The sequence below is a fragment of the Nomascus leucogenys genome, chromosome 2 (assembly GCF_006542625.1).
Source record: "Nomascus leucogenys isolate Asia chromosome 2, Asia_NLE_v1, whole genome shotgun sequence".
NCBI lineage: Eukaryota > Metazoa > Chordata > Mammalia > Primates > Hylobatidae > Nomascus > Nomascus leucogenys.
Window position 1 is genome coordinate 94,518,326 of NC_044382.1, and position 72,089 is coordinate 94,590,414.

Genomic DNA, 72,089 nt, shown 5'->3' on the forward strand with positions numbered 1-72,089 from the left:
CTTAAATGTTAGACCTAAAACCATTAAAATCCTACAAGAAAACCTAGGCAATACTGTTCAGGACATAGGCGTGGGCAAGGACTTCATGTCTAAAACACCAAAAGCAATGGCAACAAAAGCCAAAATTGACAAATGGGATCTAATTAAACTAAAGAGCTTCTGCACAGCAAAAGAAACTATCATCAGAGTGAACAGGCAACCTACAGAATGGGAGAAAATTTTTGCAACCTACTCATCTGACAAAGGGCTAATATCCAGAATCTACAATGAACTCAAAAAATTTACAAGAAAAAAACAAACAACCCCATCAAAAGGTGGGCAAAGGACACGAACAGACACTTCTCAAAAGAAGACATTTATGCAGCCAAAAAACACATGAAGAAATGCTCATCATCACTGGCCATCAGAGAAATGCAAATCAAAACCACAGTGAGATATCATCTCACACCAGTTAGAATGGCCATCATTAAAAAAACAGGAAACAACAGGTGCTGGAGAGGATGTGGAGAAATAGGAACACTTTTACACTGTTGGTGGGACTGTAAACTAGTTCAACCATTGTGGAAGTCAGTGTGGCGATTCCTCAGGGATCTAGAACTAGAAATACCATTTGACCCAGCCATCCCATTACTGGGTATATACCCAAAGGACTATAAATCATGCTGCTATAAAGACACATGCACACGTATGTTTATTGCGGCACTATTCACAATAGCAAAGAGTTGGAACCAACCCAAATGTCCAACAACGATAGACTGGATTAAGAAAATGTGGCACATATACACCATGGAATACTATGCAGCCATAAAATATGATGAGTTCGTGTCCTTTGTAGGGACATGGATGAAACTGGAAAACATCATTCTCAGTAAACTATCGCAAGAACAAAAATCCAAACACCGCATGTTCTCACTCATAGGTGGGAATTGAACAATGAGAACTCATGGACACAGGAAGGGGAACATCACATTCCAGGGACTGTTGTGGGGTGGGGGTAGGGGGGAGGGACAGCATTAGGAGATATACCTAATGCTAAATGACGAGTTAATGGGTGCAGGAAATCAACATGGCACATGGATACATATGTAACAAACCCGCACATTGTGCACATGTACCCTAAAACCTAAAGTATAATAAAAAAAAAAATACAATGGATCTTTCTGAATTCACTCTAACACATAGAATACAGCAATTTGACTTAATAATTAGTCTTTATAGTCTTGTATTATCACTTTAGTGTTTTGAATTAGTTTGTATTTTAATATACCTAAATGAATTAGTCCTATGCAAATTGACTAATTTGACATGTGAAGGTGTTTTTATTCTATTTTCAGAAGTTTAGCTTTAAGAAAATTTCTAAACTTTGATATCTGGTGAGTGTTAATGTTTTTATCTTATTAAAAGGTGACAGACCAAAAAAAAAAAAGCATGGCATTAAAATCCTAATTGGGAAGACTCAATGTGAGTAGAGTTTGGGGAGAAGATTCATAGGAAGGGAAAGGTTAATGAGAGAAGGACAAGATATACTAAAATCTAAGTGAGGTAAATTTAAACACCATAACACTATGGATTACATCCATTGATTTGAGCAAGTTTTAGATGACATTTTCCTGGAGAGATGCTCAAAGATATATGAGCTGCAATGCAGCAGTTAAACGCACCTGTACTGCTGTAATGTAGCGCAGTTAAACACGCTACCGCTTACTGATTCTATTGATTGACATATAACTTAAGTTTTTAAGCACTCTTAATCACATAAAAATGAGAACAAGATTCCCAGGTACCTAACTCTTGTTTTGCATATCAATTATCAATTTAAAAGCAAGGTTTGGCTGGGCGTGGTGGCTCATGCCTATAATCCCAGCACTTTGGGAGGCAGAGGCGGGTGGATCACCTGAGGTCAGGAGTTCGAGACTAGGCTGCCCATCATGGTGAAACCTCATCTCTACTAAAAATACAAAAATTACTAAAAATACAAGTGTGGTAGCAGGCTTCTGTAATCCCAGCTATTTGGGAGGCTGAGGCAAGAGAATTGCTTGAACCTGGGAGGCGGAGGTTGCAGTGAGCTGAGACTATGCCATTGCACTCTAGCCTGGGCAACAACAGTGACGCTCCATCTCAATAAATAAATAAATAAATAAATAAAGTAAGTAAGTTTTGAATCATGATGATTAATATATTATATAACAAATTTCTCAACAAAAATTCCTGTGGATCATTTGGAAATACTACAACTCCTCCAGGAAATAGCGATCTGCTGTATTTATTGGATACTCAGCTTTTTGGGTGGTAGAGGAAGTGGAAGTCTTAGCTTATACAAAATGAAGTGTTCTAGAAAAATGCATTATTTGATAGCCATCCACTGGTGGTTTTATAAGTGGATGAAAACTGGGCATTAATATGCAGTTGTTAAGAAGAAGACAGTTTATTATCAACTTCAAGAGTTTGGGTATGCAATATCTAGAACTGACGAATACATTGAAGATTACAGTGAAAACGTAGATGCTTGGAAAACTACAGGATATAGAACATGCATTTGATGACTATAACAGCAGTGGTAAGTTAGAACAAAAATGAGGACACCATTTAGTAGATGAAACATGTCACTTTGTGACTATTGTCCATCTCTGCGAAAGTGATCTTTTGGCTCTTGTTTAGAGTTTCATACAAAACCTGTGGTGATGGGGCTGCTGAAGTGTTTGGGACATGTAAACACTTGGATTAGCATTTCGTGTTGTGTAAGTCTGCCTTTGGCCCAATTACACAAATCACAACTTAGTGTGTTTAAGATCATTATTATGATGATAGACAATAAAAAGCCATTTGCTGCTAAACAATATAGATTATAAGAGCACAGTGACTCATGCCTGTAATCCCAGTTCTTTGGGAGGCCGGGGAGGGAGGATTATTTGAGCCCAGGAGCTTGAGACCAACCTGGGAAACATAAAGAGATCCAGTATCTACAAAAAAGTTAAAAAACAGGCCAGGCACGGTGGCTCATGCCTGTAATCCCAGCACTTTGGGAGGCCGAGGCTGGCAGATCACGAGGTCAAGAGATCGAGACCATACTGGCTAACATGGTGAAACCCCGTCTCTACTAAAAATACAAAAATTAGCCAGGTGTGGTGGCAGGTGCCTGTAGTCCCAGCGACTCAGGAGGCTGAGGCAAGAAGATGGCGTGAACCCAGGAGGCGGAGCTTGCAGTGAACCCAGATTGTGCCACTGCACTCCAGCCTGGGCAACAGAGCGAGACTCCCTCTCAAAAAAAAGAAAAATTAAAAAAAAAAATTAGTTTGGCATGGTGGCACACACCTGTGGTTCCAGCTATTTAAGAGGCTGAGACAGGAGGATCACTTGAGCTGGGGAAGTCAAGGCTGCAGTGAGTTGAGATTGTGCCACTGAACTGCAGCCTGAGTGACAGTGAGAACCTGTCTCATAAATAAATAAACAAATAAATAAATAAATAATTATAAAGACTGGATCTCTCACATAAATTAAAAAACTTGGATATCTGCATTAGGTGTTTGCTTGTTTGTTTGTGTTTAAGAAACAGGGTCTCGCTATATTGCCCAGACTGTAGTGCAGTCGCTGTTCATAAGCTTGACTCATAGCATTACAGCTTTGAACTCCTGGGTTCCAGCTATCTTCCTGCCTCAGCGTCCCAAGTAGATAGCACAGGTGTCCGCTGCTGTGCTGGTTCAGGTGGTTTATCTATATTTTAAAGTATTCTTTAATAGATCATCTCTAAAATTTTCTGATTTGGAACAGGAGATACAATATGGCTACAGTATATTGGGTTTGAATGGGGCTTAAAGAAATAAATAGAAGCTAGTTCCTAAAGGGCATTATTTTATTATAAGAAACTTCAACCATATGTTAAATGGAAGAGGGAGCCATTTTAAAGTTTATGACAAAGATAAGATCAACTTTAAATTTTAGAAAGATTGGCTTTGAAGGGATGTTATAGTCTACTGGAGAATAAATTTACTGTAGAGTTAGTTCTGCATTTCCTCTACAGGAATATTACTAGTAAAAGGAAATGTAAAATATTTACAGCCAAAGAAGTGGGAGGTAGTACCTGAAACTATTAGTTTGAAGTAAAATGTTTTACTTCCTCATAATGGGCCTGAAAGTGGAAATTAGGACCTCACAATGCATTGACTTTGTGGACAGTAATTGGGAACTATAGATATGGGGTAAGATGTCTACGTGTTTGGATGGGGGAGGGCATAGTTCTTAACTACAAAACCAAGAAACATCAAGTCAATTGTACAGATGAGAAGCAAGCCAAAACAAATGGAGGAATCTGTGTCTAAATATTAGCATTGAACATAAAGAACACTAAAATTAACAGGATACAAGTGAAGATCTAGATCAATTTCATGAGAAAATATATTCAGAGATAAATTGAGTTGGCAGTGGAACAAAATCAATTTGAGAGAAAACATGAAAATTGGGCACTGGTAAAAAGTGTGTAGAGAAACATCTTGAGTGACATGCTCAGGTATAAACTGATATTTCTGCTGTATTGGTAGGTTGGGAAACACAGTGTATATTTTGTTCATACTCGTCACAAATACTAGGAATTGAGCATGAAATCGGCAGAAAATATAAATCACAAAAATGTCATTTTATATCATATGCTTTACCTATAAAATAAAAATAAATTAGTTAAAATTAAATTTTCTTCATAACGTGTCTGTTTTAATGAAAAGGGAGTCAAATTTTGAAAGTCATATGCTTTATTTTCTCATATTTAATGACATTGCTTAACAAATGTAAATTTTGATATTTAGTAATTCTGGCTTTTATTTTTTTTTTCATCTTTATGGCCTTAAAAATTAATTTAAAATTATAGGTTGTAAGAGATATTGGAGGGTAGTACAGTGTTAAGCTGTAATACTTAGAGCGTTACTGATGGTTAGGTGGTCAGAGAGGTAAATGTAATTGAATGGAAAGGGCAGAAGGGTCACAAGGGAGCACAGGAATGCTATGAGCAAGACTGAGGAGGGGACTAGAAAGGAACTTAGTGGTTTTCTCCAGTTTAGAAGATTGTGTGTGCCATTTGTTTGTATATTTTCCTTTATGATTTATTTTTCTAAACTGACTATTTCACATAAAAAATTGTATAAAATTTTCCATGCGTATAAAATTTTATTTAAAAAGTATAAAAAAGTGTTATTTTTAACACAATCTATATAAATATATAATTCATTCTCATTCAAATCAGCTTTGACAATCTCATTGTCCATTTTCCTGTTTAGTGCATTTATAAAATAAGAACAATTTATTTTATTATATCAATGATATAATTTAGATTAAATTTTTAACTTTTTTAAGGTAAATATTCTGCTTCAGAGATTTTGTAATCAGACCGAGGTTCAGCTGCTTGCTGCTTGAAAGCCACACATAAGGGGTGAAGTTTGGTGGAAAAGCAGGTTTGATCAGAGAGCCAGCAAACTAAGAAGATGGTGAGCTAGCATCCTAAAGTACCACCTTAAATGTCGAAATTTACCATTTTTGTTTGTTCGTTTGTTTGTTTTTTGGGACGGAGTCTCACTCTGTCACCCAGGCTGGAGTGCAGTGGCGCCATCTCGGCTCACTGCAACCTCCGCCTCCCGGGTTCAGGTGATTCTCCTGCCTCAGCCTCCTGAGTAGCTGGGACTACAGGCTCATGACACCACCCCGGCTAATTTTTAGTATTTTTAGTAGAGACGGGATTTCACCGTGTTAGCCACGATGGTCTCGATCTCCTGACCTGGTGATCCGTCCACCTCGGCCTCCCAAAGTGCTGATTACAGACATGAGACACTACACCCGGCTCACCATTGGGTTTTTAAAGGGAAATTTTCTATGGACGACATGCAAGAGTGGTGCGGAGTAAACGGTCTGTGTGTGGTATTCCTGATGGCTATCTTTAATAAGTGTCCATCTGCAGGTTTAGTGGCATTATTTTGATTTCATCCCGATGGTAATAGACTAATTATGTGTGACTCCCTCCAAGCAGAGGATTTGACAGGGGCTCTAGGCCTGGTTTGTTTCAAGATTAGCCTCTAGAATTTCTTCAGCATGCATTGCTGGAGAAGAGGGTCTAGAGAGAAGAGGAATGAAGATGGGGAGAAATAGGAGGGAAAGAAGAAAAAGAAAGGGGATGATTAAAATGTATTTTTAGTCAAGGCATGGTGGCTCACGTCTATAATACTAGCACTTTGGGAGGCTGAGGTGGGAGGATTGCTTGAGGCTGAGAGTTCAAGACCAGCCTGGGCAACATAATGAGACCCCATCTCTATAAAAAATAAAAACAAATAGCCAAGGTGACAGAATGAGGCCTTGTCTCAAACAAATGAACAGAAAAATAGCCAGGCATGGTGGCACACACCTGTAGTCCCAGCTACTCAGGAGGCTGAGGAAGAAGGACTGCTTGAGCCCAGGAGGTCAAGGCTTCAGTGAGCCTTGATTGTGCACTCCAACTTGAGCAACAGGCCATTTCTTAAAATAAATAAGTAAATAAATAAATATAATAAATATATGCACACACATACACAAACACACACATAATTTTTTAAAACCAAGTTCTCCAGTTACAACTAGAGTCTCAGAAATACGTTAAAACAAAACAATTCCTTCAAAAATTGCATTTCTGTTACAATTTACAGAAGTTTTTTACTTTAAATTTTGCACTCTTGCTTCAATTTTGCATTGTTCAAACTTCTCTCCTCCTTAACCTTACCTATTTGGGCTATAATTTACCTTAAGTATGAACTATCTTATTATACTTCACCTGATTATTTGCATAAAGTGCAACAAGAATAATTATTTACCATACAGCCTCCTTTTTCTTTTATTTTTATATTTTGTTTAGTTTTTCCTTTTTTTTTTTTTGACAGGGTCTTACTCTATTGCCCAGGCTGGAGTGCAGTGATGCAATCACAGGTCACTGAGTTAAACTTCCGCAGGCTCAGGTGATCCTCCTACTTCAACATCCTGAGTAGCTGGGATTACAAGCACTCACCACCATACCTGGCTAATTTTTCTATTATTCATAGAGACAAGGTTTCACCATGTTGCCCAAGCTGGTCTCGAACTCCTAGGCTCAAACAATCTGCCTACTTTAGCCTCACAAAATGTTGGGATTATAGGTGTGAGCTACCATGCCTGGCTGGCCTCCTTTTTTTTTTTTTTTTTTTTTTTTTTTTTTTTTTTTTTTTTTTTTTTTTTTTCTCGCTCTGTCACCCAGGCTGGAGTGCAGTGGCGCAATCTTGGCTCACTGCAAGCTCTGCCTCCCGGGTTCACGCCATTCTCCTGCCTCAGCCTCTCCGAGTAGCTGGGACTACAGGCGCCCGCCACCACGCCCGGCTAATTTTTTGTATTTTTTTTAGTAGAGACGGGGTTTCACCGTGGTCTCAATCTCCTGACCTCGTGATCCGCCCGCCTCGGCCTCCCAAAGTGCTGGGATTACAAGCGTGAGCCACCGCGCCCGGCTCCTCTTTTTTTTTTTTTTTTAATTGGCTTTGCCGGAACATTTTATTTTAATAATGAATTTCAGATTAGACCTTTTAAAAGCCTCTCAAGTCCATCCAAGAATTTATCTGTCTGCAAATGCCTGCAAATAAATTAGACCTACTATGATTTTATCTTCAGTAAAATTGGGGAATTGGATAGAAAAATTATGTTTCAACATCTGTTGAAACATGTACGTCTGTTATTGGATTCTAGACATCTGCATTATTTTTTCAGTTTGTATTATACTTTACAATTTGGACTGAATCCTGAATTTTCTTTCTGGCTACAAGTCCCAAACTAACATTTTCAATATTTTTCTCCAATTTTTCTGAGTTGAAATCACTAGAAATTAAAACTGCATTTCTTTTTTCTTTTTTGAGATGGAGTCTTGCTCTGTCACCCAGGCTGGAGTGCAGTGGCATGATCTCGGCTCACTGCAAACTCTGCCTCCCAGGTTCATACCATTCCCCTGCCTCAGCCTCCCGAGTAGCTGGGACTACAGGCTCCCACCACCACACCCGGCTAATTTTTTGTATTTTTAGTAGAGACGGGGTTTCACCATGTTAGCCAGGAGGGTCTCGATGTCCTGACCTCGTGATCTGCCTGCCTCCGCCTCCCAAAGTGCTGGGATTACAGGGGTAAACTGGATTTCTTAAAGCCCTGAAAACTGAAGCTAGACAACATAAACTTCGGGAGAAAATAAGAGCAATTTATAAACAACCTGCATGCCTGCTTACTCATGTATGGACTTCTCAGGAAGTTCACTGGAATGCCTGGTTCAATCTACAACACAGAATAATCTGTCACATTGCCACTGCAATCTGAAAAAGCTCAGAAACTAGAAAAGCTGGTCTGTAGACTGACACCTCCAGATATTAACCTATTTTAATCTCCTGTTACTATGAAAATGCCTCTTATTAGAGATCTGATTGCCTGTATTACATATAGAGGTCCATCCCATCTATAAAACCACCTCCTGGAATGGGAAACAGCTGTTTAATTGAACACTTCACATGGCAGGGAGGTGCCATACCCTTTTGAAAAGCCAGATTTCATAAGAATTCAGTATTGTGACAACAGCACCAAGGAGGGATGGTGTTAAACAATGGGAAACTGCCCCCAGGATCCAATCCCGTCTGGACCAGGCGGCGCCTCCAGCATTGGGGATTACATTTTTTTTTTTTTTTTTGAAACTGAGTCTCACTCCTGTCACCCAGGCTGGAGTACAGTGGTGTGATCACAGCTCACTGCAATCTCTGCCTTCTGGATTCAAGTGATTTTCATGCTAATTTTTGTATTTTTAGTAGAGATAGGGTTTCACCATTTTGGCCAGGCTGGTCTCAAACTCATGACCTCAAGTGATCTGCCCACCTCAGCCTCCCAAAGTGCTGGGATTACAGGCATGAGCCACTGTGCCTGGCCTAGGATTACATTTCAACATGAAATTTAGGTGGGAACACAGATCTAAACCATATCACCTATTAATAAGAAAAAGAAAATAAACTATCATTTTAAATCACAATTTACTAAATAATTTTACCCATCTACTGTTGCTCAAATCATGTGAATTTTGTGGTTGATACTTTTGTTTTGTCTATACTATATGCTGTTATTATAGAAGTATAACTTTCTCTACAAAAAGGCTGATATTGCTGCATCGATAAAGTGTCAAATTCTCTAAAATACTTAAAGAGATTTTTTTCTGAGCCAAATATGAGTGATCATAGCCTGAGGCACATTCTCAAGATATCCTGATAACATGTATCCAAGGTGGTGGGGTTACAGCTTGGTTTTATACATTTTGGGGAGATATAAGACATCAATTAATACATGTGAGGTATATATTGGTTTGGTCCAGAAATGTGGGACACTCAAAGTTGAGGTTTACAGGACACAGACGGATTCAAAGATTTTCTGATTAGCAGTTTGTTGAAAAAGTTATTATCTAAAGACCTAGGATCAATAGAAAGGAGTGACTGGGATAAGATAAGAGGTTGTAGAGACCAAGGTTCTTATTATGTAGATGCAGTCTCATGGATAGCCACCCTTAGAGGCAATAAATGGCAAATATCTTCTATTCAGACATTTAAAAGGTGCTAGACTCTCAGACAATCTCTTCAATATCAGAAAAAAACCTGAAAAGGAAAGGGGATTCTCTACAGAATGTAAACTTACCCCCAAGAGATAGCTTTGCAGGACCATTTCTTTGAAATATATTTTGGAATAAAATATTTTGATCTCTTTCTGGGTCTGCTACCTGTCAGGCAATGCTATACTAGTTGAGATTAAAACATGGTATTTTATTTCTACAAAGAGTCAATTTTGTCAGGCATAACAACTTTGTTTTAAAGTTAATGCTGGTCAATTGTGCCTGAATTTCAAAAGGAGGAGGGTATACTAAGGCACGTTCTACCAGCCCTTTCCATTATGGCATAAACAAATTTTTTTTTTTTTCAGGTTTCTTTGAAATCTTCTTGGCTAATAGGAGTTGTCTATTTAGTTGGTTAGGGGGCTTAGAATTTTGTTTTTGATTTACATTTCTCCTCTTTCTGGTCAAGATTTTCCAGAGGAAACATCTATGGCCAAACATTATTTGTCCAATACTGTTGCCAGGGTAGTGTGGTTGCCTGCCTTGGGTGCATCCTGTCTGTCAGTGGGACCCCTCTGTCAAAGGGACTTAGAGATGAAAGACTTACAGGCAACTTAAATGTTCTAGGCAAAATGGGAATGAAGGTGGACAGGTATTCATTAACCTTACAATTCTTTAAGCCGTATAAAAGCCAGAAATCAAAAGCCAAAGCCAAGATTACAAACTTGACTTATCTATAACTTATATGCACTGAGTTATTGTAATCCTGGTTTTAGTTATAGCCTTGTAGCAATTAATTACACAAAACATAAATATTTTGCTTAAAAGAGCTAAGGAATTCAACAACTTTTGTTGTACCATAATGCTTTTTGTGGTCTTCTTAGTAATTTTTCCTGAGGAGGCTGATACATTTTTTAACATGTATCTGCATAAATCTCATAACTGGGAGCATTATACCTGGAAGGTTTTTCCACTAAGTATCTTGATATTCTCTCAGTAATTTTTTTTTTTAATTTTATGAGAAGTAGGAAATTCCTTATGGTTGGGATGGATGAAAATGTGCCAGATAATGACCCAAGGCAAAGTCCCTCATTTCACCAGCTGTTTAGGCACCTGTGCGCCCATCCTTGATTTTGAGGGTCTGAACTAATTATATCCCTCAAAACCAGTTTTTACAATCTCGCATGCCCACTTCTTTCATACACACCCTGGGCCTAGAGGGAGGATGTTTGCATAGATTGCAGCAGGATATTGGAAGTGAAAAACAGACTGGGTCCAATGGGATTCCAAATGAGGGGGATTGCCAGGCTTTGTGAAATCATGTCTAATCTTCAGAATGCCATGATTCTGGTTTTCTTGGAAGAAGTAAAACAATGAGAGATAAATAATATTAATAATTTGACAATCAAAAGAGAAATTGTGTGTTAGAACAGAAAAAGAAACCTATTTCATTGCGGTGCCAACTAAAAATGTCATGAAGAAAATTTTGACCTGGTTTGTCTTTAGAGGCCAATTGTAGCCAAAAAATAATTCATGATTCAATCTACACACAAAAACAAGGGTCAGGACTAGAATCTAGCAATAGGTGTGTTACAGTTTTCCTTTGAAACATAGTATCTCTCTCTCTCTAGCTCTTCTTTTCTACTAAAGATAAATGATAGTAAGACCAATTTGTGTGCAAAATAAGTTTTAGGCCTATGATACTTGGACTGATTATTTGCCTAAAATGCAGCAAGAATTGTTTGGCCATATAGTCTCTTTTCCAGTTGATTTTGCTGGAACTTTGTTTAAGAATATGTTGTTCTAGTCGGCTGGGCGTGGTGGTTCACGCCTGTTATCCCAGCACTTTGGGAGGCTGAGGCGGGAGGATCACAAGGTCAGAAGATCAAGACCATCCTGGCTAACACAGTGAAACCCCGTCTGTACTAAAAAATACAAAAAATTAGCCGGGCATGGTGGCAGGAACCTGTAGTCCCAGCTGCTCGGGAGGCTGAGGCAGGAGAATGGCATGAACCCGGGAGGCAGAGCTTGCAGTGAGCCGAGATTGCCCCACTGCACTCCAGCCTGGGCGACAGAGCAAGACTCGGTCTAAAAAAAAAAAAAATTTGTTGTTCTAGTCAAGGCCTTGGTAAAATAACTAGTGTCTCCAACTGTGTCATGTTTCAAAAGAAAACACTGTTACTGAAATTATACAAATAACCATGCTGCCATAAAAGAAGAATACTCACAAATAGTTTCCAAATTCTGGAGAACCCTGGTAGAGAGAAGAGTAAATCCTGCACACAAAAGTATACTTTACAACCAGAGTAGCAGCCTTCCAAACAGAATGTCGTTTATTCACCTTAGAACTGCCATCTACAAACCAAGTAGTTGTCATTGAGAGGTGCTCACAGGCTTTTGCCACAAGCCCCAGTAAACACTTCAAAAAGGACTACCAAATGAGTTTGTCCCTACCGGCAGTCCAGCTTCTATCTTATATTCTGTGGGCCTGGGCAATCTTACTGGTTCCCATTTGCATGTCCAATTAATATTAGTCAAATGGCAGACTTATATGCCTTCTGTTTTATAGTATAGGTAGGGGAAATACCCCCTAGTCAGATACAGTATCCATTTTTATAAAACATTTAAGAAGTCACAACTACTTCATATAAAGCCTGTTTAAACTTCATAACTTTCATAATTCTATCAACCCTTACATTTTTATGATCTGGTCTCAGTAGCTTTTCTTCTTTACCCCAAGACCATTTTACCTACACTTGTGAAAGTGTTTTGGTTCCCAGCAGGGGGTTGAGGCTAGGGACTCAAACCCTTTTGTCATTCTTTATCTTCACTTGCCTCAACATTGCCCCATGCAACGTCCGCTTTCTCACTGTAACCTATTCCTTTTAATTTTTCTTAAATTTCTTCATTCCAGAGTAAATGCACAAAACTGGTGTGGGGCCCTTTATTGTTGGGGGACCAGCTGGGGTTCCCTGTGGTCCATCTAACCTTCAGTAGTGTTGTATTAAGACTTTGTTTTAACCCTATACTGTGAATTTTATTTATTTCATTTCTCAATAACTATCTAAAGATTTCCACTCTTCTGGGATGAGTCCTTTGACTCCATTTGATCTTTCCCCCTGCCATTTATTTATTTATTTATTTATTTATTTATTTATTTTTTTTTTGAGACAGAGTTTCTCTCTTGTTGCCCAGGCTGGAGTGCAATGGCACGATCTCTGCTCACCACAACCTCCGCCTCCCAGGTTCAAGCGATTCTCCTGCCTCAGGCTCCCAAGTAGCTAGGATTACAGGCATGCACCACCACGCCCAGCTAATTTTGTATTTTTAGTAGAGATGGGGTTTCTCTATGTTGGCCAGGCTGGTCTTGAATTCCTGACCTCAAGTGATCTGCCTGCCTTGGCCTCCCAAAGTGCTGGGATTACAGGCATGAGCCGCCGTGCCCAGTTTTTTTTGTTTTGTTTTGTTTTGTTTTGTTTTTTACTCTAATGTTTTATTAGTATCTATAAGACGAATGAGGGAGAGCTGCAATAGCAAATTTGATAAAGCTTCTCAAACTGCTGTTTAATTCTTCAGGAGTAATGCCACCTGGGGTGCTCATGTAGAAGGAGCTCCCTTAACCAGAACACTTACCGTAACCCGGGTAACGGGCATATTCAGTGGGTAAATATCTCAGTCATCGTAAAGCCAGTCCCACATGGCTTGCATATGAAGCATATCAGCTGCTTCATCTGGAGTCCTCCACTTGGTTTTTATAGAGAGAGCTGGGCAATCACCTTCTTAGGGCAAACAGACCTTCCAGTGGCTTTTCTCTGGTCAACCAGAGCTGGCTGTTCTATCAAGAATAACCTTCTGTGTTTCTGGATTGCATATACTCATCAGCAATTGTTTAATGGTGAGCTGTGGTTCCTGTATCAACCCAAACGTGTTCTTTCATTCTGTAGCATTTAAAATTAGATACTTACCTTACATTATTTATTCTTACCATCCATTTTAGTAAAGGTTTCTCAAGAAGCTGATGATACCAACTTACACAATTGAACAATTTCTTTATATTACACCCTCTGGTTTTAACAGTTCCTTGGTTTTGCCCTTCCGTTATAGCAGATAGCTAGTCAGACATGAGCAGGGCAGGAGAGGGATCCCCCACACTCCACCAGGAATATCAAGCAAGCATCAGGTGATGGTCAGGGGTTGATAAGTGTCTTTCTAAAATAATAATTGGTCACAGCTAGTGCCAGGGAAAGGCAGCCTCTCAATAGATAGAAACACCTGAAATTGGTGATCAGCAGCTTCCCAATAAGATATCAGGAGCTGGGCGAGTGAGCTAAAGCACGTGCATTTAGAAGCAAAATGGCCTGGCATGGTGGCCCTTGCCTGTCGTCCCAGCACTTTGGGAGGCCGAGGTGGGTGGATCACCTGAGGTCATCAGTTCAAGACCAGCCTGGCCAACATGGTGAAACCCCCTCTCTACTAAAAATACAAAAATAAGTCTGGTATGGTGGCGGGCTCCTGTAATCTCAACTAGTCGGGAGGCTGAGGCAGGAGAATCACTTGAACCTGAGAGGCGGAGGTTGCAGTGAGCTGAGATTGTGCCATTGTACTCCAGCTGGGCAACAAGAGCAAAACTCTGTCAAAAAAAAAAAAAAAAAAAAGCAAAATGATGGAGTTTAATTGCTATATGACCTACCAGGGACTTTGTCTGGTAAGGAAAGAATGCCTCAAATGCATATGCGTACATCTCTAGTAAACACACTGTGCATGTGACCTCTCCCAAGTGCTGGCAGCACACGGTGCATATCGACAGCCCACCTCAAGGGAAGAATCAGGGAAGAAGGGACCCCAGAAGTATGCCAACATATGAAACCTTGAGTCAAAGGTCAAACTATGCACTTGATCTCTCGAGTCATCCATTGGCCCTCTTCCAAGTGTACTTTACTTCCTTTCATTCATGCTCTAAAGCTTTTTAATAAACTTTGCTCCTGCTCTAAATCTTGCCTCAGTCTCTCTTTATGGCTTATCCCTCCTTGGTCAAATTCTTTCCTCTGAGTAGGCAAGAATTGAGGTTGCTGCAGACCTATATGGATCCACTGTTGGTAACATTTTCCCCACATTGACCACCTTCTTGGTAATCACAAGTGTCAGAGGTACTTTCTGTGGACCTGGCTTAATTTTTCCTTTTGTGCATAGCTTTGAGGTGAGTGATCTGAGCTCAGACAGCACCACATCTAACTTTGGTCCTGCCTTAAGGCCCAACACAAAATTGTTTCACATTTATTTTAGCTATTATAGATAAGTATAACCAAGGGATTGAATATTTTGCTTTTTCCATATTAGTTTGCATTTCCTTATGCATCCTGTGAACCAACTCCTCAGAAGTATAACCAATCTCTAAATTCCCCTGGATCTTCTATCTTTAATAACTGAATGAAGCCCAGCTGCCGCTCCAGTACTATAGGTGACAGTGTGGCCATCGAGAAATCAAAGTTTCTTTATTCCCACCCTTTTATTTTTCATCTTTTTATTCATTTAGTTTTACCTATATCATTTTTCTTTATTTTAAAGCAAACTTTAAATAGCCTCTAAACTAGAAAAAAATTACATTTTCTTTAGCAAAGACAACATTCTCATTTTTTTTATAAACTTCACCAAGAACAAATCTTACTAGCCTACTATTTTAACTCTTAGGAACTCTAATTCCCAGTGGAAAAAAAACAAAACAAAAAAAACCAAAAAACTAGATTTACTTAATTTAACATAACATGACTTGCAGGTTTTAAATTAATAGAGATAATTTTGAGACTAAATTACTCTTACCAAAGATAACCGAAGTCATGTGAACAAAAAGGCACCTGAGCTAGCTTCTATTAGTCTAACTGCTTACTTTTCTTTAAACCAATTAACTGAAGCTCTTTCATAAAATTTGGTAGTGAAATATCATTTCCACATGACACATATAAACATAGAAATGACAGCCCTATAGACAGATGCAGATCTTACAGATTTAAGATTTTTCATTTGCCTATTTTCAAAACTTTGACCTGCTCTGTTAGACTATTAATCTCTTGATTATCTGTTCTATGTTCTAAACAACTGTTGACTAGGCAACTTTAAATTTGCATCTCCAAAGACATGACTTAGGTGAAACAAAGTAAAAAATTCACATGTTAAAGGCACAGACTTAGATCTAAACCAAGGCAAGGTCTATTATGTAAAGTTGAAGCCACTGTCTTCCCCATAGTTAAAGTTCCTAACCTTTACGCTCCTACTTTCCACTAGGCACACTCCCTTGAATTGCTAGCTTATCTAATTATGTTTGCTTACAGAAGTTTCAGAGACTGAATCTTTAGACAGTCCAGATGCCTATGGAATTCTCCCCCACCAAGAGATTACTTCAAGGCTGCAGCTAATTTACCACACAGCAAAGCCTGAGATGGTGCCAGCCCATTCACCAGAAGGGGCAATAACTCAAGTCATCTGAACAAGTCACAGAGCTCCACTGCTTTGCTCCACTGCTTGCCCTCCACACCATACTTCCCCTTCTTAAATCCTGGGATTTTGCCTGAGAATTCTGAAGCAGTTTTATTAAAGTAGTGTCCGAACCACTTCCCCACTGCAAGCTTTGGAAAAGAAAGTCACTTTTCTTCTATTACACCCCATCCCTATTATTTGATTTTGCAAGCGGTGAACAGCTGAACCTGCATTTGGTTATGTCTGTAGTGAAGAAACATCTTTATAATTAAAAACAGAAGCATGTGTTTTTGCTGTTCTGCCTCAGTATTTCTGGAAAAAATCAAGTGTCTATGTTCTAAGAAAGGCAGAGCAAAATTGGAAGGTTCGCAATTTAATGATTTTTTCATAGAATGTTAAGTTTTTATATGTTGGATTATCTTTAAAATACAAAAATTATCATCATCATAAAGCCTTTTATTTGAATAGCTTTTTATTTCATTTTTTTCTTTATGGCTACCTTATAGAGTGATTGGCATCGTTGCTATTTGACATGAGAGAAGGCCATGACTCAGAATTTAGGGGCATAAAAATTATTTGAGGTCTCAAATATTAGAATATTTATTTTATACAAATATGTGAAAATGAATTTATATAAGAACATATTCATTCCCCCAAAGTACATCCGAATTTACAGGGTCATTGAGTTAAGAGAATTTCCAGTGTTAGTTCCATAATCGGCAAAAAGTCAATTCTGCAGTGAAGCATGAAAAAATAACGTAATTTTCCTTCTTTCCAAAAATACTCAGGTAGTTTTGTTTATTCTCTTCCCTTTCCCAACCCCCAATCCCAGGCTATATCTCAGAACAATTTATTGGTATATATTTTTTGGAAATACACTACTACTATTACATTATTTTTCCATTTTGATAGTGTGTAGGACCTACGCTCTTGGCCCCATAAAATTTCCCTAAACATCACTGACATGAGGCAGATTGATTAATAGGAGTAAAGTCATGCAATATATTTTTAACATATATAAATGAGAATCTTCAGAATAAAAACCCCACTTCCCATTGAGTTACAAAAATCCATTTTGAAGTTACAGGAAAAAAATGTGGGCTTAAATCCTGGTAAAATGTTTTATGGGAGAGAGAAGAAGCTTAGCGAGCAAAGGTGGCCTTTTACGTAGATGAAGTCTACCTCAGAAAAAAATAAATGATAAATGTTTCTTTGTAGACTTGTAGAAGTGTCTGACTTTCAATCTCTCCTGGATCTTTGGAAAGGCATAGAAAGGGGCAGGGGCATGGCTGCATTCACGGAGATTCTCTACGGCTGCAAATTTTCCCCACTTAACCCAGCTTTTGTAGGACCACTTCTGCCAGGAAATAGCTAAGACATAGCTATTTCAAAATAGGTCAAACAAATATATTTTGGGGTAAAATATTTCAGTTCCCTTGAATAGCTAATTAGTCTTTTATAATGTTATGGAAAAGTATATAGTTGTGTGTGTGAACGGTAAAATGAATTTGTAGGATTCCACTACGATTGGATATAGTGAATAAAATGAAGTGGTTGGACTAGAAGTTCTTTCAGGCCCTTTTCAGTTACACCCATTATAAGTTTTTACTTTCTTGGTTTTTTTAAAAAACATTATTTAAAGTAAGATATCAGGTGATTAAAAGTTCATTGGAATATAATATCAAAGTTAATAGCTACTTTAACTAAAGGATAGTATGTACTAAATAGAGAAGAATGACAGAAATAGCACTGGTAGTTCCATGGATGAGAATAAGATGATAAAACACTATTATTCCTGCTGAAACTAATTACTATTCCCTCAATTACCAGTTTGAAAATATACCCCCAAGCATTTTACAAACAATTTTCGTAAATGATATTAAAGCCTATTCAACTTCCTGGAACAACTAATGAGAGACTTGTTCCCATGAAAACAATAAAAACATATTTCTCTACAACGATTATTAATGTAAAACTTTAGTTAAGTTAGTTGTGCAGTTTTTATGATGAGAAAGAAACCACTTTTGCAAAAATTATAACTGAGAAAATTATTATAGTGAAAGAGATCAGACCTAATTGACTCCATCTTGCTTCTAACCTTTAAACTGTCCTTGTTTATTCGAGGGCATAGGTGGAACTAATCTTGGGAAGGAATTTAGTTTATGGGTTGACCCTGAAACAAAATTGATAATATCCTTTTTCTGAAATGTCCCCCTTCTTGCCTGGGGACCAGTTTGCCTTTGTAGGACTAACAAATTAGCTACAAGATTAGAAATTATGGTTTAAGGGTCAGGCAGCCTCTGGCTACAAGAGTCTGAACCTGTCCAAATTGCTCCTGGGGATAACATTATTATTGTAAAACCTAAGATCAGTGCTTGAGATATTTTGCAGACCCTGCACTGGATGGATAAGCTGACACCACCCAGACTGGTAATCTGGGCCAACCAGTTGAGCAATCCCACCCAGGAATAGAGGACAGCAATGATTCCATCTCCAACCTGACCAATCAGCACTCTCCACTTCCTGAGCCCCTACCTGCCAAATTATCTTTAAAAACTCCCATATCTGAATGCTTGGGGAGACATATTTGAGTAATAATAAAACTCTGGTCTCCCACACAGCCAGCTTTGCGTGAATTGCTCTTTCTCCATTGCAATTCCCCTGTCTTGATAAATGGGCTCTGTCTAGGCAGTGGGCAAGGTGACCCCGTTGGACAGTTAAAAGAATGATGCCTAATTTCTCTAAAATGGTTAAAATATGAAAAAGAGTAGAAAACTTTCTCATTCTATGTGTGATTTCTTTCCTTGTCTTATTTCTTTCATTTATAAATTGACTTTTACTTTGAAGAAAATCAGTGTAAATTATATTCAGTCTGGCCCATCAATCTTCAAGATTATACAAAATATACTGATCATTAAAGTTGCTGAGAAGTTACATTTTCAGGCTATTTTGTAAAATTATGTAGAGAACAACTTATCCAAATATATACAAACATATTTGATTAGAAATTTACTCAGGCAGGATTTTAAGTTTTTGTTGGATTTCCTTTAAGATTATGAAATATTTCAGGGGATGTAATCCTTTACTCTCTCCTCGAAGATCTTAATTCCAGAAAAGTAAATTATATTACCAGAGACAAGAGATGAGTAAATAGCAGATCAGCAATTAGATACGCTTTCATATACAGCCCACATTCTGGGTCCATTTTCGGTACAGTATAAAACACATATTCAAGCTCAGCACCTACTACTCATCATTTAACAGGAACAATAGAGACAAAATTACTGGTACAAAATAAGAGATTAGATTCAGTGCAATGACTTTAACTATATTGTATTTACAATTCTTCTAAAGAGGTCTAGAAATTATCTTTAAAATGGTACAATTAACAATTATTTTATAATCTACATTCATTTTGCACAGAGGACTTAAATAATCCATGTATGAATTGCTTGAAAGTATTTTACTAAGTAAAATAAATACACCAAATGCTTTAATTGAAATTAAAAATATGTTCTAAAGTGTTAATATTTTCGTAGAGTAAGTTTTGCTGTAGCTGTGGAGAATAAAAGAAGAAGAATTTGGCCAACCACAGTGGCTCATGCCTGTAATCCCAGCACTTTGGGAGGCCAGGGTAGGCAGATTGCTTGAACCCAGGAGTTTGAGACCAACCTGGGCAACATAACCAGAACCCATCTCTACTAAAAATAAAATAAATTAGCCTGGCATGGTGGCTTACACCTGTGGTCCCAGCTACTTGTTACCGGTGGAAGGTATTCGAGTTACTGGTGGTGAATTTATATGGGTCTGAAGCCGCCTCAATTCTTGCCTCCTCAGGAAAAAGAATTCAATTGAGGGACATAAGGCACAAAAAGATACTGAGACAACTTTTAGAGCAGGAGTGGAAGTTTATTTAAAAAGGCATTAGAACAGGAAAAAAAGGAAAGTATGCTTGGAAGAGACCCAAGCGAGCACCAAGGTTAAGTGTCCTGTTTAACCTTGATATGAAAACTTTATAGGCTGGCCCCTTTCCCATGATTCTTCTCTGTGAGCTGCCTCCATGCTCAGTGCCCTTCTTACCCTTAGGAGGTGAGCATGCTCAGTGTGTTTAGGAAGTTGTGTGCATGCCCATTTGAGGCTTTGGGTTTTTTTTTTTTGCCTTCTTCTGTCATGATCCCCTGGAAGGTCATATTCCGTCATTTTGTCTCTTAATGCACCTACCCAGGAAGTTGCTTCTCCCTGGCATCTGCATCCACCAATTAATGCTGGTGCAACAGGTGTGGATCATCAGGACTGGCTGCCAATTTATCACTTCTAGAGAGGCAATGTGATAATTGCCAAACCACCACCGGACATTCCTAGTGGGTGGGGAAGAACCCTCTCCTGCCTCGCTCATGCCTGTCTAACATCCTGTAACATACTCAGCAGGGGGAGGCAGGAGGATTGCTTGAGCCTGGGAAGTCAAGGCTGCAGAGAAACTATATGTCCAATAAAATGTATTTATAAAGAAAAAGGATCAACATTAAAATAAAGAGTTGCGTTAGCATTCATAAAATCAATTTTACAAAAATCCACATTTGAGTATTTTTTATTCCTATAGACGCTTGATTTAATTCATGTCTTTGTTTCAGAAATGTAATAATTTCTACTAATGTAAAGATCAGGGCACCAAATATTTTAAGATTTCTGATGAAATAAATGTAATTTTTTTGTAATGAACCTCCAGCTCCCAGGTTCAAAAAATGCAAATTTTAATGTAATGTCTTTTTTTTTCTTTTTTTGAAGACATAAAAATGGCCTCTACTAGTGCTCTGGATAAGGCCTAATAGTTTCAAAAATATTAGTACTTGGATACATAATTAGAAAATTAAGATTAGGGAAAAATAGAAAATGAACTATAACATTTTTACTGCAATTTCTTCCTTCAAATGTAAAGCTAGTAAAGCATTCTTACCTTTCCCAAATGATAAATATTTTATTTGTGAGTCTGTGGATGTCCATATGTCCACATCTTTCTATGTGTAAATGCTAATTTTACTTATAAAAATAATGTATCAAAGTCCTTAATTTTTAAATTTAACATAAAATATTAGGTAAATGAATTTCTAGGTCAGTACGTATATAGCTTTACCTCAAAATATTTGTTGGTTAAATGTATAATTTAACCTACAAAATTCACTAATGAATACATGTACAATCATCAATTTAGTCACTAAAGATATTCAAATAAGTCGTTCTTATTTTGTAACTATCACTTGCAATGCAGTGAGATAAAAGAAACTGAGTTACCAGCCATCACTTGAAATTTCCAATTAAAGTTTGGCATGTGGAAAATTGGCCTCTGTTACAGTATTGCTCACGTCCACTGGAACTTCAAAAAATATATACTTATTGGTAATAGTGATACATAAATGCAATTGAAATAAGGTCTTTTGCAAGGTACTTTGCTGGGGTGGGGTTGGGAGTTGTTAAAACCTGTTAACACAATCTGAAAGCCAAGATAAAATCAAATGTCTTATGCCAGTTTTAGTGACATTCAAATGTTGCACCCATGGCAGAATTTGAAGAGGAGAGTAGCGTAAAATAGATTTTTTTTTTTTTTTTTTTTGAGACGGAGTTTCAGTCTATTGCCCAGGCTGGAGTGCGGTGGTGCGATCTTGGCCCACTGCAACCTCCACCTCCCAGGTTCAAGCGATCTTCCTGCCTCAGCTCCCCTAGTAGCTGGGATTACAGGCACCTGCCACCATGCCTGACTAATTTTTGTATTTTTAGTAGAGGCGGGGTTTCACCATGTTGGCCAGGCTGGTCTCGAACTCCTGACCTCAGGTGATCCACCTGCCTGAGCCTCCCAAAGTGCTGGGATTACAGGCGTGAGCCACCGCTCCTGGCCTAGATTTCTTAATTAAAGCAAAGCTCAGTAGTAAAAATCCTTTCATGCCAGCAAAATGCAAACCATTTTTTGAAAGTGTGCCAAGCAAATAAACAGCTGAGAGTGAAACAAATTTTAATCCTACTCTTCCATAACAAAGAAGATCAGGCTGTGGCACTTTTAGAGTTAATTTCAAGATAAATTATTTACACAGTTGTTTTTTTTTTTTTTTGTCATTTAGAAATCAACATTACAGGGAGAAGCGAGTCCATACCCATCTTTGGACTTCTGTAACTTAGCTTTTACCACTCAATTTACATTTACCACCAAGTCTCAGATTATTTAGGTAAGATGTAACCATTCAACAATCTGGAGTTAATATTATTGTACATTACTATTGTAAAAATAGCTATTTTAAACTTAAAATGCCTTAAATAGGGTTAAATAAAAGCACCTTGAAAGGCAGAACAGAATAAATGACAACATAGTAGCTGGAAAGAAGTAGAAATGGCTTAGTTCAGAAGTGTTTATATTTTTGTTTTTGTCTTATCCTCTTGTATTTCATGGAATAGAGAGTATAAAGGATGCAATGAAAGATACATCAACATCGATTCAGAAGAAATGAAAACAAAGCACTTAGTCACAATAATATAACAAAATTCTACATCATGGAAAATTTGGAGCTGGAAACATGGCAGAGACATCAGGTAATGAAACCATTTTCCATAGCCTCAGTGGACATTAAAATGCTGTTGGATATTTACAAACGTTATGTTTTGCCTGGAAGGAGTCTCAGTTTTCAACAAATATTCTGAAGTATATACATACAATAAATGTGTTAATCATTTTTTTTTCAGCCCTTCTCAACAACCTTTCCTCTACAGAGTACTGACTTGACCCATCTAATTTATTTTCCTCCACAGTCACTCAAGAAGCATTCTTCCATTTCTTGGCTAGTAATTTGGACTTTTTTGATGTCTAGGCAGTAGGATAAGAGGTTAATTTGAAAGAGAAGGATGGCATTAAGGCTAGAGCTCGGACAGAATTGATTCTGAGAATGTTTTATAAAGTTATAGAATAAGATATATGAAAAAGTAGACGGCGGAATCATTATTACGGCAGGCTATGTATGTTGCCTTTTCACCACCTAAACAATCAAAACCAGTATTCATTTTTTTTTCTAAATTGCATTTTGGTGGTAAATGGGATGTGTTTTTAACCAAGAACTGCTTTGACACAGAAAAAGAAATGTGATGTCCTATTTTCAATAGGAAATGTATACAGTATGCACATATATTTGTGTATTCTTCTGAAATCAGTTTATCTTTATATCCATATTTACATCCTTAAACATATCAATATTTTATATCTCTAACACAGTTTGAAAGTGATTAAAATTTGCAGCACATATAGCTTATTGGGTTGCAACTATAAAATAATTATTTTCAGATTTGTAAGATGATGATAAAAAATGTAATGCATGTTTATAAAATGTTCACCATAAATTAGGCCCTTTACTTATATTCCTTTCACTTTTTTATAATTAATAATATTGCCTTCATTTAAATGGCTCACACATAGTGTGTGACTCACTATTTGTATTCCTGCATGAAGTACAAATATATATATGTTAACTTCCCAAATAAAATATTTCATTGAGAGAAGATAGTGAATTAAATGGATTTTTTATTACAGGCAACATCTAAGCTAGCAAAAACAGGGTGAGTAATTGATTAAACTGTTTGATTCCTTAAGAAAAAGTATGCAAGTACACTACCTTATTATCCAGAGTTTTTAACATTCATATCCAGTAAAACTTCGAATCTTATTTATAAGGAAATAGGTTAGAAACCTTTAATATATTGTAGGTATTCTTTAAAAATCAATTCTTCCTCCACTTTCCCTCCAAAACAAACTTTGATTTGCAAAACTTAGTAATAAGTAACCACCATTTATTTGCTGCCATGAAAAACAACTAAATATATATTTTGACCTTTTAAAATATCAAATCATTTATTGTAACCTTTCAGAAATCAAATTTGTCACACTATATTTGAAAAATAACATAGAACTATAATTTCAGTTACATTTATTGTACACTCTGAGTCTCATTTCAAGAGAAAATTAACTAATGTGGAAGTAAACACTGCCTGCTACTGCCCTAAGTTTAACCTCTTTTGATATATTCATCAATCTGTTAATTATTATTCATCAAAAGTACTGCATGATTAGAGATTAGAAAAATAGGGCCAGAGAACCCACAACAGTAGCAATAGAGACAACAGCAGTAAGATCACCAGCTGTTACTACCCCTACTATAATTGGTATTTGTGATTCTGAAAATAACAGAAAAGCTTACAAAAAAGCACAGAGATGTAACTGTGGTGAATTTATTTTTCAACAGTGGATTTTTCATCTTTAGAAAAAATAGATTTTGCTTAGATTGAAAGAAGAAAAATGTAAGTGAATAATGGATAAAATACGGATGCAGTTAAATTAAACAAGCCCTTAAGGTGAACCAATTCCATCCTAACTTAAAAATCTTTACTAGGTTTGTTTGCCTGTCCTACTACAGGACCAAGTAAGAACATGAACCAACAAATATTATATTTTAATAATTATAATGAGAAAACCTCTTACTTACCCTATTTCACATACGTTGGTGTGCTGTGTGTGGATCAGCTTGATCTTTTCCGTGCTTTTTTAAGGCTTTTTTTGCAGTGGGTCTAGAGTATTTCTTCCTTTAGAGTTAGTTTAGTCTAGAGTGGGTCTAGACTAGTCTTTTTACAGTGGGTCAAGAGTAGTCTTTCCTTTAGAGTTAGTTTAATCCCTGTAACATGATGAGGCCCTTTGGAAGCATCTACTAAGCGCCCCAAATACGCCACAATGTTTTTCTATTCTGGATAATAAATCAAAATGATTCACAGCCCTGGGGTGCTCAGGGAATTTTCCAGCTTATGGCTTCCCAGACGTTGTCTTTTTCATTGTAGTTGTGCTTTGTCTGGCCTCCTAAAGTTAAACTTAATGAATGTAGAGACTGACATTCAGACGAAGATAGAGGAGGCTTTTAAGCAGATTCAAGTTATTTCCCTGCATTGATCTCTCCAGTACTCTGCCCCAACAATTCCAGTTGCCACACCCTCCTTTAAATGAAATTTAGGTCTCTTTACCTTGCCAGAATTATTCATCTCTCTTGAGTTCTCCTCCTCTTGCCATGACCATGCAATTATCTCCAGGCAGAAAGCCAGGGTAATGGGAGGGCTTATCTCATAGTTGTCCTCCTCTCAGAGATCACTCCTGCCCTGCCGGTTGTCAAATACCTAAAAGCGATGGTCTTATCTATTTTCTCCAGTTTTATAGTTGTTTAACGTGTGAGGGCAAGTCCCATACAATTACTCCTTCACAGACGAAAATTTGGCTGTGGCCTGGGTTCTCCAGTACCTGCCTGCAGCTCGTTGGTTTGATTGTTTTAGCAGCTGTGCTTCATGAGTCTTACAGTCCCAAGGTCCCAGCCTTCTACCAGCATTTTAATTGACATATTCACCGAGTCAAAGAGGCTTCAGAAGGCACATAAACGCTTAGACATTTTTCTTTCTCTAATTTCTTAATTCTTTAAGTTCTATTGCCTCCATAGTTCTTTGGCTTCAAATGCCTGAATTTTATGTAAATATTTGACTTCTTTTTTTTACTCTTACCCTTGATCTTCCCTTAGCTATTCCGTTTCACCTGAAAGCAGTTCTTTTCTCTGTTTTCAAACTAACTTCCCATCCTCTGGAATTGTTAATCAGATTTACCTTTCACAACCTCATTAAACCTAGGAAAACACTGTGTATAATTGAATGAACATTTTACAAATGTGTAAGAAATAAACTATATTATTATAGTTGTGGACACTTGGAAAAGGAAATAAATTAGTTAATATTGTACACATGGACAATGTATATACATATCTTTTTACTACTTAACTTTTTACAATAACACATTATTTTATTAAATAGGTGCTTTTAAAATCCAATAATATAAATTGCAAATAATAATTGACAGCGTATTACCTATGGATGAATTCTAAGCTTCATAAGTATCACCCAATTACCATTTGGTGTGGCTGGTCAGTCTCTCTCCAGTGTCACCTCTGACTACATTCTGCCTCCAACTTTGCATTCCAGAAACAAGAAAATAATTCTAATGTCTTGCATGTGGCATATGAATTATTGCTTGTGCTCTCCCCTAATCCTCTAACATATGTTCAAAAGCAATCTCTGCTTAAAGTTTCTCTCCCATCGCACTAAGTCTGGGCCATTTTTACAACATTTATCACTATCAAAACTATCAGATCGCTTTTTTTATTTCTAGCACGTGTTTAAGCTACCCAATGTTAGTAATAGTGGGCATTTTTTAATTTTAATATTTGAGAATCACTGTATCTAGTCTTATCTCTTGAAGATATTAGGGAGGTGTTTTGTGGAATTGAGTTAATTTACAATAATCAAAATACTTGTAATTCCCATGTAAATAATACTTTGATGGTGAAATAAATAGTTACATAGAGAAAAAGTTAGGTGTTAGAATAAAGCATCTTGGCTCCCAAATTTGTCTGAAGGACAGCCTCTGATATATAAAAGTATATTGATATGTTGTAATTTATTTTTGTAAATTCCCAATTTCCTCCAAAGATATGATTTAGACACTGTGAAGAATATAGTCTCTAGGGTCTATTGAGCAGACATTATGGGATTATGTATTTCTTTAAAATAACACTGAAATATAATTGTAGTAAAAATTGGAAAGTTGAAAAAGTAATTAGACTAACATAATTACTTTGAACATAATCTCATCTCATTTGGGAAAATACAGACTTTATGAAACAATAATTCGTATGCTGTATTTATTTTCTAAATAGACTATCAGTTTATACAGAATGAGTACTATTTACATATTTTGAAGGCAGTGCTTGCCATCAACAGTGTCTATATAGCACCTTGAATACCAATCACATGATGCCAGTTTAAATAAATTGTGGTTTAATTAACTTTCTGCCTAGCTAAGTTTAGCTTTTCTAAACTAAACCAGTTTAGAAAATACTGGGTCCTAGCCACTGCCAAGGACCTCAATCATATCAGTTGTTTATTACTCCATAATATTTGAAATTTGGGAGATCTATGGTTTATATTCATAAATGTCCAAATTTATTGCAATGATAAACACTTTAAATCATTATTATTATTATTTGAGATGGGGTCTCAATTTGTCACCCAGGCTGGAGTGCAGTGGTGCGATCACGACTCACTGCATCCTTGCCCTCCTCAGGCTCAGGTGATCCTCCCACCTCTGCCTCCTGAGTAGCTGGTTCTACAGGCACGTGCCACCACACCAGGTGAATTTTTGCATTTTTTTTAGAGACAGGGTCTCCTCATGTTAGCCAGGTTAGTCTCTAAGGGTCTTGAAGAAAACAGAAATAGAAATGTGTTGTTATTATTTTTTAACCTTGTATTTATTTAAAGCTGTCTAAACATGGTTAATATTGAAAAACCAATTTAATTTATTCATTTTATCAAGAAAAATCTGCTACAATTAATAAAAATAGTTTATTGAATATGAAAGAAGATTCAAGTTATTACAATTATAAAATTATTGTAAAATTAAAAAATTATAAAATTAGATTAGATGATACCTTTCTAACATTCATTAACATTTACTAATTTATATATATTACATAAACATTATATAAAATATGTAATAACAAAAAATATATTTCTGTATGTTAAATGCTTCATATTAGTAAGATTTTAAAATAGCTTTTGGGTGACAGAGAAATTTTAAAGACAGGCTACTTAGGAGAGCTAATGATTTAACAGACAATTGCATGATGTAAAGGGGTAAGATAATAAGAGATGTGTGGAAGAGTGTTTGAGAAAGTAGGAAGTCTTTCATAAAAAAAACAGTAAGTCACTGGGACAACCATTTGCTTGCACATTCCATAAACACATACCAAAATCTCTACAAAAAATGATTGTATTTTAGCTACAAAAGTTTTTTTTCCTTCTAACTAGCCAGATATTTTCTCTTTAGTTGTACTTTGTGTTTATATTTTATCAAAGTCTAATTTCCTTTGGTCCCTGAGCTTTTCAAATGAAGTATACTGCCTTCGTTCATCTCTCAGGTCACCACATTTAATAGTGCACAAAATTTATACTACCATCTGATAATATCTGCAATCTACCTTAGCCTTCAATCTCATCAAAGACCTGTTGACTCTCGTTTTATTTTACTTTCAACTATCTAAAGTACAATTTACTTTAAGAGAGAATTTAAATGTAAATTTCTTTTTTTTCATGAATTTTATAATTTTGGACACTTCTTATCTCTGAAGGCCTATCTCCTATGGTGTTTCACAGGAGTGACCAAGATGTCCAGGATTAAATAGTATGTTGTTATTGTTCATTAGGATAGTTGGATTTAGAAATGGGCACATATATCAAAACAAAAATGTCTAAGCAGGGTAATTCCCGAATTCAAGCGATTATCCTGCCTCAGCCTCCCGAGTAGCTGGGATTACAGGCGCATGCCACCATGCCAGGCTTCTGTACTTTTAGTAGAGACGGGGTTTCACCATCCTGACCTCGTGATCTGCCTGCTTTGGCCTCCCAAAGTTCTGGGATTACAGGCGTGAGCAACACACCTGGCCAGATTTTACATTAATTAAAATGTTTTACCTTAAAAACCCTATGATGTGCATCTAATTATTATCGCTATTATAGATATCTATAATGAAATATAGAGACATCTTTCAAGCAGCAAGCTGTCTCATATCAATTCATGTAGTTTGGCTCCTGAGTCTGCATACTTAATTACTTTCTCTGCAGCCTTTAATATCATCGATATATATCTTTGGTCAATATAACTAAACTATTTTTCTCTTTCTAGTTATTCATTATAAAACATCACCGGAGTTTTTTCTGTGAATATTGGCTACACTCTAAATTTGCATCTCTTCAATGAAGTATGTATTTTTCTCATCTAATCTACCTTATTTACTTATGATAAATGTCTTTGCCCTTTCTACATCAGGGTTGTGACTTCTGCTGAAAAACAAGGTGCTGTGATTTATCTCAAAACCATTGATAACCTTAACAATCATTACAATTTTCAATAGTTACAAATATCATCCAGAAGAAACCTTATAGAAATATTCTACTCATTTATGCCATCACAAATAGTAGAAAGAGGAACATGTCCAACATGTTTAGCGCGGCTGGTGACTCAAGTGAAATGGTGAGACAACTAATCTTTGGATCTAGTAGTTTGGAGACCATTGACGATATTGATAAAAGCTAATTTGGTTGACCATTGGAGACAGACCATAAACAGAGTGAGTTCAAGAGCAAATTAGAAGACAGGAGTCAGAGACAACAAAAAACAAAACAAAACAAAACAAAACACCACATCTAAGGAACTGAGCTGCAATATGAAGAAATCAAACTTGGTTTCTGGAGAGTAAAGTGTAATTGAAAAAGATTATTTGTTTTAATGACAGTATATATGTACGTTGATTGGCACAATCTAATAAAGAGATGAAAATTAATGGTGTAAAACTAAGAAGGCATAATTGCTGAAACGTATTTTTGACTAGACAAGAGGTGAAGGGTTTTAACTGCATGAAATAAAAGGTTGACCATAGCTAGATGCATTGCCAGTTTATTCTCAACAAAAGAAAGAGCACAGCATGAAAGTACTGGTCCCAAATGAAAGTACTTTTGCAGTACTTCTGGTGGCAATGTGTGGAGTTCTTATTTGATTGTTCACATTTTTTCAGAGAAATAGAATGTGATGATCTACTAGGAGAAATGTTGTGGAAGAAATATTAGATGTTTGAGGAAAGAAGAGAAATAGTCAAAGATTGTGGGGAGATGAATGGATTAAGCAAATATGATGTGACATTTGGACAGCATTATAATCTCATCAAGGGTTAGAACCGAGAAATTAAAATGAGAATAGCCAGCAGAGATCCATATTTTTCTCTAGCCACATTGCTCTGTATGTGTATAGACATGAAAGAAGAAATGAAGTGGATACTGTTAGACTTTCAGATATCTATAATCTGTGCTGATGCCTAAAAATTTAATAATCATAGCTTTAAAAAATTGTACTTACCAAGTAACTTTTTCCAAAAACTTTACCTAAATAAATCCTTTAATCTTCAAAGCAACCCATTAGGTTGACAAGATTATTTCTCTTAATTTTACATGAATAAGATGACATGAGTAGGTTAAAAAACATGCCCAAATCACACAGCTAATAGAGGCAGAACATAACTTTTAAACTATAGGTTGTTATATTACCTATTTTTATATTGTTTTACTTTCTCATCTTTTGTTAATAATACCTTGAAGCATCAGCTTTTTAGGGGTATTAGTACTGCTGTTAGGCCTGTCTAAAGTCCAACTCATGAATCTTGCCAAATTATATATGGGAAACAAAAGGACTGTCACTTTTGGTAATGATCTTTTGTGAAACCCAGTGACTTGTCTTTATTGTTGCCAGAAGAAGAGAAAGAATAATAAAATTTCAGCAACAATTCTTAATATTTTATAAAGAATCACTGATTTTGATAGAACCTCAGTAGGCAAAGGAAAATGTGTAGCTTCATGATCTATAATGTATCACTCTGTATTAATGTTGTAGTTACCTTTTTCACAACTTGTTGTCAGGCTATTCCACTTAAGTCTATTTGCTAATATACCCTCATCTTTCTATCCTCTTAACCTTGGCGTGTCTCAGGATTCAATACTTTTACCACTTCTTATTTTTGTCTTCACTTAACCCTTATATGATCTCATTAAATCTACAGCTTTAAGTGCCCTTTGTATTAGTTAATCAAATGTATTAAAACCTGGTTCTAACGTCCTAACACAGCACACTGTTACTCTCCTTTCTCATCTAACGCATGCAATACAGGTTAATAGATTGTGTCTGCTTATTGAAGATACTGCCTATTGAAGTGTAGGTTTCTTCACTAACTCAAAACCATCATCTCAGAATGAGGCTTTAAGGGTGTGTCAAAGCATGGGAATATAACATGAAGAATTATGTTCTGACTTGGAATGCTTCTAACCAAAGGTGACACATATAAGTTCCATTCAAATATTGTTGGCTAACAGAAGTCATGTGGACATATCTAATTTGAAGTCAGCAAGTAGTATTATCCCTTATGTTTAGGGAGGGGAAGAGAACTGGAAATATTGGTAAATATTAGTAATGCTTACCATGTCCAGATAAGTAGTAATAACTTATTAATTTGTATCTTTAGCCTTGACTTTTACATGTAACTCTTCGTTTGTTTGTTTGTTTGTTTGTTTTGAGACAGAGTCTCACTCTGTAGCCCAAGCTGGAGTGCAGTGGTGTGATCTTGGCTCATTGCAACCTTCACCCTTGCATTCAAGCTATTCTCCTGCCTCAGCCTCCCAAGTAGCTGGGACTAGAGGCGTGTGCCACCACACCCAGTTAATTTTTTTTTTTTTGTATTTTTAGTAGAGATGGGGTTTCACCATGTTGCCCTGGGTGGTCTCGAACTCCTGAGCTCAGGCTATCCACCCACCTTGGCCTCCCAAAGGGCTGAGATTACAGGCATGAGCCACCATGCCCCTTCATGTGTAACTCTTATATTCAAATACCTATATAAGATCTTTACTTCTGTGTCTAATAAGCATATGAGTTTTAACATTCATAAAACCAAACTTCTGACCTATCCTATTACACTTGCTCATCCTATAATCTTCTAAGTCCGTTATTCAGGCCAAAAAGATCTTGGATTCCTCCCTCTCTTTCATTGTTTCTTATACTCCATATCCAATTCATCATCAAGTACTATTGAGTCTATCTTTAAAATATATTAAAAATGTTATTACTTACTAGCTTCTATTAAGTAAATGGTCAATCTCTTCCAAACTACTTTCTCCTCAATTATAGCTAAAGTGATTTTGGGGAAACATAGTAATGTTTTCATGTTATACTCAAAGTAAAAGCTAAAGACCTCAAAGACCTTAAAATTTCTCATAAGATATCCCTAGGAGTTGTAAACCAATCTCTTGTCCTTTTAAAAATCTACTTGTATTTTTTATCCAGTCTACCATTGGTACGGACCAATGGTCCATGGGCATTTACCAGTCTATGAGCATTTAGGTTGACTCCATGTCTTTGCTATTGTGAATAGTGCTGTGATGAACATAAACATGCATGTGTCTTTATGGTAGAATGATTTGTATTCCTTTGGGTACATATGCAATAACATGATTGCTGGGTTGAGTTCTTTGAGAAATCGCCAAGCTGCTTTCCACAGTGGCTAAATTAATTTACATTCCCACCAGCAGTGTATAAGTGTTCTCTTTTCTATGCTACCTGGCCGGCATCTGTTATTTTTTTCTTTTCAGTAACAGCCATTCTGACTCATGTGAGGTGGCATCTCACTGTGGTTTTGATTTGCACTTCTCTCATGATCAGTGATGTTGAACATTTTTCATATGCTTGTTGGGTACATGTATATCTTCTTTTGAAAAGTGTCTGTTTGCCAGGTGCAGTGACTCACACCTATAATCCCAGCGCTTTGGGAGGCCAGAGTGAGCAGATCACAAGGTCAGGAATCTGAGACCAGACTGACCAATACGGTGAAACCCTGTCTCTACTAAAAATACAAAAAAACTAGCTGGGCATGGTAGTGTGCACCTGTAGTCCCAGCTATTCGGGAGGCTGAGGCAGGAGAATCGCTTGAACCCAATGTGGAAGTTGCAGTGAGCCGAGATTGTGCCACTGCACTCCATCCTGGGCAATAGATGGAGACTCTGTCTCAAAAAAAAAAAAAAAAGAAAGAAAGAAAGAAAAGAAAAGTGTCTCTTTATGTCCTTTGCCAACTTTACACCATGAAATACGCAACCATAAAAAGAACAAGATCATGTCCTTTGCAGCAACATGAATGGTGCTGGAAGCCATTATCCTAAGCAAACTGACACAGGAACGGAAAACCAAATACTCCATGTTCTTACTTACAAAGTGACGCCCAAACATTGAGTACATATGGACACAAAGAAGGGAACTGACACAGGGGCCTACTTGAGGGTGGAAGGTGGGAGGTGGATGAGGACCAAAAAATTACTGATCAAGTATTACACTTATTGCCTGGGTGACGAAATAATCTATATACCAAACCCCTGTGACATGTGATTTACCTATATAACAAACCTGTACCTGTACCCCTGAACCTAAAATAAAAGTTAAAAAAAAGAAAAAAAAAAACTACCTGTAATTCTTTCTCTCACTTTTTTTTGCAGCAACACTGGACTCCTTGAAGTTTCTTGCACACATGTCACATCCTGTTTTGAGGCTTTTGAATTATTTTGCTCTCTTTGCCTGTAATAATCTTTACAATGGATAACTTGACAGTTTCACTACCTTATCCCAATGATCAAAGTTAACATCACCAGTAATGAGTAGTGCTGATATCATGTATTCTTTGATAAATACAATAAAAATTGTATTTCACCTTAGTGGTATTCTTCCTCCAAAATCCATAATCCTAGTATAATTATGAGAAAATATCACACAAACCCAAATTAAATGACATTTTAGAAAACACTTATGCAGTGCTTTTCAAAAGTATCAAGATCATTTTAAAAAGCCTCAGCAAAATAATGTGCAACAGTATCCACATGATTCCGAACACGATCTTTCTCCATTTTCAGATAATATAAAATAATTATTTAAATCAAAACTGGTATTTATGTCTTATAAAAGCATTGTGTGGGTTGCACTAAACAATTTTTTCCTAAATATTGTAAATTCCTACATGAATGTGTTAAATACAACACTGAAGCACTTTATATTAAATTGACCTGAAAAAAGAAAATAATTGTGCATTGCTAATATAAGGAGATTAAATAGGTAAATCGAGTTCTATTTTAGGCTTTTTCAAGTGTTTCTCTACTCTCTTCTTCATTTTAGTAGGGGATTATTCATTCCAATGCTCATAGAGAAATTCCTTCTTGCTTTTTTTCTTTTATGAGGTATAAATATATATCTTACTTTTGGTGTGTGTGTATATATATATATATATATCTGATATATTCTATACATATGTATATACACACACACATATATTCTACTCAAATGATGTTCTTCATTTTTCCCCATGAATGATATAGTAGTTACTCAGATTTTTGAATACTGTTACTTAATTCTGACAGTTGAGGTCAAACAATATTAATATTTATGATATTTTTGCTTGAGGAATATCGGAGTCATAAAATAATTTTATTTTATGGAGTGTAGAGAATGCCTGAGAACAAGAGGGATACCTGCCCTGAACAAAGTCCTATTATTTAGTGAAGTACATTTAACAAAGTGTCAACATTATATTACCAATAAGCAAGCATGATTTACTTCCAGTGATTACGTAGTTTACGAGTAGCAGGGTATTTTTGTCCTCTGTTCAAAGGCAAGATTCTCAAAATAGTAACCCTCAGGTAAGAGATACATAAATTTGGATGAATAAGTTATATGCTATATTTTTGTTTAAGAATTATCTAAATTCTGTGATAGTATATATTATAGGACTAACAACTAAAATAATTCATTGTTTTATGCCATTATAATCAATTACATTAAAATGAATTCTCTCTTATGGAAAATCAGAAGAAGCTACTTGATACTTATGTCAGACAATTTGTTTGGGACTACAAGGTAGCAATTAGAGGAAAGAATAACTCACTTTTTCTGAAGCCTGCTTTATCTTCATCAGAAGAGCCTTAAGAGAGATAATTTACCTGTTCAACAGTTCGAGGGCCTGTGGATAAAAAGGTGAAAAAATATAATTTCTACACTTAATTAGCTTACGTTATTCTGGGATCACAGATGATATGAACAGACAATTATAATAGAAATAGATCACCTTAATATTTAAAGCTTTAGGAGTTGAAAATATCTATCAGAGAAACTATGGAAGTTATAAGAAGACAGGCAAGAGGATACATGTACAAAAACTCAAAGGAAGTAAAAGAAATATAGAAAAAGAAATGTTTCAAAGGAGGACAGAAGTCTAATTTGAATAACGATTAACTACAGGATTTATCAGCGTGCAGATCACTGTTGACTTTGCCGAGGGTGCGTTTGGCGAAGTGATAAAGCTACTTACTGAAGTGGGTTCAAGACAAATTGTACAGAGAGGAATTGATAGAAGATAATACAGGAAAATTAGTGTAAAAGAGACAGATTAATTAGAATTTAGCTAGAGGAGACTATACATAGGGATAATTTTATTTCTTTGAAATGGGAGTTATTAGACAATTTTTGCATGCTAGTGAGAATGATTCAATAAAAAGGGAAAATTATGTCTCAGGAGAGGGAACAGGAAAAAATAAAGAAAAAAGGGAACGTAACAGATAATGTTAGCAAATGTGAGAACAATTGCTCAGACAACAACCTTGCACATATAATAGTGCGTGAGGTCTAAGAAGGCATAACTGGAGAAATTTTCTTTACCTGGCAGGAAGAGGGAAGTGTTCATCCTTAGAAGTATAGATGCAGGTAGGTGGGTGGATGTGGTGGTAGGGACATATATTCACTGTTGCATAATTATTTCTTAGTGAAATAGAAGCATGGAAAGGACATATAAAGTTACAAGATAATCACCTCTGACAGTTGGGTAGATAGTGTTGGATAAACAAGGGAAGCATAGCAGAACTGCTGGACATCACCAAGGACCCACTTAAAGTCAATAATATCAGATGGCAAAAAGTTAATTTTCCTGCCCTTCAGCAACACTAAATTTGGTGAATCAGTCCTAAGATGAATTTATTCAGTTGTGATTTTGCTTGAAATGTATAAAAATAGTATAATACTAATGAAGTTTAATGAGGGAAGTGAAGACAGACGAAAATAAAGGTCAGTGCAATGATGGTGAGATTAATGCCTTGGAGATGAGGTGTAGGGGAAGCTGTGGAAGGCAGAGAATCATTAGATTTAGGTGCCAAGGATAGGAGACAGGGCACCTTTAGAATGATTTCCTCCAAGATCTCACGGTGCAATGGTAGCACTTCCAACTCTAGAGTGATTGTACTTTCATAATAGGAGAAATAGTGTTTCATTGTAATAGGAGGCATGTAGTAAATATTTAATACGTATTTTTGATTGGTATTTTAAAATACATCAAGTATACAAAACATAAATATTTAGGTACGAGGCCGAGGTGGGCGGATCACGAGGCCAGGAGTTCGAGACCAGCCTGGCCAACATAGTGAAACCCCATCTCTACTAAAAATAAAAAAATTAGCCAGGTGTGGTGGTAGTAGTCCCAGCTACCTGGGAGACTGAGGCAGGAGAATCATTTGAACCCAGAAGGCAGAGGTTTCAGTGAGCTGAGACCACGCCATTGCACTCCAGCCTGGGTGACAGAGTGAGACTACGTCTCAAAAAAAAAAAAAAATAGGTACAGTAGTGTCTCCATTCATTTTACATTGTTATAAAGGAATATGTGAGGCTGGATAATTTATATTAAAAAAAGAGGTTTATTTGATGCATGGTTCTGCAGGCTGTATAAGAAGCATGGTGTCAGCATCTTCATCTGGTAAGGACCCCAGGAAGTTTTCAATCATGGAAGAAGGTGAAAAGGGTACAGGCGAGCCACATAGTGAGAGAGGGAGGAAGAAAGAGGGGGAGGAAGGTGCCAGGCCCTTTTCAAATATTAAATCTCACTGTAACCAATAGAGCAATAACCCACTCTTTGCTGTGGGGATGGCACCAAGCCATTTGTGAGAGATCTGCTCCCATGACCCAAATACCTCCCACTAAGCCTCATCTTCAACACTGGGGGTCAAATTTTAACATGAAATTTGGAAGGAACAAATACAAGTAGTTCCCCCTTATGTACAGTTTTACTTTCTGTGGTTTCAGTTAGTTTTCTGTGGGCAATCATGTTTCAAAAATATTAAATGGAAAATTTTGGATGTAAACATTTACATAAATTTTATTACAGTGTTGTTATTGTTCTATTTTATTATCAGTTATTGTTAAGCTCTTACTGTGACTAATTTATAAATCAAGCTTTATTATAGATATGTATGTATATGAAAAAACAGCATACGAAGGGTTCTGTACTATCCATGGTTTCAGATATTCACTGGGGATTTGGGAACATATCCCCCATGGATAAAGGGGGACTACTGCAGAAACACTAGTTAAGTCCTGTGTTAAATGCACTATAATTCAAGTTCCACTGGAGGGATTTTAGTCAGAAAGGAGAGACGTGCTAAGAGATATACTAGGTTTAGTTAGGAGACCACTTGTCTGTATCCTCTGATTCTTGCTCTCTTGAGGCAGGAAAGAGGAGTTATTAATATACAGGAAGGCAAAAGATTCAGAGGCATGGAGGTGCGACTGTGTGGGCTCAGTTCCCAACACCACCCCTGAATCCATTCTCTAAATTTCCATACTTCCCCTTTTACAGTAGTCTACCCAGATAATACTAAGTGACATATCTAACCAACATTTTTTTTATTCAAGCTTCGCTTTTCTCATATATCATTGTCTTCTATATAGGACAAATTTATCGTCTCAAAACTCAAACTCTCTGTCCTCATTTTTATTCTATCTCCTCCTCAGAAAATAGACTGTGGCATAGAATGGCAAAGTCGGGATAATTTTTCACACCAACTTTTATTAAAGTAAGCTATCAATGTCAACCTTCCTCTCCATGTCTTTGCTTCAGTGATTCTTAACAGGAAATTAATGTTGAAAATAGGAGGAATATGGGTCTTATATGGCACATTTCATATTAAACACTTCTTTTTAAAACCATGCAATAAATATTCTTAAAGTAGTAAATGTTAACAAAGAGAATGTCTATTATGTACCTAATGTGAGTTTTTGCTAGTTTGTGCTATTTAGAATATACATTTTTAAAACATAGAGAAAAGTCAACATAATGTAAGCTGCTTATAAGAGACCTTCAAGAAAAAGGTAATATTTGATAAAACGCCTGTGGATGTTGAATGAATTTGTCACCATTTCCTCTAAAAGACAAAGTTGTTCCAAGCACTTCAGAATATCCAAGTTTAGTCTCAAATGATCTATCCTGTGCAACACTGCAAGATTCAGTTTTTAAATCTGTGCTTCAGAGAACAGCAGCCCATCAATTAACTTATTGTTAAATGCATTTTTAACACGCAGGTAATTTGACATTTTGAGATGTAAAATTTGGGGAATGTAAAGAGTAATTTCAATATAGACAGAATAAGCAACCGTATTTACACATATGTACATGGGGCATGTCTTCAAGAATTGTTTGCAGTGATAGTTAAAATTGAATAAGATGACTAATGATATTTTCATCTGGATTTGTTATTCTACTCTATTGCATGTGACAATGATTTAGTACAGTGAAGACTGGCTTTTGTAGAAGTTCTGTAAGTAGCTTCAATTAGGAAAATGTACTTAGGCAGACATTCTCAAGGCCTGTCCCTCAGAATGTTAATGTGAGTGGCCTTTAAAAGGAAATCAGTAACTAGATAAATCTAGGAAAATTGGTTTAAAAAAGGTAACACAGTTTGGACATTTCAGACTCTGATATTTTATGATATTTTGTACATTTGCAAAAGGGATATTTATATGTATTTCTCAAATATATTTGAATACAGATAACCATGTTGCCTTATGAAACATAATTCCACTATTATATAACTTTGGGAATGCAAGTGTGTGATATTTTTTGCTGTTGTTGTTGTTTTTCTCTTCATTATAACAGGTGTGGAGAGAAAAGAAGTAGGGATTAATGTTAATGGTCAGATAAATTTAGAAAACATTGGTTTAATAAGATTTGAAGAGGGAATCTGGAACCAGAGCATGTGTTTAAGAATTTCTATACTGTTGTATTGAAAACCTTTGCACCCTAGTAGGTCACAACCTTCTTGGCTCTTAGAATAATTTATCTGTGAAATAGGACATTTAAACTAATAACCCTCAAGGGCAATTTTAACACCTGATGAACCTGATTGGATGTGGGCCCACTGCACCTGGGCCTGTTTTTTTCCCAAGTATGCATATTTCAGGAAATGGAGAAACAATGGGTAAATCGAAAGAGTTAAGGAAGAGCATCCTTGAAACACTGGGGAGTGTTACTGGTTGAATTGTGCCCCGCCAACAAATTCATAACTTGAAGTCCTCCTTCCCAGTGCCACAAAATGTAACCTTACTTAGACATATGGATGTTACAGATGTAATTAGTTAAGATGAGGCTACTGGCCCCTACTTCTGTATTACTGTTAACTTGTGTTATTCTGGGGTTAGTTTATGTTATTCTGGGGTCCTTATAACAAAAGAGGCCGGACGCCGTGGCTCACACCTGTAATCCCAGCACTTTGGCAGGCCAAGGTGGGTTGATCACGAAGTCAGGAGTTTGAGACCAGCTTGACCAACGCGGTGAAACCCCGTCTCTACTAAAAAATACAAAAATTAGCCAGGCGTGGTGGCAAACGCCTGTAATCCCAGCTACTCAGGAGGCTGAAGGAGAAGAATCACTTGAATCCAGGAGGCGGAGGTTGCAGTGAGCCGAGATCACAACACTGCACTCCAGCCTGGGCGACAGAGTGAGACTCGATCTCAAAAAAAAAAAAAAAAAAAGAAAATTTGGACAGAGATATACACACATCTACAAGGAGACAGAATGTGAAAATGAAGACAGAGATGAGGTGATGCTTTTACAAACAAAGAAATGCCAATGCCAGCAAACCACCAGGAGCCCGAGGAAGAGGCACACAACAGGTTTTTCCTCACACTCTCAGAAGAAACAAACTCTGCAGAAACCTTGATCTGGGACTTCCGGCCTCCAGAACTGTGAAACAATGAATTTATGTTTAAGCCATAGGTTTTTGATGCGTTGTTATGGCAGGCTTAGTAAACGAATACAGAAGCAAGACAATAGACAAAGTACATTATACAAAAAGTCAAGAATTAACATATGTCTTTGTACAGAACACGTAATTTCTACCCACACAGGGAATCCAAAAACATGAGTTATTACATAATTATTTTGCAAGTCAAAATAATTTTTTTAAATGACAGTGTTTCAAAATATCTCATTATACGAAAGAGGTAAAAGTAGAGTTGTAACACGAGTGTAGAAGCAGTGAGTCACTTGAGCTTCTCACTCCCCCACCCGCCTCCCTATTACTTCTGGAAGAGGATATGAGGCACCTGTATAGAACTTTTGCATCTAGGACAGCAGTTGGCTGGGTTTCTCACCAGGGGACCAAATGCGCCTTTTTTATCTTCATTTCTCCTTCCAAAACACACCACCACTGGCATCTTACTTTGAATTCCTTTGCTCTTTCTCATTATTCAACCACCTTCTTGATATCATCCATATGACTCCATAGAATTTTAATAACAGCAATAGTAATAAAAATAATTGTACTACTCATAGTAACAGCATTAATTGAAAACTGTCTATGCCGGGCACTGTTCTAAGTGCTTTATATGTATTAATTCTAAGATATCACTATTAGACATTGAAAACTAATACTAGACCAAAGATTTACAATACTGTAAAATAATATAATTTCTTCACCATATAAATATGTGTATGTTTTCAGTTACATATAATTTTTGGCATATACTATAATTTCCTCTTGGTGTCTATCTATAAGTTTGCAATTTCTTCCCAATTTTGTCTTACTACAATACTGAATATTGGGCAATACAGTGTACAGAATAATTTAATTAATACTGTCAACAGAATTTTTTCTTTCAAACATTAAATGAAGAACTGTGATGAGATTTCCTGGTTTTACTATAAAGATTTTCTATGTTTAAAGAAAGCATGTTAATTGAAGAAAAACTGCTTTCTTCTGAATGCCATTAATGGTAAACATAAATGAATTCTAAGTTATTCCCTTGTGTAAATCGTCAATGGTATGTAAAAAATACAATACTTAGGACTCAAGCTACAGCAACAAATTGACTTGGTAATTGCATATAACAAGGCTACATAATATAACTCTGATAATGAGATTTTAATTCTCGAGTCTTTCTTGTGAATTAGTCAATGAAAGTAACAACAGAAATTTAGGTTTCTATCGTCACTCTAATTTATTAGATTTTCAGCTGTGACCTTGGCAAGTGACAACCTTTTGGGTCCTCATTTTACCTGGAGTAAACTAAGGGATTGATTAGCTAATTTATGAAATTATTTTTAACTCTAAAATGCAAGATTATATACTTCTAAATAATGTAGCCTTCTAATTTTATGTAGCCTTCTAATTTTAGCTGTTACTTATTACAAAATTTTAATTTCTTAGTTCTGAATGGCAAAATAATGTGAACTTCAGAGTTCAAAGCTTTTTTTTTTAAAGTCATCTTGGTCATCATATCAATCTGTAAATGTAAAGGTAATGTAACATAAAATGTAAATGTAATAGACAAGAGAACATCAATTTTTCATGTTTATTTAACTGGTAAGAAGTAAATACAAATCTCAAAACACTAATATGTATTACTGTTTTAGTAGATAGTCAAAATTAGGGACACTTCCTTCTCTAATTGAGGATTTTTTTTTTTTTTTTTAAGGACTGATTCTTTTCAATTCTTAATTTCAGGTCCCTAATAGACAGATTGGTTGTTAAGACTTTATTAAACAAAATAACTTATATTTATGTCACATAACTGTTCCTAAAAATTATGTGGGCATATATATTGAAAATAGTTATTTAAATATCATGCTTAACTTTTTAATATTACTAGACGTTTTTAAAATTTTTCTTGACTTCTCCAACCTAAACATTGGAATTTTGCTAATTTATTAAGTCACTTAAGAATAAAATACAGATAAATTAATTTCTGAGGTCTCAATTATCGACAATTTTTGTTTTCTGCATGCATTGGCACATATTTGGCTTATTAATGGAAGCATGGGATTTATGCAAATTGTTTTATGAAAACTATAAATATTATTGTATAACTTCTGGATTTTTTCTGAGATTTTTTTTTCAGTTGTGTATTTTTGAAGTAAATATGTTATTGTAAATGTACAACATTAAAGAAATAAAGTATATTAAATAAATAACACATCAGAAAAAAAACTTGCACACAATATGCAACTTAAGAAATAGAAAATTAAGGCTGGGCACAGTAGATCACGTCTGTAATCCCAGCACTTTTGGAGGCCGAGGCGGGTGGATCACCTAAGATTAGGAGTTCAAGTCCAGCCTGGCCAACATGGTGAAACTCCATCTCTACTAAAAATACAAAAATTAGCCAGGCCTGGTGGCAGGGACCTGTAATCCTAACTACTCCAGAGGCTGAGGCAGGAGAATCCCTTGAAGTGGCAAGGCGGAGGTTATAGTGAGCTGAGATTGTGCCACTGCATTCCAGCCTGGGTGACAAGAAGTGCTACTCTCTCTCAATTTAAATTTATTTTGCTTTTAATTACTAAGATTCTGGAATGAACTTTAGTTGGCTTTCATAATTAGGGGAACATTTTCGGCATTATATTTTCAAATATCTTCCATCATACAGTTATCTTGTTCTGAACCTCTGGTTCAATATGTGACAGACATTCTCGAACTCTTCATGTTTCCTATTTTTTTATTCAAAAATTACTTATCTAATTATGTTTGACCTCAGTATGTGAATTATTTGGAGTGTTCTTAAATTTCATTAATCCTTCCTTTAGTTGGGCATAAATTCTCGATTTATATACTGTAAATAGGTAAAATTCTCCTTTAACTTCCTAGGCACTCCTGCTGGGACTAGGAATTAAACTGACATAAAACACATTAACAGGTGAAAAGTATATATGCTTTATTTAGTTATTTTTATACATACATGGGAGCCTACACAAGAAAATTGGATACCCCAAAAAGCAGTCAGGGCTGAAAGCTTATATACTAGGTTGGACAAAGACTAGCGAATTGTGAAAAACATGATAAGACAAAGAGGTTTTGGCTAGGACAGTTAAATGTGGAAAGCGACTAGAAAGATAAGGGTTAGTTTAAAAAGGTTTATTTGTACAGATTTCCCCTGGCATCAACTCCTGGTCTCTGGTGATAAGAATGTTTTCCTTCGGCCGGGCGCGGTGGCTCACGCTTGTAATCCCAGCACTTTGGGAGGCCGAGGCGGGCGGATCACGAGGTCAGGAAATCGAGACCACGGTGAAACCCCGTCTCTACTAAAAATACAAAAAAAATAAGCCGGGCATGGTGGCGGGCGCCTGTAGTCCCAGCTACTCGGAGATGCTGAGGCAGGAGAATGGCGTGAACCCGGGAGGCGGAGCTTGCAGTGAGCCGAGATTGCGCCACTGCACTCCAGCCTGGGCGACAGAGTGAGACTCCGACTCAAAAAAAAAAAAAAAAAGAAAAAAAAGGAATGTCTGCCTTCCTCCAATAAGGGCTCCTTTAACATGGGAGCTGTATCTCCTGCTTTCAGGGAAAGAAACGAAGATCAGAGTTCACTTCTTGTACCTGCTGTTTTTCAAGTGCCTTTAACTCAAAATAATCAATATGCCAAAGAGGTATATTTTGGGGTGACATGCTCATGAACCCCATAAACACCAAATAAACATTTTTCTTCTCACTATTTTTTAAAATTTTATTTTTAACTTATTTTAGCTCATAGTTTTAAAGCTATCTTATTCCTTGAAACATATTAAACATATTCATTTTAAATTATTTTCTAATAGTTCCATGTATACTCTTTCTGATGCTTGCAGTAGCTGAATATGTATAGATAAAATATTTTGTATTGCTTTATATTATTTTTATTCACTCTCTCATCTGGTGCCTTCTTTACTTGCAAGTTTATAATTTTTGAAAGAAAACTTTGGAACTTTATTGATAAACATCATTGAGACATTAGTTGAAATCAAGTTCTTCCAAAGAAGATCTTATAATCACTTATTGTTTAAATTTTCCATGTTAGATTATCTTTTATTGTGATCAGATACATATTGAAATATGTTGCAAACTCATGAGAGAGCTGATTTGAGGTTACCTATTCTCAGAGTAAATTTTTGCTCTCCATTCATCCACAATTCAATAAAGAAAAAAGTCTTTGCTGGTTGTTTTTATTTATTTGCTTGTTTGTTTCTTTAATGCAGATAAAGTTTATTATAATCTCTTTTTATTGTCATAAAATATACATAACATTAAATTTGTCATGTTAACATTTTAAGTATACAATCCAGTGACACTAACTAGTTCACAATGTTGTATGCTAATCACTGCTATTTAATTCCACAGTTTTTCAAGACCCTAACCATTAACTATGTAGCAATTAAACATATCTTACCATTGCCACTTCCCCCAGCCCTGGTAAAATCAAATCTACATATTTTTTTCTATGAAAATTATCCATTATAGTTATTTCATATAAATGGAATAATACAATATGTTTCCTTCTTTGTCTGGCTTATTTTACTTAGCATTACGTTTCCAAGGCTCATCCATACTGTAGCTTGTGCCAGAACCTCATTTTTTAATTGGCTGAATATATTCCATTGAATACATATATTATGTTTTGTTTATCCATTCATCAGTTGATTGTTGTGAATAATGCTCTTATGAATATTTAGGTGCAAGTGTCTGTTTGAGTTCCTGTTTTCAAGTAATTGGGTGTATAACTAGGAGTACAAGTGTTGAGTTATATGGTAATTTAAGAGTCAATTTTGTGAAGAATTGCCAAACTGTTTTCCAGAGTCTGAGACAATTTACATTCCTACTAGCAGTGTAGGAGGGTTCTAATTTTTCCACCAACATTTGTATTTTTTCATTTTAAAAAGTTACAGCCATCCTAGTTGGTGTGAAGCCATATTTCACTGTGTTTTTCATTTACAGTTTCTTAATGAGTAATGATTTTGAGCATGTTTTTATGTGTTTATTGGTCAGTTGTGTATCTTCTTTCAAGAAATGTCTATTCAAGCCCTTTGCCCATTTTTAATTTTGTCTGTTTGTTTCTTTGTTTTTGTCGTTGTTGAGTTGAAGGAGTGCTTTACTTATTCTGCATATCAATGAAGCAGAATATTTTTTTTGACCTCTTCCTGGGACTCAGAGAAATCAGTGAAGGGGGTGCTTCATTGACTTAGCCTGCAGCTCTCATCCTCTTGTGGGAGGGAGCACACAAGCGAACAAAGTGGGAAGTGAAGTGCACGAGCTCTGGAACCTGCTGGCCACTTCAGTGCTGGCATTGGAGAACTCCATTCAGTCGGACCCACTGCGCTCCACCTCTCACGGGAGGGATCACCCAAGTGAGCGAGTACAGGAGCCAGGGGGAGGGCTTTTGGGTGCTGGCAGGAGCGAACTCCATGCAGGCCCCACAGCAGCTTCTGGCAACCCCTGACGCCCCAGAGGGCATGTTATAGTGCTCTTTCAGCTCTGCCACCTGCGGACGGCTTAACAGTGCCTTTTGACATGAGGCAGCTGCCTTCTGCCAGCGAGGGCAAATGGCAAGTGTGACAGCATTTTGTATCCACACTTGTGGCTCCTGAGCTCTTGTCTGATATCCAGGAGAAATGAGGTCCTATGAATGAATTGAAGGGTGGCAAATGCAGGGGATTTTATTGCCAGTGAAAGTGGCTCTCAGCAGGAAGGGGAGCTGCAAAGGGGATGGGGTGGGAAGGTAATCTTCCTTTGAAGTCTGGCCATCTCAGGCTGAATTCTTCTCCGAAGTTATGCTGTCAAGATGTCTCTCTGAGATCAAGCGCCTCTCTCCAACATCCAGACATAGTCACGACATCCAGCCACTTCTCCTCTCTGCCGGCTGAGCCTGGGATTTTGATAGGCACAGGATTGGAGGAGGCACGAGGCCATGGATGGTTTTGGGGAAAAAAAGTTTCAGATTTTGGAGCTTTTCAGACTTCAGATTTTCATATTAGGGATACTCAACCTGGACCAGGTACCAATATATGAATTTGGGGAGGAAGCACCCATATTCAGACTATAGTAAGCATATAGTGAGATCATGATTTTTAAAATTCAATCTGTTAATCTCTTGTTTTTTTATTGGAATGTTTAATCCATTTCCATTTGAAGTAATTACTGATAAGGAAGAATGTACTTCTGCCATTTTGCTACTTATTTTCTGTATATCTTAAGTGTTTTTATCCCTCATTCATCCATTACTGACTTCTTTTATGATTAGTGATTTTTTATGATAACCCATTTTGATTTTGTCCTCTTTTCCTTCTGTGTATACTTTGTACAGATGTTCTTTGTGATTACCATGGGGATTGCATTTAATTATTGAATATATAACAATTTAGTTTTAATTCTTACCGATATACTTCAATAATATGCACAGTCTCAGCTCTAATAAAACTTCACTGGCCCCACACCATTACCCAGTGGTTGTCACAAATTACATATTTTCACGTGGAATGATTAATAACATGTATTTATAATTATTATTTTATGCATTTGTCTTTGATATTATGTAAGTGGAGCTGCAAATCCACAACACAAAAATAATGACTTATGTCTGTCTATGTAATTACTGTTAGCAGATTTATTTCTTAATACAGCTTTATGTTACTTTCTAATATCCTTTCATTTCAACATGAATAATTCTATTGAGCATTCCTTGTAAGTTAGTCCTAGTGGGAATTAACTCCCTCAGCTTTTGTTATATGGGAATGTCTTAAATATCCCCTCAAATATGAAGGGCAGTTTTACTGGATATAGAATTATTGGTTGAGTTTTTAATTATTTTATCACTTTAAATATGTTATCCCACTGCCTTATGTTCTTCATGGATTCTGATGAAAAATTGGCTGTTAATCTTATTGAATATTACTTCCACATGATAAGCCATTTCTCTGTTGCTTTCTTTCAAGATTCTCTCTTTGTCTTTTGCTTCTGATAGTTTGTTTATGATGTGTCGCAGTGTTGATGCCTTTGAGTTTATCCCTGGAGTTCTTTGAGCATAGAGTTCCTTGAGCTTCTTCAGTATGTAGATTAATGTCGTTCATTAAATTGGAGAAATGTAAAGCTATTATTTCTTCACATATTTTTCCTTTCTCTTATTCCTTCTTCTTTGTCAGAGACTCCCAAAATGTGCCTTGTTTTGCATAATGATATTTCACATGTCACATAGGCTTTTTTCACCTTTGTCATTCCTTTTTCTCTCTGCTATTCAGACTGGGTAATTTTAATTGTCTTATCTTCAGGTTTACTAATTATTTCTTCTGTCTGCTCAAATCTGCTTTTTAATTTAGTGAGTTTTAAATTTTAGTCTTTTTACTTTTCAGCTTCAAAATTTGTTTAGTTTTGAATATTTCCAGCTCTTCTTAATATTATATTTTTTCATACATTTTATTATTTTTGAGTTATTTCTACTAATTTTTTTGCTCTTTAAGCACATTGAAAATAATTGCTCTAAAGGATTTTTTAGTAATTCCAGTATCTGGCCATCCTCAGGGATATTTTCTTTCTATCAGTTTATTTGTTTCTGTGAACAGGCTATACTTTCCTACTTTTGGTATGCCTCGTGACTTTTTTGTTGAAACTGGACAAAGATACAGTGGTATCTTTATAAATATGATTCTACTCCTTCTGCAGAGTTTGCTGATTTTGTATCTTAGAAGATGTAGTCATTTGTCTACTGTTCTTTTTATGTATGGTCACTGATATTTTTGGTTCTTTATCTTATGTTCAGCTAGTGTTTTGAAATAATTTCTTTCAATGCCAAGAACTAAAGACTAAAAACAAAACAAACAACAGCAACTACAAAAAGTGGAGAAAATTTCTATAAGTCTTTGCAGATTGCTCTTAGCTTAGTCTCAGTCACTCCTTCAATATTCACTCAGACTATTAGTCAGAGGGGAAAGCTTAGGGTTGTCTCAGGTCTTTCTTGAACATGCCACTTGCCTTGCATATGCACATGGCTTTAAAAATTCTCCTGTATATATGGGTGCCTTTTAAAACATTAATTTCCCAAGCAAATTATCTCCCAATCTTTTTCTCCTGCTGTCTAGGCATCCTGTGTTTTTTCTCAACCATAATCTATCATAATATTTTGCCTGTGCAGCTCTGGATTTTTTTTTTTCTATTTGCCATACAATATTTTCAAACAATACCCACTGATTTTCTGCCTTTAGTGAGTTCTGTGATAGGAGCAATTGAGATAGGTGCCTTGCCTCAGCCCTTCAGGTGGCCTTCAAGGCCAGTTAGTACAGGCATTCATAATACTTCGTAAATAAGATGAATAGGGCCTAGTCTTCTCTCTCCAGGACCAGGGACCAAGGTAGCACAATGGTAACTTGGACTGCTGTCTTCAGTACTGTCACCAAGTTGGAAAATTAGTGGAAGAAGTGCAAGGAAAAATACCCCAAAGATTTCCTATTATTTTAATATATTTTTTTCCTTGACTTAGCATTTGCTTGGTTGCTATCAACCTTTTTTTGCCAGATTTCTGACAAAGTTGCTTCTGACAGAATTGGCTTGCTTTACTGTGTTTCTGTGGAGGGACAGGGGCTTGGAGCTTCCTCTTCCACCATTTTGTTTTATTCTAATAAATGAATACACTGAAGTTTTACCAGTTTGTGGTCATGACTTGTACATTATTCTCTTGTTAGATTAAAGTAGGTAGGTGGCAGGTAAATCCACCTTTCTACCCAATAATTCAACTTGATACTGTAACTGCTATCACAAAACCTCTTGTGAATTAGGTGTTCAAACATTGTAGCCAACTAGAACAAAGTAGGAGCTCCCAATATTGTGTGTGTGTGTGCGTGTGTGTGTGTGCGTGTGTGTGTGCATGTCTGTCCCTCTGCCTGTTTCTGTCTCTGTCTCTGTCTCTATCTTAGTCTCTATAAATCTACATCATCTTAGTTTGTGTTGAAAATCCTTTGTATTAATGTATCACATGTGGCTGTTTTTCTGTCTGTTGCTGAAACTAAATTGATAAAGAAATTCACCATGTATTAGAAGGGATTGGAAAGTACATTCCTCAGAGATATCTAAAATTGTAATAGCATTGTTTTATTATGTCATAGACTTTTAATTCAAACGATAGACCATAGTTTTATGCCTTTTTTTTGTTTTTGTTTTTGAGACGGAGTCTCACTCTATCACCCAGGCTGGAGTGCAATGGCACGACCTCGGCTCACTGCAACCTCAGCCTCCCGGGTTCAAGCCATTCTCCCTGCCTCAGCCTCCTAAGTAGATGGGATTACAGGCACCCACCACCACACCCGGCTAATTTTTGTATTTTTTTAGTAGAGAGGAGGTTTCACCATGTTGGCCAGGTTGGTCTTTAACTCCTGACCTCAGGTGATCTGCCCGCCTCAGACTCCCAAAGTGCTGGGATTACAGGCATGAGCCAACGGGCCCAGCCAGTTTTATCCATTTTTAAGTGGATGAATTTCTTTGTTTCTCTGAAGTTAAGTCATGGTTACATTGCAATTGCCTTTCTCAATTTATAGTTAATTAATTACGTGCTTAGATTCTTGCAATCGATTTTGCATCACTCATCTTTTTCACTGTCCTTTTGGCCCTTTGACTTTCTTGTGTATTCATAGATGCTCTTTAGATATTAATTCTTCCTTAAAATGTTATTTTAAAGAAATCCCTGTTAAGTTAAATATAAAATATTTAACCATTGTAGGACTGTAGATATTTAAAATGTGGCAGAAATTTATAAAAAAGAAATCTAAAAATGTTTCTGGAGGTTGTGATAAACAATTAGTGCAATAGCTTAAGAGTATTTTTTTTTTTTTTTTTTTTTTTTTGAGACGAAGTCTCACTCCGTCACCAGGCTGGAGTGCAGTGGCACGATCTTGGCCCACTGCAACCTCCACCTCCTGCCCAGTTAATTTTTGTATTTTTAGTAGAAACTGGGTTTCAACATGTTGGCCAGGATGGTCTCCATCTCTTGAGCTCGTGATTCCCCTGCCTCAGCCTACCAAAGTGCTGGGATTACAGGCATGAGCCACCGTGCCTGGCCAAGATGTATTTTTTAAAGAGGTTAAATATTTGCTTTTTAAATTAGAAAATTTTCCTAATAACTAAACTTTTTTTAAAAAAATTATTAGTTTTAGAAAACAAATTTGAGCAGAAAACGGAAATGACTAATTTTTTTTTCATTTTCTGTGAATAAGCTCTTGCGAATTTTAAAAATCATTTAAAATTATTTAAACAATTGATTTTGACATGTGGGGAGTATTTGTTAATTAATGTCATATGATCCATGATTTCCTATGCACCAGAATATAGTATTATTCAGATATTTTATTTTGGTTTCTGTATTTTCGTAATTTACGTCAGTTCTGAAATGCTTAAAAACATACTTTTTCAATAATAATATCAAAAAACACTCTTAATGAATAACATTTATGCACATACATAAGGTAGCAATTTTTTTTAAATTATCTACTTGCACTTACTACACCAAATAAGACAAATCACAATATTATATAATTATATACATGAGTTTATTATTATTGTATCACAAAGGTAAGATTAAAGTATACAGCACAGTAAAATGATTATCATGACTTCTATAATCCTTAGGCATAACAAGGCTTTTTATCATTTTTAAGCGTAATAAGGCCTTTAAATTCTATTTATTTATACACATTTGCAGGTGTGTGTAAATAAATAGAGTTTAATTTCCTACAGAAAAACAATGTAATCCTTGAGGTAAAGATTTCAGATGCAATTGTTGCACTCTAGATGTTTCCCTTTACACCTATTTCAAAATTATATTGGTCAGCTATTACTGTGAAGCAAACAAACAAAAATCTCAGTGCCATTCAACAATAAGCACTTTTCTCTCATAGCTCTGAGCTTGGTGTACTAGTCTTTTCTCGCACTGCTATAAAAAATTGCCTGAGATTAAGTCAAAGAAAATATGTTTAATTGGCTCACAGTTCCACCAGCTGTATAGAAAGCATGGCTGGGAGGTCTCAGGAAACTTACAATCATGGGGGAAGGTTAAGAGAAAGGAGTCATGTCCTTCCACATGGCTGGAGCAGGAAAAAGAGAGGGAAGGAGGAGGTGCTACACACTTTAAAACAACCAGATCTCATGATGACTCACTCACTACCACAAGAACAGCAAAAGGAAAATCCACACCTGTAAGCTAATCACCTCCCTCTAGGCCTCTCTTCCAACAAGGGATTAAAATTTAACACGAGATTTGGGTGGGGACACAAATCCAAACCATATTAGTTGGGGATCAGCTTATCTAGCCTAAGTTCAGCTAGGCATTTCTGCTTTAAGCAGCAAATCTAGTTGGGCTAGGCTTATTGTTGCAGCTTTGTCTCTGGTCTGCTCCCCGTGTACTAAATTGGGATCTAGGCTAAAGAAGTGACAACTACATGGGGAAAACTTGCCTTATGGTGAGGTCAGAGGTTAAAGAAAGAAAGAACATGCAATGCCCCTAGATACCTAGGTATGGTTCTGGCACACTTTTAGTTTAGCCCATATGCCATTAACCAAAGAAAGTCATATTGCTAGATCCAAATCTGCTTTTGGTAGTAGAAATTGCAAAATCATATGACAAATGATATGAATAAAATGATAGATATGTAATTGAGCCAGATAATTTAATTTACCACAGTTAACAAGCTTTATCTCCTTTTATTTTTTCATTTATAATTTTAGCACATTTTACTGGACTCATTCTTCAACCTTTGTGTTGTCAATTAATATACAGAAATATTTAATAAAAGATTCCAAATAAAATATTTTAATCTTGTTTTTAGATATTACTTAAAACAATCTATTAATGTCCACACCCAGCTTATCAAAGTTGACTTTAATATGCAAGATATTTAGTATCCTTAAAATATATTTTATATTAGACTATTTTATGTTGCCAACAACACAAAATCTGTAAGAAAAAATAGGTATGTTTGTGTACATAGGATCTCTGATAAAATCTGAAGATATACCAGAAGCATTTATCTTTTTAGAAATATTTGTCATATTAAAATTGTGACTGCTGCCTGAACAGAAGTCCTGGGTTATTTCCCATTTGCCTTTTCTGTTTCATTTTATTTCAATTTTTGCATAAATAGTGATGTTTTCTACTGGTATGATATTTGGATTAATAAATTGTTATTTGATTTCTCAAAAGCTGTGTTTTTTCATTTTTATTGATAACAATGATGTGTCTATTTCTCAAAACTAACAAAACAAATATCTTGTTAATAGAAAATATGTGCATAATTCTACACTGCAATGAAAACTGATTAGTCTACAAGATAAAATCCTAGCATGCTATTTTTGCTTTTTTTCATTTCCCTTTTTTCATTTTGTATTGCTTTGTAGATAAACATCAAAATATAATTTCCTTTTCTCTCATGCCTCAACACACTTTATTTTTGTTCTTCTGCTTATTTGACCATCAGATTTCTGAATACTCCCCAAAAGTTATAAAAGCAATAAAAAACTTGACAGATAGAGAAATAAGACAAAGGTATTAAAATCTCATTTAAAGTCTCTTACCATAAAAACCAGCCTGTGGCTCATGCCTGGGCTAAATGATTATCATCTATTGTGTCGTAAGCAGCATTTCCCTGGAAAAGACTGGACATTTGGCCAATATGGCTTATATTAACAGTGTGTTACTTGCCCAAATCACTAACTTTTTTTTTTTTTTTCACTTTCCCAGTCTTGCCACTTGGTCCATGATTACTAGTCTGAGTGTTATAATACCCTCAGAAATATCTAAAATGTTTAAAATGGAAAATACATTTCATCGTAATCACATTGAAAGTACATACTATTTATTTAAACTTTAAGACAATAATATATAGAAAAAATATGCAAGTCGTATCAGAAGGAAAAAATAATCATGTTTCAGAAGCAATGTCCACAATGAAATAAAGAAACCAAGGCAGTATTAGTAAGCAACAGTAGAAATAACAACAAAAACATCAACAAATAACTGCAGAAAAAGATAAATACTAGCTTAAGGTACTGCAACTTTCCATACTAGAAATTATGATACATTCATATGAAATTCTGTTTCCAGCAATGTTGACTAAGCTGGATCCTTAACAATCTTCCTATTGAGAGGAATTGGAAAGATTAGACAATTATGAAGAAGAAGGAGGGAGATATCAATAAGAATTTTCAGGGTCAAGACCCCAGAAAAAAGGGAAGCAAAGAAAGGTATAATTGTTGCCACTTCTCTCCTCATGGGGTTTTCAGATTAGAAGGTATTAGTCATAAAGCTGAGAAGCTGAAATGATCTTGCAGCAAGTTACCCATGGGTAAGAGAAACATAGATTGGATTTTAGAGTCCTGTAATGTAGAAAGACTGGGAAATGACACAAACTTTCAGTCAGGACCTCAAATGTCCACACCTTAAAGGTAATTGCGATTCTGGAATTGGCCAGCTCTCATGGTCCCAGTTCAATATTAGTTCAATCTCTGATTAAAATAAGATCCTCTATCCTAACCCAGCTGGCTGACCAAATCAAAGTAAAACCTCTTTGGAGGATGACACTATCATAAAGACTCAATTTATTTCTACAAGTTTAATCCACAATATCCGACATTTAACAATATAACTGAGTATGAAGAGAAATAATTTTTTGACTGAAAATCATAAGGAAAAACTATACAATAAAAAGAGAAAAATGTTAAGTTATCTTAAGTTGTAAAATGAATCATACGACACAACAGACATTTAAATGGAAGAAGATGAGTAAGTAGGATAAATGTAAATGTACTAAATGTCCCCATTAAAAACACATAGGAGTGGTGTACAAAAAATGACAACCATATGCTGCTTACGAAAGATAAAACTATCAGTATAAAGAAATGTCGAAAGCAAAATGGAGAGAGAAAATACAAAATGCAAACTCCAATCAGTGAATCTTAAACTTTTTAAACCCAAGAGCTCCTTACAATCTTAAACTTAATTGATGATCTCAAATTATTTTATGTGAGATTTAACTACAAATATTTACAATATTAAAAATAAAATGAAAAAATAAAATACGCATTAGTTTAGTTTAAAAAAGAAAATATCTATCATATGTTAATATAAATATTCTAAGAAAAATATATTTTCCAATGCAAAAATACTTAGTGGGAATACTGGTATTGTTTTATGTTTTTACAAATATACAATATTTATCTATATATATAAAATATAAATACACAACATATAAGACATCTCTACATATCTAGAGAGAGAGAGAGAAACTCTTTGAAATTATGTAGTTTCATGTTTCACGATCAGGTTTAAAAAGAGGAAATTTGATATGCTTTAATCTCATTATTTACTTTGCTAGATGAAATATTAGTATTTTGGTGGGAGTAAGCAAAGATGGAGGTCCAAAAAACCTATGCTACAGATTTTCTTTTTATGCCTTTCTTGCTTTAAGTATTACTCCTCAATCAGCTTGAGGCAATAAGTTGTTCTTTTTTTCCATTAGGAACGACCCTCTATCTTGCCCCTCTTCATGTTAATGGTATTCTCATATAAAATATTATCAATGGGCATTAATTTACTGGAATTAATTCAAATTCCAGTAAATGTGTATATCTTACAGGCATTCAGAATTCTTAGATTGTCCCTTTGATTTTTCCGTTTTTCTTTTTAAAATACAAATGCTGTAATAGAGAGTTGGAAAGTGTTGTCATGAGACTGTATTAAGTGTCCCTAAAACTTGTTTTCAAGGTGGGTTTAACCTTCACATATGGTGCATTGCAGTTTCTTTAGTGCTTTCCTTTAGCTGATCTTCTTGGGCCACATATTTTTAATAGTAATCTCAAAGACATGATCCTTGATATATCAAGTGATAATTGAAATGCTATACTATTATAATTCCTAAGTTCAAAATCCGGCACTCTACTTGACACACTATGGGTTAAATACCTTCGTGCCAAGTTTGGGCAAGTCTGTGCCTCTGTTTACTTATTCATGAAGTGAAGATGATGAGGATACCGGCCTTATAACATTGACATGATAAACAGATGACTTAATGCAAGGAAAGCACGTAGAATAGTACCTAGCACATAGCAAATTACAAATAAGCATTAGCCATTATTTTCATTACTGTTGCTCAAGCGTTTGACTCATACCATTTTTACTTCTACCAATGATAAAAACAGTTCTCCATTGATACACCGGTTTGCTCACTTTAGTAACGATTATTCACAGGAGAGTTCTTAAAATACAACTGGGGCACCTGAACAGAAAATGGGGTTAATCCAAATTATAAATGTAAGGCACATTTAAGTTCTGATGTTGAAATCATTTGTTTGTTATATGGACATATCAGAGAGTAGGACTCATAATTTCAGACTGGTTTAGAAACACCAGGATTCATTTTAATGAAAATGCAAAATAATTAGTAGTGGTTGCCTATAATCCTATGTCAAGAAGTGTTTGGAGACTCATGCAGATTCAGTCAGAATGATTATTATGATTCTTTAGTAACATCAGCAATGGACAAGTGTCTGGATGTTGGAAGTTTTCAAATTCTGCTTTAGCAGTTTAGCATTGTATGTTGCTCTGAACTCAAAAGAAACATGTCTGATTATTTTGCTCTTTATAATCATACCTTTAGAAACAGAGCCAAAACCAAAACAGGATAAACTGATTAACTTACATTAACCTTTCCTTCTGAGTTCTTCAGCAGCAGATTGACAATGATAAGTGTTTATATTATGAATTTCCCTGTTATATAATGGAAGATAATTTAAGGTAAGTCATTTTCTTCATTATTACTTTAGTACCTTTAAAAATTAAAATGATTTATAATATAATAAAAAAGAAAAGCAGTAAAAATGCTTTCAATAGATTATATATAATATATTATAATATATATTATAATATATTATAATATATATTATAATATATAATAATATATAATATATATATATATGATGAGAGAAAAAGGGAGAGAGATTTAAATATCTCCACCCTATGCAAAACACTTACATTTTATGTGAAGGCACACCTGTGAGATATTGTGGGTTTGGTTCCAGACCACAGCAATAAAGTGAATATCACAATAAAGTGAGTCACACAAATTTTTTGGTTTTCCAGCAGATATAAAGTTGTTTTTTTTGGTTTTCCAGTAGACATAAAAGTTGTTTACTCTATACTGTTCATTAAGTATGCAAAAGCATTGTCTGTAAAACAATGTACATGTCTGAATTTAAAATAAATTTATCACTAAAAGTGCTAATGATCATCTGAGAGTTCAGTGAGTTGTAATTTTTCTGCTGGTGTAGGGTCTTGCCTAGATGCTGATGGCCATTGACAGATTAGTTGTTGTTCAAGTTTGAGGTGGTTCTGCTTATTTCTTAAAATAAGACAACAAAACTTAATGCATTGATTTTCTTTTTACAAAACATTTCTCTGTGACGTGCAATGCCATTTGATAGTATTTTACCCAAAATGGAACATTTAAAATTGGAGTCAACACTTGCAAACTCTGCTGCTGCTTTATCAAATAATTTGTGTAATATTTAAATATTTTGTTATTATTTAAACAATATTCACATCTTTACCAGGAGTAGTTTCCATCTCAAAAACTACATTATTTGCCCGTCCATAAGAAGCAAGTCCTTATTAGTTAAAGTTTTATTATGAGATTGCAGCAATTCAGTCACATCTTCAGTCTCCACTTTTAATTCTATTTCTCTTGCTATTTCTGCAACATCTGCAGTTACTTTCTCTGCTGGAATCATGAACTCCTGAAATTCATCCATGACAGTTGAATCTACCTTCTTCCAAACTACTGTTAATGTTGATATTTTTACCTCCTTCTATGAATCAGCAAGACAAACTATCAATAGAGTAAACAAATAATCTACAGAATGGGAGAAAGTATTTGCAAACTATTCATCTGACAAAGGACTAATACCCAGCATCTATAAGGAATTTAAACAAATGTAGGAGAAAACACTAACAACCTCATTAATAAGGAGCTGAACAAACACTTTTCAAAAGAAGACATACATGCTTACAAGAAGCATATAAAAAAAGCTAAGCATCCCTAACCATTAGAGAAATGCAGATGAAAACCGCGATGAGATACCATCTCAAACCAGCCAGAATGGCTATCATTAAAAAGTCAAAAAATAACAGATGCTGGCGAGATTGTGGAGAAAAGGGAACACTTATACACTGTTGCATTATTCAACTACTGTAAATTAGTTCAACCAGTGTGGAAAGCAGTATGGCAATTCCCCAAAGGGCTAAAAACAGAACTACCATTTGACTCAGCAATCCTATTACTGGGTATGTACCCAGAGGAATAAAATCATTCTATGATAAAGACACATGCATGCAAATGTTCACTGAAGCACAATTCACAATAGCAAAGACATGGAATTAACATAAACACCCATCAGTGACAGTTTGGATAAATAAAATGTGGTACTTTTACACCATGGAATACTATGCAGCCATAAAAAAGAATGATGTCATGTCTTTTTTGTGGAAACATGGATGGAGCTGGATACTATTATCCTTAGCAAATTAATGGAGGAACAGAAAACCAAACACCACATATTCTCACTTATAAGTGGGAGCTAAAAATTGTACTCATGAATACAAAGAAGGAAACAGCAGACACTGGGGTCTACCTGAGGGTAGAGGGTGGGAGGAGGGAGAGGAGCAGAAAGGATAACTATTGGGTAGTGGGCTTAATACCTGGGTGAAGAAATAATCCTTACAGCAAACCCCTGTGACATGAATTCACCTATGTAAGAAGGCTTCATATGTACCCTTGAACCTAAAATAAAAGTTTCAAAAAAATTTTTCATAAATTCTATAAATAGATGTGTGGTCATCCAGGCTTTGTTATTTGACTTACAGAGCATAGGCAGAGTAGATTCAGCATAATTATTGAGGGCCCTAGGATTTTTGAACTGTTAATGAGTATTGGTTTTAACTTGAAGTCACCAACAGCATTACTTCCTAAGAAGAGAGTCAACCTGTCTTTTGAAGCTATGAAGCCAGGGTCTTTTGATTTCTTATCATTTGTGTGTTGACTGAAGTAGAACTTTTAATTTCTCTCAAGAACGTTTTCTTTGCATTCACCATTTGGCTAAATGCCGAAAGATGCCAAGTTTTACACTATATTGGCTTGCAACATGTCTTCCTCACTAAGGTTAATCATTTCTAGCTTTTGATTTAAAGTGTGGTACATGTAACTCCTTTCATTTGAATGCTTAGATGCCATTGCAGGGTTATTAATAGGCCTAATTTTTTTTTCTAGGATAATTCTGAATTAAAACCGTCACATTTACTTTCTTTTAACTTTCCAAACTGTAGCTATTCACAAAAGCTTTATAAGTTTTAGGCTATTGACTTTTTTTTTTTTTTTGATAATACAACATTTTATCCCACATGGAGAACGGAGAAAAATTTTTATCACAAAAGTTTCAAAACGTTTAACTTTCACATGAGGTAATGCCAGTCCCGCAGTCTGCATTATTTTCCATCAGCATCTGAGAGATTCAGTCCTTCAGCATGAGTTTAACAGCTTAGTTAGCTTTTTAACAACATACTCCAATTATAGTCAGGTTATAAAACAGGAGATAATTTTCAGCATACCAAATCAAACCCATATAATTAATTACAGTAAATTTTCCTCTGATTATAAATGTTATATATTTCATGATGTAATTGGCCTAATTTCAATAATGATGTGTCTCAGGGAATAGAGAGGCCTGAGGAGAGGGAGAAAAATGGGGGAATGGTTGGTCTGTGGAGCAGCTAGGAAACACACAGCATTTATCAATTAAGTTTGCTCTTTTATTTGGGTGTAGTTAGTGGCATCCAACACAATAGTAGCATCAAAGATCACTGATCACAAATAGCCATAACAGATATTATAATAATAAATTTAAAATATTTCTAGAATTACCAAAATGTGATACAGAGACAAGAAATGAGCTCATGCTTTTGGAAAAATTGCACTAATATAATTGCTTGATGCAGGATTTCCACAAACTTTTGGTTTCTAACAAACACAAAATCTCTGAAGCAGCACAGTAAAGCAAAGTCCAATAAGATGTGGTATGCCGGTATAGAAATATCCATTAATAGAGAAATAAACCCTTACGCTGAACTTCAGGATGACTCAGATGCACATTTGTACACCTAAATAAATAGATGTGTGGAATCTATACCATGTAGGTGCATATGCATATGTGTACATAGGTTCATATATTTAAATGTGTCCATAAATACGTAATAGTAATTATAATATATATTTATTGGTTTCATATTTTTTTTTTTTAGATTCAAGGATCACAGGTGCAGGTTTGTTGCCTGGGTATATTGTGTGATGCTGAGGTTTTGGGTATGAATGATTCCATCGCCCAGGTACTGAGCAAAGTACCCAATAGTTAGTATTTCAACCCTTGTCCGCCTCTCTCCTTTTCACCTCTAGTAGTTCCTCATTTCTATTACTGCCATCTTTATTTCTGTGAGTACGCAATGTTTAGGTCCCAATTATAAGTGAGAAAATGTGGTATTTAGTTTTCTTTTCCTGTGTTAATTTGCTTAAGATAATGGCCCCCAGCTGCATCCATGTTGCTGCAAAGGAAATGATATTTTTTTATGGATGCGTAGTATTCCATGGTGCATATGCACCATATTTTCTTGATCCAGTCCACCATGGATGGGCACGTAGGTTTGTTCCATGTCTTTGCTATTGTGAATAGTACTGTGATGGACATGTGAGTGCATGTATCTTTTTGGTAGAAGAATTTATTTTCTTTTGGATGCACAACTAGTGATGGGATTGATGGGTTGAATGGTAGTTCTAGTTTAAGTTCTCTGGGAAATCTTCAAATTGCTTTCCACAGTGGCTGATCTAATTTACTTCCTGCCAGCCATGCATAAGGGGTTTCTTCTTTTGAAAACGATTTTTGGTTTTGTTGATTCTTTGTATGAATTTTTGGGTCTCAATTTATTCAGTTCTACCTTAATTTTAGTTATTTATTTTCTTCTGCTAGCTTTGAAATTTGTTTGTCCTTGTTTTTCTATTTTTTTTTTTTTTTTGAGACGGAGTCTTGCTCTGTCGCCAGGCTAGAGTGCAGTGGCACGATCTCAGCTCACTGCAACCTCTGCCTCCCAGGATCAAGCGATTCCTCTGCCTCAGCCCCACAAGTAGCTGGGATTACAGTCACGTGCCACCACGTCCAGACAATTTTTTTGTATTTTAGTAGAGACAGGGTTTCACCATGTTGGCCAAGATGGTCTCTGTCTCCTGACCTCATGATCCACCCGCCTCGGCCTTCCAAAGTGCTGGGATTACAGGCATGAGCCACCGCACCTGGCTTGTCCTTGTTTTTCTAGTTCTTCTAGATGTGATGTTGTATCATTAATTTGAGATTTCCTTAACTTATTGAGGTAGGCATTTAGTGCTATAAACTTTCCTCTTAACACTGCTTTTGCTGCATCCCAGAGATTTTGGCATGTTGTATCTCTGTTTTCATTTATTTCCAAGAACATTTTTATTTCTGCCTTAATTCCATAGTTTACTCAAAAGTCATTCAGGAAAAAGTTGTATAAATGTGTCCACATGTACATAATAATTATAATATTTATTTATTGGTTATATCGTTTTTCATCTGTAAAATAGAAATAATAATAATACCTACTAGCGTTTTAGTAAAGATTAGAATTAATCAATGTATTACTTATGTTATTTTATCCATGTTGTTCCAAAATGATTTTCAGTGACTTCTAAACATAACCAACCTAATTAAAATGGAATTAATTGCAAATAAATATGCAAACAAGTACAAAAAATATAGAGAAAAGGTGAATTCGAGAGCAAGTTTAATATTAAACATAGGCAAATGTCTCCATATCCACAATTATAACACATATATATATACATGCACACATACATACCTAGGCATACATATTATATATATGTATATATAATATATATGTATATGTAATATATATATGTATATATAATATATATGTATATGTAATATATATGTATATATAATATATATGTATATGTAATATATATGTATATATAATATATGTATATGTAATATATATATGTATATATAATATATATATGTATATCCTATAGCAAACCTTGTCTCTAAATTTCCTCTTAAAAGTGGTACACATTGTCCAAATTATCCAAAGTACATTTCATTTTCCCACTCTCCTCAGTGTCTGTGTATACAGAAATATCCCCTCGCTAACCTAAGTAAAATTTCTTAAACTGATTCATTTTGTACATGATGTCACTATCTGTCAGATTATCTATGTTCATGGTGTTTTGCACCCAGTAATTGATAATTTAAAGCAATCCCTTCTGTCAGGGTTTGGGCATGTAATATTGTGTACAAGCAATTATAAACATATTTGTGAGAAAGATTAAATTTGGCTCTCCATTGAATCAGGAATATCAAGCTTTAGACAAATTGGATTTATCAGCCTTTTCAGACATCTAATTGATAACGTTTTTATAGATAAATGAATAACAAAGAGCTAGATGATAACAATGCACTTGGCCCATGGACAACACAGGTTTGTACTGCACTGGTACACTTATACATGGATATTCTTTTACCTCTGTCACTTCTGAGACAGCAAGAACAACCCCCTTTTCTGCTCCTCCTCCTCAGTCTATTCAGCATGAAGACAATGAGTATGAAGACTTTTATGATGATCCACTCTCAATAAATGGTAAATATATTTTCTCTTTCTTATAATTTTCTTAATACCATTTTATATTCTCTAGCTTACTTCAGTAATACAGTATATAATGTGTATTACATACAAAATATGTATTAACTAATGTTTATTTTATCAGTAAGGCTTTCAGTCAACAATAGGCTATTAGTAGTTCAGTTTTAGGGGAATCAACAGTTATATCTGGGTTTTTGACTGGATGGGGTTGGTGCTCCTAAGCCCCACATTGTCCAAGGGTCAGCCGTATAAACTTTATCCTTTCTACTCAATTAGGCATACTTTTGTGAAGATACTTTGCAGATGTAATCAAGGTCTCAAATCAATTGAACTTCAGACGATCAGCTGGGCCTGGCCTAATCACATAAGCCTGTTAAAAACAGGGATTTTTCTCCAGCCGATTGTACAAGGGAAGATTATAGATCTGTATTCATACAAGCCTGGAAAGAAATAAATATCTGCGTTGTGAACTACCTTCATAACAAAGCCTTGGTCATCTCAAGTCTTCATTGAATCAGTGTAATCAGTCTCTTACCATAGCTGCCTGACAGAATAAGCATGAGCATTTTGGGGTATAAATAATATTTACTTCAATTTGGATAGTGTTTTAAAACACAGCATCTGGTAAACAATTACAAATTAGGTGACCTACAGGAAAATGTAATCTTTAATAAAGTCATTAGTAATTTGAAGCAGATTAGCTAGCCATTTGAAATATCATGCAGGGGTTTTAAAAGAATTTTAATTAATATTTTAACAAGCCTAAAGGAAAAGACGAAAAGGTTGAGAATTTTCGTACAAAAAAAAGTATCTCTAAAAACCAACCAACCAAATAGAAAATGCTATCTAGAATAAAGGTTTCAATGCTGGACTTAATACCAGACTAGATATATCAGAAGGAAGATACATAGAAAGGTCTATAGAAACATTTAAACTGATGCACAGAGGAGAAATAAAAGACTGGAAATGAACAAGAATATAAGAGACATGTTGGATGATATCAAATAATCCACAGTATATATAGTTAGAGTCTCAGAAGGAAAGGAGAGACACGATGGAAAATAAACATTTGAAAAGATAATGGCAAAAAGCTTTTCAAAAATAATAAAACCCTTATCAACACATTCAAAAACTCTATAACTCCCAAACAGGACAAATATAATGAAGAAATACACTTAGACACATACAGTCAAATTACTGAAAACTAAAGATAAACAGAATATCATAACAAAGCTAGAGGAAGAAAGAAAGACACATTACAACAACCATATGAATTCGTTTACTTCTTAAAAAACAGTGTAATGAGTAGAAAAAATAATAACTTTGCAAAAAAAGAAAACCACCTAACTTGTCAACCTAGAGTTGAAGAAAGTGAAAAATATCTAATCTACTTCAGAAATGAAAGGAAAATAGAAACATTTCAGACAAATAAAACTTGAGATAATATGTTACCAGCAGATTCCCAATATGAAAATTAATATTAAAAATTGTATATATGAAAATCATACATATTAACATCAAATTTCACATTTTTAGAAAAGTAGATTCCTCTGCTTAACAATTTTAATTAATGCATTCTTTATTTTAAATTCAAGCATTTTAGTGATTATAAAATACCAAATTTCTAATTCCTATAATTCTTTTTCAGGAAGGAATTGAAAGTGCAATAGTGAAGGCCTTAGCAGGTGAAAATCACCATCTGTTTTTTGAACAGATACACATTAATATAAGGGATTGTGATTTCATCATAAACATTTAACTGTAAAGGTAAAGAAAACTCCAGTGTATATAGCAAGAAAAGGAAGCAGCAACCTGGGACTGCGGGAATAAAAGAAAACGTTTGGAATTGTTAAAATTTAGGAGTTTACAGGTGAAGAGGCAATCCACAGAATTGGAGAAATTATTTGCAAACTATCCATTTGACAAGAGAGTAATAACCAGAATATATATGGAGCTCAAATAACTCAGAAAAAAAAATCTAATAATCCAATTAAAATTGGACAAAAGATCTGAGTAGACATTTCTCTAAAAAAGAAACAGAAATGGTAAACAGGCATATGAAAAGGCACTCAATATCAATGATCATCAGAGAAATGCAAATTAAAATTACAATGAGATATCATCTGATGCCAAAAAATGGCTTAAATCCAAAAGACAGGCAATAATGAGAATACGTGAAGGTGTGGAGAAAGGGAACCCTCCTATGCTGTCCCTGGGAATATAAATTAGTACAAAAACTATGGAGAACAGAACAGAAGTTCCTCAGAACACTAAAAATAGTACTTCCATATGATGCAGCAAGCCCACTGCTAAGTATATATCTAAAATAAAGAAAATTGGGATATTGAAGAGGTATCTGCGCTCTTGTGTTTGTTGCAGCATTATTCATAATAACCAAAATTTGGACGCAACCTAAGTGTCCATCAACAGATGAATGGATAAAGAAAATGTAGTACATGTATACAATGGAGTACTATTCAGCCATAAAAAAGAATGAGATCTTGTTATTTGCAATAACATGGATGGAACTGGAGATCACTATATTAAGCCAAAAAGACAGGCACAGAAAGACAAACTTTGCATGTTCTCACTTATTTGGGAAAGCTAAAACTGAAAACAAACAAACTCATGGAGAGAGAATAGAATGATGGTTCCAAAGGCTGGGAAGGGTAGCGAGGGTGGAGAGAAGTGGGTATAGTTAATGGGTACAAAACTATAATTAGAATGAATAAGATCTAGTATTTGATAGCACAACAGGGTGACTACAGTCAACAATAATTTAGTGTACATTTTAACATAACTAGAAGAGTATAATTGTATGGTTTATAACACAAAGCAAGGATAAATGGTTGAGGTGATGGACGCCCCATTTACCCTGATGCGTTTATTACACATTGTATGCCTGTATCAAACTATATCCTGTATCCTACAAATATATACACTAACTGTATCCATAAATATTAAAAATTTAAAAATTAAGAGTTTAGGGAAGGAGACTTAGATAAAACAAAACAAAACACTTACTTTAGGGATGAGACTACTGCTCAGTAATGGCAAATGTACAAAGCAAGGAAAGCATGATGGACCCAGGAGTAGGAAAAAAAAATTATCCGGATTTCTCAGTGCTGTTAAATGGTCTTAAGCCACTGAGATACAGAAATGTAAGCAACATATAAGGAGCTAATGTTGATTTGACATACTATAGAAGCATTTTTCTCTTGGTATAATATGAGAATTTGACCTTTGGCCATTTTTCTAGTCAAGTGCTCTGAACTGAGAGGACCAAATCATTACGGTATAGACTAAGACCCTAGGTTAACTCCCAAAGTCCCATAAAGATTAAAGTGCTGTGTCCATGTATATTTATATTTCCAGAAATACAAAGTCCAGACTTTGAAGACATCTCTAGGTCATAAAAGTCAGAAGCCCCAGGGTTTATTATCTGACCCTTAGAAAGATGTGCCTACATTGTAAGGTGTTAGAGTCAGGACCCAAGATTATTCCAACTCATATCCAAGGAGCAAATGCTCTCTATCTTTCTGTATGTATTTGCATGTATGCCTGTATAAATATATGTATAAATGTATATGTGTCCATTATTTTTTATAAAAATAACATTTTTTTTTTTCAGGAAGAACTAGGGACAACTTTCTCTGTCCTGTATATAAATGTTATCCCTCTTCCTTGCCTGTGAAGTGACTGGTTACTCTGGTATATTTTATTTTCCATCTGGCATTCATTGATTTGTCCCATTGGTAAGATCTATGGCAAAGGCAGGTCAACATACTTTTCTGTAAAGTAATGCTATAAACTGAATATTTCTGTTATCCACAAAATAATATATTGAAGTCTTAATTATCAATGAGATGGTATTAAGAGGTGGGGACTTTGGCAGGTGTGTAGGTCATGAGGTTGGAGCCCTTATGAGTGACATTAGTTCCCTTAGAAAAGAGGCTCTGGAGTGCTCTCTCAATCTTGCTACAATATGAGGGCACGGCCAGGGGAAGGCTGTCTATGAACTAGGAAGCAGGCCTTCATCAGACACCAAATCTGATGGTGTTTTGATTTAGGACTTTCCGGCCTCCAGATATGTGAAAAATACATTTCTCCTGCTTATAAGCCACCCAGTCTATGGTAGTTTGTTACAGCAGTTCATACAGATTGAGATAGGTAATTAACAAAAATTTGTCTCTTATTCAGAACCTTCAACTGTTCATTCAAGATAAAGTTAATAATGACGAATGTTGAAAACTCAGCACTGGGCACCAGCTGGCTAACGCCAGTGCTGCTGAAAGAATACAGAATAAAATTAGTGCTGCTGAAAGAATACAGAATAAAATTAGTGTTTCTAATATTGGCAAAACTGCCAGCTGCACCCAGCTGTTGCTACAGGAAGAAATTTTCACTGCCAGGGTGAAAAAGTGTGTTAAGGTGATACTCACAAGTAGAGAAACAGACAAAAAGCTCACAAGAATGCCCCAGGAATTAAGAAGTCCCTTCCTCCTCCTCCAAGCTTATAGTCTCCTGGTGCCATCTATTTTCAGACCTTAACCCATTTATGTCAGGTGTTCCATTATTGGAACACTAAGCTTGTGGGAGTCATATATACACTACTGCCCAAGGTCATCGCCCAAGGTCTGATTTTTCACAAAAAACATTTGCAACCTGCAGCATAAATGGGCTAACAGGGAGCCATCTGGAACAGCAGAAATGTGCTTTTCACAGTCCCAGTCCCAAAATCAAAAAGGATTGTAGAGAAGGGCAAGTTTAGAGACGAGAGAAAATAAATTACTAACAGGCATAGGGTGTTTCTGAGAAAGGAGAGAATGTTTCATCAGTTTATGTCATCTGATGCTGCTCTGATGTTTTTCTTTTTCTTGTTGTGATATTATCATTTCAAGCTGAGGGGATGAGGAAACTTTTCAAATTATTTTTTAAGTGTATTTAAATTATTAATAGAAAGGAAAACAGATTTGTTCTCTTTAAAATTCATGTTAGAAAAAGTGTATAGATTGGTAAATACAAAAGCATCAGTCTATTAAACTATGTAAGATAGGATCAAAAAAGTAAAATAAATTAATAATAATCATAGGAAAGACATTATTTCTTGATTTTACAAGAAGACTAAAGTTTCATAAAAATAGCTTATGCCTCTAAAAAATGTTGTTCCACCAGAAGAAAAAAGATGATTGAAGGTGCTGCACCTTCATTCTGATGTTTGTCAGGATTTTTGAAGGAGTGAAAATATAGATGTACACATTCATAGATGTAAGAAAATGTCACCATAACTCCCTCTAGCAGAGAAGTGGATTTTGTTTAGTAAATACATTTATAACTGTCCTGTGGGGAAAGGTGAGACCCTAGGGGCAGTCATTAGGTAGCAAGTCTATAAAAGAACTAGCTACAATTTTCTATGTGATAAAGAAAGAAGAGTCTGTAGAGTAAGAGAGAGATGCTAGGAGGAAAAGGAAGATATGCAACAAGATGACGTGAAGCTAGTATTGAACATGGAGGAAAGAGGTAATACAAAGTATCCCAAGAAATAAGATTTGAAAAGAACAATTACCAGCTTTTTTAAAATCTTTTTTTGAGATGGAGTCTCACTCTGTCCCTCAGGCTGGAGTGCAGTGGTACGATCTGGGCTCACTGCAAGCTCCACCTCCCGGGTTCACGCCATTCTCCTGCCTCAGCCTACTGAGTAGCTGGGACTACAGGCGCCCACCACCACACCCGGCTAATTTTTTTGTGTTTTTAGTAGAGACGGGGTTTCACCGTGGTAACCAGGATGGTCTCGATCTCCTGACCTCGTAATCTGCCCGCCTCAGCCTCCCAAAGTGCTGGGATTACAGGTGTAAGCCACCGCACCCAGCCAATTAACAGCATGTATGTCCACGTTGCATACTGAACGTGTTTGAGTTTGCTTTGTCAGCATGAAGTAGAAGGGTGGACTTTTGCCCAAACTTTGAGTCAGATGTGCAGACTGCAAATCCCCTCCATAGGAATAGTTTATTATTCATGCAAGGTACTACAGGGGAGAGCACAGCTTGCACAAGCAGATCCAGACTGCCTTGCCAGAAGCAGAGGGAGTTAGCTCTTTCACAGACGCTAGGGGGTGGGATTGGGGAAAAGTTCCCATGCTGGTTGGAGTTGTACAAGGTTCATATTTCCTAAGGGTGCCAATGTACACCTTGTAATAAGTCTGTCCATCTGTCCATATGTAGAACCAAAGGGGAAAGAAAGATGAAGTTTAAAACAATGTCAGTAGCCAAACATCAAAAAAACAGTTGGACTCTTTATTATAGAGTTGCTATGATGAAATGTCCTTCTCTAAACTCCAAATCTTCCATTAATTCTACTAGATTGATGTATTCTATAGATGAGGTTTATGTTTATTACTGATTTTGTTTGTTTGGGTGAAATTCAAGGAAGATGCCAATATTTTATAGAACAACTATTGATGTCAGAGATGACATGATAACATTAACTCTACAGTACCAGGAATATCTTTGAGGAGTTTAGCACAACTTATTTGCACTATTGGAGCTGAAGAGTTTTACTAGATTTGAAGTGGGAAGAAGATCTCAGCTAAAATAAAGGCAATCGGCACATAAAACATGTAAATTCAGTTGCAACTGAGCACTGTCATAACCACCTGGACTATATTTCTTCAAATCTTAATAAAAGCATATTTATTTAAGGTTATAGTTTTTTTAAAAATAAACTGTCGGTTATGTTTTATTTATATTTTATTATTAAACTTACCACGAAAAGTTTATAATTTTGTATTAATTTTATTATCTACCTGGGCCTCAATGCACCTCTACAACCTGTTTACAACTGTTTGTATTTGTGAAGCCGCAAAAACATGTATAAAACTTCAAATGTCTGTAGCTACTCATTTTTTTCCAATTCCTATTTAAAATATGTAAATGGAGAAAAATACTGTAGTATAACCAAAATTATATCTACAAAATTTACTTCTTTCTTGAAAATAATTGCTAAATAAGTACATCACATTGAAAAGTTTTAAAATTGTAAAATGAACGGAATTGGTAGGTATCTCTGGATTTTCTCAGTTCACATTTCAACTAATGCATTAATATTCAATAGTAAAATTATAATTATTTTGACTTTATTTAAATGAACAAAACATTCTAAAAACAAAAACACAAATAATTGGCAATGACCTAAGAAAAACAAATTAATGGAAATGTAAGTATTTTCAATCTACCACAACAGTACCCTTAATAGCATTAAAGCACTGTGTTATCTGGGATTTAGTAAGTACACAGGACTCAAATTTTAAAGGACATTTAGATTTCAGAATTGTCTCTGGGGATATAGCATGATTAGGAATCATGACAGTAGAGATGACAGATGAATACACTTGAGAATCATAAAAGAATCACACTCTACTGTATTTCAATATGAGTGTAAGAGAAGAGAGGGATAAATAATAGTGACTGTCTTCTGATTCAAACTGGTGGATAGATATTGCTTCACTGAAGTACACAGAGATAATTAAGTTGACGATGAGTATAGTTTTGGGCATGCCTATAAGATATTCAAGTGGAGACATCCAAGAAGCATAGATAAACTCAGTATTGAATTTATAGCTAAGCTTAGGCCTTGAAACAAAAATATGAGTTATTATTGTTCTTATAATAAAACTGGTTGGTCCAGTTTCTTCTAATTTCTTTTACTCATTTAACAGTTAACAGTACACAGAAGCTTTTGGTTTCCAGTCTGGTCTGTATGAAGTGTAGAAGTTTACTTGCTGTACTAACAGCAAATAAAAAGTTGAACAAACTGAAAATTCAACAGCTCTTCTTAGATCCTTAGCAAAGTGAAGTCACAGGGCAAACCACCTGCTCCCCAAATTGGAGAGACAGACAGGCAGGTATAGAGAATCACATCTTACTGGAGCGGAAACCTCTGCAGGAATGAGTGCCCGGTTAGAAAAGCCTAAACTTTAATTGGTGAAATGCTAGAAGTTCAGTGTGGAGAATTCTGAGAGTTAAAATCTTAGGGAGACCCAGTCATAAGAGTGGCCTCACCCTTTTGTGGGTTTTACCTACAGGAGCCCTGCATTATCCTAGTTGGTTTTCCTTAATTCTGTAGTCACCTTTGTAAATTATCTTTTCATTAAACTCATTCATTCCCCTTTTGAATATGCCAATAATTTCCTCTCAGGATGTATGAGATTGTTGGAACTAGGAATGACTAAAGAAAACAGATTTTTTAAATGAAACCTGACATTGGATTGCTATCAAATTTTTAATATATACTATGATGTCCTTGTTGAAGGGAAATTACATATGGGTAAACTGGCTTGAAGTAACTCTTTTCAATCTTTTAATTATGGGTGGAATGGGTTGCAAATGGAGGGCAAGGCAATGGCAGTCACCCAGCTGTCACTTAGTTACAAAGGCAACAATCATGATTACTAACATTATGGCTTGAAGCAGCTACCTTTGAAAATTTTAGAGTTCATACAGAACAAGGATGAAAAAGTAGAACGCCTCAGTGGCAATTCTGAAAAAAGTTTCTTATCTCTTATAGTTTCAGGGAAGACATAGCTTAGAATCAAGCCCGGGGCTTAATTGTAAAAATTAAAGTTACAATGCCAGTATATAACCCAACTACATTTTCTTATGCTAAGATAAGTACGCTTGGAGGAAAAAAGTGAAATTCTGAAATACACAGTGAAAAAAATCTAAGCAAGCATAGACCAGATGAGATGAGGCTGAGAATATTTACGCCGAAATTCTTCTGAAACTTTCTTGTTAGCAAAAGCAATTTCTCCTTCTGTGAAGGAATCATCTTTTTTTCTGCTTAAAAGTATTGCATGTGAAGTGGGTAGTTACATCACAAGTACATGTTGATTCTCCTTAGTAAATGTTTAATTTAAATAATTGGCTCATGCACATTTGCATGGCATTAACATTCTCTAAGTTCAGTTGAAACATAAATTCAGCTGTGGCCTACCATCACTTGAAAGGCAGAACTCCCCAGATATTCTTAGGAGGAAGGAGCATGAAAGCATACAGAAGTGGAATTTTTGTAGTGACTGTATTATGTGCAACCTTCTCAGCCACTCCCTAAGCATATCTTCCAGGTGGACACTCCTGGCAAGCAACATGATTTGATGAGGAATCCACCAGCATCAACAAATAACTATTGGTGTCTTCTCTGTAAATTAACAATGACAATAGAAAATACCTCAGTGGGATTAAGAATAACACATTTTGGAATGTTAAAAGCAGTAGATGGCTCTTTAACCTGAGTAACAATTTGAATGCCATTTCAATAATAAACTTCAGTGACAAGGTTTTAATCACAATGTTTTGGAGGTTTGTGGCGATATTTAATTGAATATAAGATCCTTATTAATGAAAGAGATGGACATCCCACTGAGGTACTGCTGTAAATATATAAGTGGAAAACCTCTAGGCACGGAAAGCAGAGACCTAACTTCAGCAACACTGACAGGGATCCAGAACTCCTTACTCAGTTCCCAAGTCTAAGCCAATCCACAACCAATTATCATTGATAGGAAACCCAGTTCTCTTGAGGAAGAACCATGTTCTTTGCCCAAAACAGAATAATGTGAGTCTTTCCTCTGTTATTCTAAAAGGTGAACTGCAGACCTCTTGCAGAGTAACACCACATTTAGGAAAGAAAAATTATACTGGGTTATCAGAAATTGTCTTTGAAATGAAACACTAACTCCTGGGGATCCATAACTCTACAGTGATCTAGCAGTCAAAGTCAAGGTTTATGAAGGAAAGATGTTTGATATAAGCCCTTGCCCAAATAGGTCTCGCAGTAAATCCCATGAGACTGCAGATCCATCTGGTATTTGTTTCTCTATCCTAGAGTTCATAGTAAAAATACAAGTAACTGGTAAAAATGGGCATACTGCTTTCTGACCCTTAGAGTGAGAGCTACTTTGGTAAGAAGTGCCAAGCAGAGCCCTTCCAACTGTCCCTGAAAAAGTGAAAAATGACCATATTGCCAATTAGATGGTGATAACAATGGCACATCCACTTCTGTATGTGGTATCTGTATTGAAGAAAACTAACACAAATCCTGGCATGTGGTATGTAGCTATTGGCCAATCTACTTTTTTTAGAAATTTTAATAAACAAAAATTATCAGGAATAACTTGTCTTTACCTGGTAGAAATAGTATTCCTCCTTTGCTCTCCTTTATTAGAACTATGCCTAGCCTCCTGGTCAATGTGATCATGTAGTTTGGAATGATTGCCATCATCTTTTTATCCCACAGAACATAGAATATATTAGGTTGATGGATTGGATAGTATGCAATTACTGGAGCAGATTTAATCAGTCTATAAAAAACTGTTGCCTCTGCAACTGACCAGGAGCTTAAGTTGCTGTACATCTACAGGGAAGACAAGTGAGAAAAACTCTGGTATTGAAGCAGAAGTGATGACAATATAAGCATTTATAAGGACAA